The 72,089-nt window shown below is 36.0% G+C and overlaps 1 long non-coding RNA gene across 2 annotated transcripts; it reads left to right on the top strand.

Annotated features, from left to right (window-relative positions):
* The first annotated feature begins 17,795 nt into the window (after positions 1–17,795).
* On the top strand, positions 17,796–68,642 carry LOC131047973 (uncharacterized). Of its 2 annotated transcripts, XR_009106342.2 has the most exons (5): positions 17,796–18,239; positions 18,376–18,499; positions 67,892–68,030; positions 68,188–68,376; positions 68,524–68,642. It is a non-coding gene; the product is annotated as an uncharacterized LOC131047973 (long non-coding RNA). The 2 variants fall into 2 exon arrangements; XR_009106341.2 differs by having other exon boundaries at positions 67,892–68,376.
* Positions 68,643–72,089: the final 3,447 nt, after the last annotated feature.

The following is a 72,089-nucleotide window of genomic DNA, read 5'->3' as shown; positions in this document are numbered from 1 at the left end:
AATTATAATGAACCAAAAGATTAATTAATTAAATTATTTAATTAACATTGGAAGAAAAATCATGAATTAATTAAATAATTAAAAATTATTTAATTAATATAGAAAGAACTTGGGATAAAATCAAATAATTTAAAACTATTTTATTATTATAGATGAAAAAAGGGACTATTAGCTTAATTAAATAATTAATATGGATAGAAGAAATGATAAATTCTTACGAATGCTTTAGCCATTTGTAGATGTCTACAGATTGTATTAGGTGAATTTAAAAGGAATATAAGAGAGAAGAAAATGCAATGCTACAATTATGTACAAATTCCAAAACCCACAACATAATTGAACACAAAGTTTACTAAAAAATGATGATCGTAAATTCCCTACTTCTAGAAGAGAGAACTAAATTTGAGCTTGATGGACTCCTTTCCATAACCTTGTAGCATAAAAAGCAACAATAACTTAGAAACACTAAAAGCCAAATAAAGGTAACAAGATATGGACAACAAAATAACAAAAATGCATGGCACTCAAAAGATAACATGCCTTTTAGGAGGAAAGTTGTAAAGGTTCACAATGCAAGCCTTATAGAAGTCATTCCTACCTGTTTAAAGGAACAATAATATCTAATTATTTCTCAAGAATTCACCTTGGAGGATATGCCAATGTTAGAGCTTCCAAGTGTAGGTACCAAAATTCATTAGGTTTCGGATTTGATTTTTCATCTTGTACAACTTGCTTAATAAAACTTGTCTCCTACGAAAGATGCCAATCATGTCATTCTATTAGCCATTTTTCTAAAAACAAATGCATTATTTAAACATGGACGTGGATAATCTCCACATAAAACAACACTTCATACAATTCTAAAATCCGCAAAACACAAGGGATTTTCGTGAAATTTTTAGTTTTTAAATCTTCATGATCTGTGTCCCCATTTATGTAAAACCACAAAAAATCAAGCGAAAAAACACTGTATTTTACAAATCTGGGATTTTTATTATAGTTCCATTTTGTGTGGAGATTAGTCATTGGCTTTAAACTTCAAAGTTAAGGATCTAGAGTTCAAATATTGGTTATAACTCCTATAAATATTCTAAATAGATAATAAAAATTTACAAAGTCTCATCATTTTCTTAAAATGCTTGTACCCACATACATTCAAAGCAATGTTTCCTATTGTTCGATAACTCATGAAAAGTTAAGGGGAAAATCCAAAAGCAATGACAACTTGCAAGATGCTAACATGGGACGATATGATGCCAAGGCATAAGAAGAAGAAGATACAATCGTAACTTTGGGATATTGTAAGTTATGTGTTCCTATGTAGCAAAACTGCACAAGGTGAGAAAGTGAGGGGCCAATTATTCCTAAATATAGGATGACACCATAGGCCATTCTCAAAGCAACAAGTCACAATAAATAAAATAATAACTATATCAAAAAATACATCCAATATAAAGATAAAAAATAATTGTATTTAGAAAACTGAATGAAGAATTAATTGTATTTAGAAAACTGATATAAACTTTAGACTTAGAAAATATATAATGTTATGATGTGCTCTTATTTATTAAGATTAATCACACAACTCAAAAGCCAGAGCAATATCCTGCAACATAAAAAGATTATGATTGTTGTAAAAATGACCAAGCATACAATATGCTCGAAACTTCAAACAAGTAAATGGTAACCAACAAAATTCAAAAATTCAAAATCCATATAATAATCCTATAAAAGGATCATGTAAATAGTTGTCACAAAATTATGACCTAAGAACATAACCTGCCCTCACTTGTGAATCAAATACATCTAATGTGTATTATGTTAAAATTTCACATGGCAATCTATACACTGATGAACTTATAAGGCACTGAGAGTGGGGGTGAATCAATGATAGTAAAAACAATACAAATCTAAATCTCAATTTCACCAACTTAAAACTCAATAGGCATGTAAGAAATAACACCAAGTATCCAATCACCACATAAAGCATAAACCACATGACACAAGAGTTTATACGTGGAAGACCCAAATGGGAAAAACCACAGTGGGAGTTAGTACCCACAAGATACACTATCTACGATATAGAGATCTAACCAGTTAAGGTCAACAACACCCGGTTAGGGGCACACCCTGTTAGAAGTGTCTAAGCCCGATTAAGAGCTTTACAAAAAGGCTTGTGAGGACCAGCCCTGTTAGGAGCTACCTAAGTTACTGGGATTTACAAACACAAGTTAATGTGTCACTTGGTTAGAGGATTTAATGATCAGAATTGTTAGGATCTAATTGCACCCTATTAGGAGTGAGCTTGTAATAGGATTTTATTGATGCAACTATTAGGGAGTCAACAAGTATAAATGATATTAGTATAACACATTCAGTGTTTGATAAGATCTACTTTAGAACATTACAACATCACATAGACTTCATCTCTCAACTCCTCTGATCTTCACACTATCGGAAATACAAAATCCGCTCATCATTTTTCACACTATCAATCTCATATATATATATATATATATATATATATATATATATATATATATATATATATATATATATATATATATATATATATATATATATATATATATATATATATATATATATATATATATATATATATATATATATATATATCCTTTCATACCTCGTCACACAATTAAAAACATCATAAGGTCAGCTAGAACCTTATTACAATTTCCTAGGTTCAATGCATCTAGACAATCTTGCATTGTATGCTTTAGTTATGTCGGCTACCAACATAACAAATCCAATTCTATGTCGTTTTACTGATCTGAGTGATTTTCATCACTACTGGTTAAGTCTCCATCACCTAATTTGTTTTGTCAAACAAATATCATTCACTTGATCGGTTCAGCACATGCGGTCACGAACATATCTTCGTCTGATAGTCTTCAATGCTGCTGCAAAACCACATCATCTCAATCTTCATGATTTTTGCATACTAGTTATCGGAATGCAATACTATTTGTCATTTACCAATTGAAGTCCTAATTACCGATTCTGGTAAAATTGTCTCTGTTTTACTGGTTAAGTCTTACCGGTTGCACTGTAGGACTTAGATGACTTAAAGAAACATAGTTTCCATTAATGACAACATACAAAATACTCCTCATACATAAATCTAATCTCTATGCACAACAAACATATAGTGGTTGCATCAAGTAAACACGCATTACTGGTATTCAAATTATCAAATGCCAACAATCTCCCCCTTTGGCATTGATGGCAACACTTAGGAAATTTTTGTCAACCAAGTGTGCAAAAAAAAAATTGACTTCGTGACATACACTCCCCCTTAGCAATTGCATGCTATTACAAAAATGAAATCATTACTCCCTCTTGACACTACATACAAAATATACAAAATTTTGACTGGACTCTTAACTATTTCTACTCCCCCTTTGACAACAATGCCAAATAAAGAAGTAAAATGCATACATTATATCAAAATTTATCAACAAAACTGCATGTATATATAGAGATAAAAAGTTTGAAAGTCTTTATAATGCAATTATTAAGAAAACATCACTGTAATAAAACTTCAACTATTTAAGATCATTGTCCCATGTTTCTAACATTGTCTTAATAATCTTAACATGTGTCAAGATCTGTACTGCTAACTCCTCCATAGCATTAACTGTACTCATCTCAGGAGTAGCCAAAATTTCCTATGACTTCTTGAATGCTCTCTGAAGAATATCTACTTTCAGAAGTAGTTGAGCCTGGAGTTATTTCAATGATCTGACCCGTTTCACTTGCTCATGTTCATATAGTTCTAACTGGTGTTGTATATCAACAATCTTTTTACCAAAAGTGATCAGCGAGTCCTGTACTGGTATGAATGTTTCATTTAACTTTTGTATTTCATTCTCAATATTATCTCTCTTATTTCTCAAGTATGCACAAAATAGTGAAAATTGGGAAATATTAGCCAAAATCTTATAGTCAGTTTCCAATCCAGTCTTCAACAAAGTCTTTAATCACCGTTAGGGCTACTTTACCTTTATCTATCTCAACCATTAACTTTTCTCCCCTTTTCTTCTTGTAATCCTTTTCAACAGAAATGTATACAACTTTTTCAAGGGTTTTAAGTTGTTCATTGGCCCACTAATAACTAACTGTCCAAGTTTGGCAATAGGGGTAGCCAAATGTTCTGTATCAATCTCCGGTAGAAGACTTGACAAAATATCAACAACGGTCCCTTATAGTCTTTGCTTCTCTTTGTTGTTACTTCAATCTTTTCTTTTGTGCATGGGATTGCATTGCAGTAGCCATCTCCGTTAACTCTAAAGAACTCAAATTGTCCATATTAATAGGACCTTTAATGCTCATGGAGTAATCATCATCATCATCAACTATTTTCTTCAGTTTGGATTCAGGAGGTACCTTAGGCGTTGTCCTTATTTCTTTCGTTTTCCTCTCCTCTTCCACCTTCTTTGTTTTCTTCTCTTCCTCCTTATCTTTTTGTCTTCTCTTCATTAGTGGTGTCCTTGACTGGTTGCGGATTATGAACAGTCTGATCTTTCACTGGTGATTCCTCTTCCTTATCAACTATATCCTTCTGATTATCCTCAGTAGCAACACTTATATTTGCATCTGCATTTACATTGACTAGTGCAGTTTGAGTCTCTATTGACTGTGCATTCACTGGTTGCTCAGTTGAGCTTTTGTTTGCTTCTTTCTCTTCTCCTTTGTTCTCAACCTATTCCTGTTGATGTTCAAACATCTGTACATCAACTTCAAAAACATCTACATTGTCAGCAGTGTTAGCAACATTAGCAGCATCATCATTTATTATATCTACTGGTTCAGTATCAATAGGATCATCTTGCATATACTTGTTGTTCGGTTCTAAGTCTATGATTTTTACACCTTCAAGAAGTTCTTATGTTCGGCTTTTCAGCAGTATTATCCTCAATTACTTCATCTTTTTCTTCTTCTTCATCGAGGATGAGACCTAAAGCCTTTTTCACCAAAATATCAGTCTCCTTTTGAACTAATTCGGTCTCTCCAACAAGCATTCTTGTTAATCTCTTCTTTGATCTGAACAATGCTTTTGTATTAACTTTTATCTATTCAATTTCCTCTTCAGTTTCTTACGGTTGCAAGTGTTTAAGTGTATAATCAATAAATTACTTTATCTAGGCTAATTGTGTTAGACACAATGCATCACTGAGAGGGGGTGAATAAGTGGCTCTCAAACTTTTCCCTTTAACTATCCCTATGAAAGTATATTGATTAAGAGATATAGCTCAATGCAGATTTACCGGTTAGTGAGGAAACAAAAAACAAATGGATTCACACAAAGGGACATCACATAACACCAGTGTGTATGAGGAAAACCCAAGATGGGAAAAACCTCGGTGAATAATGCTGCTAGAGTCTACTGCTCCAATCTAGCCTCACAATGAAATTTGTTACAATGTTTAGGGATACAACCCAAGGAGCTACAACCCTTGATTTAGGGCACCAACCCAAGGATCATCAACCCCTGATTTAGGGCACCAACCCAAGGAGCACCAAACCCTAACTTGTTTATGGGATACAACCCAAAGGAGCTACAACCCCCGCACCGAGCTACAACTCAGTGATTTCAATGATGACTTCAAATACAAAATTAATCATACTGTTACAAGTGAATCTTGTAACCATTTCATATACCTCACTCTGTCGGTGAGACACCCTCTTTGCTACACTGGTTCACTCTTCTGTTGCTCTCATCTGCTGTTGCATTGCCAATAAACTCTACCGATTCACCTCTACTCTTCTTCTGCTCTGTTGGATCTCCTCCTCACTGCTCTACTCTTCAGTCCTCTCAACTATCTTCCTACCGAAACAAGCTCCTATTGGTTATTCCCTTAGATGCACTCTAGTTGTTATACCGACTACTCAAACCATATCGATTAATCCTCTGTTAAACCCTATCATTGGGGGTGAACTCACAATACTGGTTCCCACTTTTTGATCAACTTTGACACTTATATGAATATTTTGGAAAAACCTTCACTTTCCGACACCTATAACTTTTAAACCATTAAGAATTTGAAGATGATATAAACTAGTGATATTTAACATCTTGTTTGTAGATTCTAAATATATTTTTTTCAAATTTGTTTGAATAAATTTTTATTGATTTTTCCATCTCCCTCAAAAAGTAGTTTTTTATAGCAAACAACATTTTTTAAGAGTGATGTGTATCCCGAAACACATAAATTTTTTTTTCTATAAATGATAAAAATTTAATTCTTTTGAATTTTGGTTTGTAACATCAATACCTAGGGCATGCAGTTGGTTTGATAGTGACATGTTGAATATTTTTCATTTTATTAAGTTTTGAAGTTCAACTAATTAAAATTTAGATATAGGTGTACGTTTGAACACATAACTTGTTCTATGTATATCCAAATTCAATTTTCTTTTTTTTGTTAGAAAGAAAACATCAATACCTAGTGCATAGATATTTTTCAAAAAAAAATTGAATTAGTTTACTATTTTTCCTAATGCATTGAACAAAGAAGTTCATGTTCGGTGAAAAACCTACATTCATAAGAAATAAAATAAAAATATATTAATGAAATTAAATATATGAAAAGTTATACTATTTGGAAAGCTTATAATAAGGACTAAATAATTTTTAAAAAAAACTTTTAAATGAATTAATTTGACCCCCCAAAAGCTAATGTAAAATTGGTTTTTTATCAGCATTTGATAGATGCAAAGGAGACTCCATTGCAAGTATGATTTAGAAGTAGAGAGGTTCTATCCAAGAAATTTTGATCTAAGAGCCTTTGATTTAACTCTCTTCAAATAATTACTTAAAATGAGACCTCTTAAAGCTTAAATCATTATATTTTCTAAAAAATGTATGATTTCAGCAAAAATCAAGACATACCAAAAAGTGGGAACCAGCTTTGTGAGTTCACCCCCAGTTTAACCTTCACTCTCTCAATCCCTGTTATCTTGTGCTATTTTTCACTTGGGCTGATTCGCAACACTCAATCAATTTTCAGCAACTCTACCCTCTTCCATTCAACAACAACCTTCACTGATTTTGGCTTCCCTATTTATAACCTGGTTTTCCTGCCAAAAGCCAATTTAAAAAATATGGGTGATTAAGGTTTCCTCATCAACCTCGATGAAAACCAAATCCAATCAGATCCTATCCAATCTAATCACCCAGATAGTTGTTTGCTCATCACCGCCATTTTTGCGCCTTCCAATACACATTTTCCAAATATAGAAAGCATGGCCCTGTATCTTGACCTGCATTCGTCAAAATGTCATCAATACCTTTGTTGTTTCCTTCTTGACTTCTTCTCACAAACTGATTTTCTTGCTTCGGTCCAGGTGCCAACAACTCCCTGATTTTTCTTTATCGTTCATTCTTCCTCGAGCCACACTCCTCTGATCTGATCCAAAAATCATGGGATCCATATTAAATGCACACCTGTAAAGACACCTATCCCTACACGACACTTCACCGACCTCTGCGAGCTTGCCACTTCATCTCTTTGTGGCATCCACATCGACCTCTACCTCTGCTAGATCATCTGTGTCGGTATGAACAAGACCAGTGACCAACTACTCAACCGGTTCTTCTTTCCTGTCGGTTCACTAACCCTGTCGGTATCTCACATTCTACAGGTTAACTCCTCATGTCTGCTCTTTGTTGAATTATCGGTGGAACTTATTAATTGGTCACCAAACATGTCTATCCATAGCATACTCATTCTCATCAGGTAGAGTCATATCTCTTAGCCACTTTGCCTCCTTCTTCATCAGCCTGAATAACATCTTTGTCAGTTTGTCAAGGTGACAAACCCATCACTCTTCATCTGCACCGACATCCCAACATACCTTCTCTTTCGGTCTAGTGCATAACCCTAATTTGATGTACTCGAGGCATCCCTTTTGTTTCACCACTAGATCTAGTGTGAGCCTTTAAACACTTGCCTTTACCTCTTCTTCCTTATCTCACAGAACTATAATGCATATTATGCATGATAGGAGATAAGCTCCACATACCGATGGAGTGACACGTTGTCATCTGCATCCTGCAATGTACTCATGTGGCTTTCCTATTTGTGCAACATGTCTTCAACTAGGCACATGTGATCCGGTGTAGGCACATTCACTGTCAATCATCTCTTCACATGGTGACTGAATCTTCATCTGGTGGAGTCTTATTGTTCTACAAACTCACTGCGTAATAGTGACCTATACATCCTTCTCCTCCGGTGTTGATGTGATTTTAGGTAACATTCTGCCTCTTCATCGCAGACAACATCCAAGCATCCTGCTCAATGTCAACACTTCACTTAATAGTTGACATACTCTCCTTACTAGTGATACACTATACCGGTACTGGTAATCTTACCATTCCATCCACACAAGTCAGGCACTAACTTGTGTACCAGTGGCACTAGTGGTCATTTCTTTGAATGACATTCTCTTCCTTACCTTACTGGTGTTCTGCAACACAAGGTGATATCAAGGATATCTTATTATGTATTCCTTCATGACAGTGTTGTACAAACATCTCTTCTACCGGTAGTCATCCCATACCGGTTGACATCAATGACAACACAATGCCAACAAATTGCCCCTTGCCACCTAGCATCAATCAAATTATATAAGGAATTTGGAATTTGCCCTTGTAATTCAATGAGGGTTCTACTAAACTTGTTCATACTGAAGATGACTGAATCTTCAATCTCCCTTCGTTGACTTTCAGACAAATGAGTAAACAATATGTTTAAACCTTTGTATATCCCATACTCCTTAATAATTTTAACCATTCTAGTGAAAGAATCTTCAAGTGTCAATATTTTCGAAGCCGCTTTACCTTTTCGAGTAGTCTTGTTCTTCTTAGCACTTGCCCTTAGTGCTCTCTTATCTTCTTCTGATTTTGTTTCCTCTATATTTGTCACTGGTTTGTGAGCTTTCTCCTTCTTTCTTTTTCCAGTTTGGGAAAGCACAACAAGAGGTTCAACAAGTTTACCTTTCCTTCGAAATTGTATTTTTAGAGGGTTTACCTCTTTGTTATTCAGCAGGCTTCACCTTAGGTTCTTCTGCCTTCTTCTTTTCAGTTGCTTTGGCTGCTCTAGTCTTATCGGTGGAGGTACCAGTTGGTACACTAAAAGTTCCACCTTGTTGAGCCTCATATTTGGCTCTTGTTGTAACTATCTATTCTTTTATGAATCTGGTCTGTTCAACAAAGGCCTCTACCTCTTTCCTTACTTTCTTTGCTATCATTGGTTGCTGTAATTCAGAGTGCACTTTCCGTAGTTTCTCCTTGTAGGTTCCAAACCTCTCAGTAGTAGTGTCGACCCGTTGAGCTAACAAATGATCAGCATAAGCAACAAGTAGGTCTTTATCTACTTCATAACCCATGGGCATTACCCATGTGGTGATGAAAATAACAGCTTCCATCAAGCATGTATCTATGTCTACCATAAAATAGATAGAATCCTCATACCGATTGACTACCTCTGCCGATATGTGTTCCCTAGCATGCATTTCCTTCTAAAATTTCTTAAAATATCCCCATGAAATATCATCAAACTTATTTTTCAACATCCTAATGTTGTTCTTCATCTGCAATAGGGCATGTGTCCTAGTTATCTATTGTACATCACCAATACCGAGGAAAAAGTTTTGGAAATAAAAGAATAAGCCCATGATAAGCTATCCAAACTTGAATCTAATCTTCTTGTCCTTCTTGATTACTTCCAAATTTTCCACTAATTGACTCCTTAGAGCTTCAGTCAAGTCATAGTCCACATTTTCCTTAGTCATTCGGTATGCAATGTGAATTACTGCTAACAGTATACTGTTCATTCTGCTTGAATAGAAGATTCTATAATCAATCACCATAGATGCAAATTTAACAACAGGATCATTAATATCATTCACAATCATGGCTCTTCTATCTCATCTAGATCCAGTTAAATTCTCAGCATCATTTTTAGGTACTGACCTCAACAATGACACCTCACCGGTTGAGCAAAAACTGGTTACTGCATGGATTGCTTCCTTTGTTATCTTATGAGCTCTATCCAGACACATGAACTAATCATGAATGCAACTCAAAACAATATTATCAACTCGTCATCAAAATCATCAATTAAATTGATCGCATGATGAAAACCTTTATCAGCTACACTTCTAAACTGTTCATTCAATCTTCCATGTTCATTACACAAAGATCTGTATTGCTCATAAATAATTGCAACTCCCAAATCTTTAAGTTTGCAGTGATAAAAGGATCTTACATCTTCTACATGCAAAACACTATTTGGTACATCAGATAGGGCACCGATAGGGTTTGTTTCCTCAGACTTATATGGATGTCATTTGAATTCAGGTCTTGCCCTCTTGGTCACATCGACAAGATGAGGTGTATCCATTTCAAATATGAAAATCACCAAGCAAAGAGTATAATTTCTCAGATAAATACCTCTTCTTCTTTGGTACTAGGGTTTTCAATCGTAAAAAACTTTCAATACTCGATCACTGATTCAAACTTCACTTTGAGTGCCTTAGAATTTTGGTAAATAGTTTGAATGCTGCTAGCACAAACTTATCTCTTCTCTACTCACTTCCCCAAAAGTTCTCAAGATGCAAAGTGACAAATGAAATTCAAAAAGTTCTATTTATTTGCACTTTAACTACTGCAATAAATGCATTTACCGACAAAACCCTAAAACACCTTAAAATACTCTAAAGCATATTACCAGTAGGAAAAACTCAATGATGTTTACCGGTTATGATCCAAAAACACATCAAAATGCATCAGAATATGTAGGTTTAACTTACAGTACATCATCCAAGGGTTCAACTCAAGATTTGACAATAGGCTCACCCTAAGTTTTAGAAACAACTTAGTTTGTCGGAGATGGATTCTCCACATTACGTGAAGAATCTGATTCCTCAAATTGTTTGTCATCACTCTTCTTCTTCAAGGTCTTATTCATCTCAGCTTTGGTTTCTTCAATATCAACTTTCGGCTTTCCTTTTCGATTTGTAGGATGATTCACCGGTTGGTTCTTCTATGTTCTACAAACCTTGGCAATGCGTCTCGGTTTGTTGCAATGATAACATGCCATTCCAGATGCTCTCCAAGGTCATAATTTGCCTCTACCCGTTCTTCTTCAGCAGTTCATTTCCATATGTCCAAAATTGTTACAGATTGAACAAATCACATTAACTCTCTTTTCCATCTCATAAGGACTAGACCAATTAACATATGGGTCTTTGCCAATTTGTGTTCCTTCCGTCATTGAAATTCCTTCTCCAATCATCAATAGGTCTTGGGTTCATGTCAGGTGCTGGATTGTTTGCTCCATATCTGCATTCAACTGATCTATGCCCATACATGTTGCATGTATAACAATAATCTTCAAATCTCCTAGGCACATATCTAGTATTAGGTCTATAACTAGTATTAGCATCAGATCTGCTTCTACAAACATTAGCAGTATGTCCTGGTTTATGACAGTTAAAACAAACAGTTTTGTGAGCTTTCTTACCAGTAGGCTTATGAGCCTTAGGAGTAGTTTTACCTTAATGCATGTTTCTCTTGGTACCAGAAGGTCCACCTTTCTCAAATGTATTGTATCCTAACCCAGAGGTATCACCTTTCATCCTCTGAGATTGGATCTGTTCATCCAGCATAGAGGAGCTCTTGTTGAATTTATCAAGCTTCTCATTGGCCTTAGTAAGTTCCTTGGTAAGGTCTTAATTCCTTTTCATGAGGGTCTCTCTAAGAGAAATTGTCATTTCAAGATCTGACTGTAATGCTTCTTTTTCTTCTTTCTCCTCATGCCAATGTTCATACAAAGTTGCATTCTCCTGCTTGATCTTAAAGATTTCATGATCTTTATCTCGGATCTAATCCTCAGCCTGTCTTCTAGCTTCAAGTTCCTCACTCATCCGGATTGTTAATGCTTCAAGTTCTTTCCTCGGGTTGGTATTTTCACCATTCAGCTTCTCTACTTCTTCAACCAATGCATCAATGTTCACTTCATCTGAAGAGCTGCTGTCAGAGATCTCTAACAATTGTTCGATCAATTCCTTCCTTTTAGCTAGTGATGTCTTATACTTGCCTCTTAGGGTTTCTAGCTCATCCTTGGTTTCAACAAGTTCTCTAGCCATCTCTCTATAGCTCATTCCTTCACCCATATTTGCCTTAGGATTAGAGATCCCTTCCAAGCAGTTAAGCCTTAAGGAAGTTAAGCTCTGATACCAATTGATGAACTTATAAGGGACTGAGAGGGGGGGGGGGTGAATTAGTGATAGTAAAAACAATACAAATCTAAATATCAATTTCACCAACTTAAAACTCAATAGGCATGTAAGAAATAACACCAAGTATGCAATCACCACATAAAGCATAAACCACGTGGAAAACCCAAATGGGAAAAACCACGGCGGGAGTTAGTACCCACAAGATCCACCATCTACAGTATAGAGATCTGACTGGTTAAGGTCTACAACACCCGGTTGGGGGCACACCTTATTAGAAGTGTCTAAGCCCAGTTAAGAGCTTTACAAAAAGTCCTGTGAGGACCAAGCCTATTAGGAGCTACCCAGGTTACTGGGATTTACAAACACAAGTTAATGTGTCACTTGGTTAGAGGATTTAATGATCCGAACTATTAGGATCTGACTGCACCCTATTAGGAGTAACTTTGTAAGAGGATTTTCTTGCTGCAACTGTTAGGGAGTCAACAAGTACAGATGATCTCAGTATAACACCTTCAATGTCTGATAAGATCCACTTTAGAACATTACAACATCACATAGACTTCATCTCTCAACTCCTATGATCTTCGCACTATCAGAAATACAAAATTCGCTCATCATTTTTCACACTAGCTGCAAGGACCTGCTTGTCCTAACCCTAGTTAAACCAAACTTAAACTCACTGTTTTAATTAAAAATTAAATTAACCATTATTGCACATGCGAAAGCAATGATTATCAACATGCAAGTAATAGATAAGTAATTGAACAACCATGCAACTCATAAATAACATGTAGAAATTAAATGTGCATGTGAAAAATAACAAACTAAAATTATGCATGAGGACCGAATACAATGCAAACCATAATTAGTTAAGATGTCGAGTTATGTATGTGCATGTGTAGCGTAAATGGTATGCATGAAATTATTACAAATTAAATTAACATGCAAAAACTCATAATTAAATAATATACCAAATAATTAAATATGACCATGCATGCATGTGTAAATGAAAACTAATCTAAGAAAGTAAATCATGCATGTTAGTGGGTTAGTATGTTAATAGCCTTTTTTCTTCTTTTCTTTTGTTAGTTACATTGCATGGCGACTTCCTGTCACTTTAGATCAGGTTACCTTATAGGTCCTTTTTCATAACTTCTACATGTGACCATTCTAGTCTTTACAATGAAATAAAATATACATCTTTAATTATTACATAAAATTTTATCTAGAATCTCTGACTTTCTCTGTCTCCGGATGTGTCGCCTCAGTTTGACCTGGATAGCCTCCTCTCGCAAACCGGATGATAGACAAATGACCCAGGCATTTTATCCGCCCAACCAAATGAGCATAAGCTTCCCGGTGCTCTTGATAAGCTCCCGTCCCTCACGACGGAGTATCCTAGCAAGTCGGTACCAACTGGTAGTAAAGGAATCCTGTGCAATCATGTAGAACTAACAACCCATCCTGGTTGAACTAACTACATGTGTTATGGCAGGGAGATAAATAAATAAATAAATATGATGACCATCATTACCCTATTGGGGAGGTGAAGAAAATCACCCTTCCCTGGTTAGCCCATAACAAGCACTCTCATTCCATAATCATCCCTCATAGATAGAAAAATAATTAACCCTCCGCAGATTAATGTCAGAATAATATTATTATATGTTTTCTTTATAATTTTTTTTAATAAATTTTCCCTTTATAATATAATTTCCTCGAATCAAAATTAAATTTTAATATTTTCAATAATTCTAAATCAAGAATCTCTATTTAAGTTAATATAATATTTAAAAATCAATTCCTAATATATATTTATTAAATATTTTTATTGCTTTTATTCTTTTCTTAAAAATTCTTAAATCAATCTTGAAGTTAGAATTTACCACTATCAAGACTTTCCAAATACAGTTGTAATGTTTCAATCATTTCTTAAAAACCCAAATCCCAATTTCTCTGAAATTTTCACAGTAGTTAGAAATATTTGAAGCGCAAAAACCTAGTAAAGTTTCTTAAAACCTAGTTTCTACTTTTTAAGATACATCAAGAAGAAGGCGTTGATAACACAACTGACACATCAAACAAACTAGCATTAAATCCAGACAATATCCAATTACTCTCAACAACAAAACAATACCAGTCAATTGATTTCATAGATAGAAGTCTTGTGGTAAAGAAGAGAGAAAAAAACCTACCTTGAACAAATTTATTTCCCGTACTTAAATTTTTAATCAGAAATTATGACAAGAAGAACAAATTTTAAAGGAAAAGATCAAATTAAGACTCAAATAAAATATGTAAAATAAATGAACCTGGTTGTGAGAAAGAAGAATCACAGGTGTTTCCCCAATTTCAGATAATCTCTTCAATCTACCCTGTCAACTTCATAGCAATCACACGAATCAAGAAGCTCAAAAGGAATTGGAATGAATCAAATAAGAGATTCATCCCTATATTTATAAATATTAAATTATCTAAAAATAAAATTTAACTGATTGCATGATTAAGTTCTAAAAATAAAACCAAATTTTTAATTATAAAATGCATGATTAGAACTCACAAAATAATTCTTAAATTAAATCACAAATTTGTTAGCATGATTTTAAAGATTTAGTTTTAAAGAAAATAATCTACTAATTTAATTATTTAGTTTTCATCATGCCTTGCATGTCGTCTATATTTTTAGCACATTATTTTCCCTAAATTTAGTATCTTACTATTTACTCATGCATTGTATCTTGCATGTCGAAATTATAATTTATAATCTTGATTATACATATATATTTAAATTATTTTATTAATTAATATTTTAATAAATTCCTTGAATTAATCCCCTTTTAAAAAAAAATTAGTCCTCTAATTATTTACAAGATGTTATCTCTTTAAATAGCTTTTATTTATTTTATAATTTAATTATCAAATAACTTATATTTTTTTTAATTACTCACTTTTAAATAATTATATTATAATTAATTTCTCGCTTGATTGTAATATTAAATACTTGTATGTTTAATAATTTATCCTTATTCTTATTTTATTTTTATTTTAATAATTTTATTTTATCATTTTATATTAAACTCCCTAATTTAATTTACTAATTGCTTATCTAATTGGGTACTTTGCACAAGGTTCCAATACTTAGGTTGCTATTGGCAAGCTAGAAAAACCCCTCCTCGGTCATATGTCTGCCTTCGACGATTAACCTGCAACTTACTCCAACTCAACAAAAGGTCGTCAAATCATGATAATAAAATGCATTATTCATATTATCAGGTTTAAAATCTAATTAAAACATTAATATCATTAATGATCGTAAGTGAAAATAATAATTCATCATCATTGAATAACGATATTATAAATTAACTGACCATCATTAATGTCATTAAACCACAAAATACCATCTAACATCATGAAAAAGCTAATCAAATAATTATGTGTAAAATGTCAACAATATAAGTATTTGGCATAGTAAAGGAAATCTAACTAGGGTCTAAGTCGGGTCGTGACACTATCAAACTCATATATATATATATATATTCCTTTAATACCTCATCACACAATTAAAATCATCATATGGTTGGCTAGAACCTTGTTACAATTTCCTAGGTTCAACGCATCTAGACAATCTTGCATTGTACGCTTTAGTTATGTCGGCCATCGACATAACAAATCCAATTCTGTGCCATTTTACCGATCTGAGTGATTTTCATCACTACCGGTTAAGTCTTCATCAACTAATCTGTTCTGTCAAACAAATTTCGTTCACTTGATCGAGTCAGCACGTGCGGTCACAATAATATCTTCATCTGATAGTCTTCAATGCTACTGCAAAACCACATCATCTCAATCTTCATGATTTTCACGTACCGGTTGTCAGAATGTAACATTGTCTATCATTTACCAGTTGAAGTCCTAATTATCGATTCTGATAAAACTGTCTCTGACTGTAGGACTTAAATGACTTAAAGAAACATAGTTGCCATCAATGACAACATACAAAATAGTCACCATACATAAATCTAATCTCTATGCATAACAAACATATACCGATTGCATCATTGGTATTCAAATGATCAAATGCCAACATACACACCCTTATTGTGAGTAGTAGGTGTAACATCCCCTTATTTATACCAAAGAAAACACAAATTCACATAAAATCTCAATCACCCATTATCATATAATTAAGACTAACCAACAAAAACAACAATTCAAAATCTATATAATAACCATGTGAAAAGGTCATCCAAAGCACTCTCATGAACTATGACCTAAGAAAGAAAGCCTTCACTTATGAATCAAATATATCTAATGCACATATTTTGTCAAAACTTCGCATGACAATCTATAGAGGTACCCCATATTGTGACTAGTAGGTGTCACATCCCCTTAAATTACCAGAGAAATCATAGATTCACATAAAAGCTCATTTACCCATTGCTACATACACTCTCATGCATACATTGAGAAAGCTTTTGTAAACATGTCCTTGTAATATTAAGGATGAAATAGGATGACCACTTAAAGAACAATTTTAGGTTAAAGTGCTTATTATATAAAAACATGAGATCAAATCTCAGATGTAATACGAATCGTAACCATTATTAATTTTTCTAGTCAATTTTTTTTAATATATATATATAATCATAAATAAATTTTAATTAATTTTATAATAAGTAGAGTTAAATTATTTTTTTTTAAAATCATTAAAATAGAATATATATTTTATAAAAATATTAGTAATATTTTTTATATAGATTTTTTGAAGACATATATGTTAGTTGTTAATACATATCGTGTGTTTTGGAGACTTAAAAATGTGCAATAATCTGTTGAATGTGAAACAAATGGGAGCATATTTTCACAATAATTTGTCGAATGCAAAACAAACGGGAGCACATTCATATGGCAAACCAAAGAATGAGGATAAGGATAACTAGAACATGTATCCAATGAAGGGGTGGTGGAAACTGAATGACATTTTAGCTTGACTGTGTTGCTTACAAGAATATCTATAAGCAATATGAAGATAATTTGTAGGTGTGGATCTAAATGAGTTATTTGAGGAAACACGACTACACAAAACATCAAACTTCTTGATCAAGATCCCGTAAGCAATATGAAGATAATTTGTAGGTGTGGAATCTAAATGAGTTATTTGAGAAAACAAGATTACACAAGAAATCAGACTTCTTGATCAAGATCCACAACAAAAAGTCAGACAATGAAAAAAAATGCTCTTGATCCCATACACCAATGATCTTATACACCAATGATCTTGTAAACATTATTAAAACTCATTCACCCGTGAAAAAGTAATTTACCCCATCATTCTGAAAAAAGCACCTTGTATTAAATTGTGAAAAAGTAATTTACCCCATCATTCTGGAAAAAGCACCCTGTAGTGCCACAATTTGGACCTCGTAAGAAAGCTATTAATCAACGGCTACTGTTTTTTGTAAAAAAATATTATAGAAATTAAAAAACCGTGGATTCATTCTCGAACTCTTTTCGAAGGAAAGAGTCGCGATAACTAATGCACTTGGAGAACATGCTCTCAATTAGCGTCATGCCACGTCTCTCCATAAATATGCTACGTGCTCGTTCAGTTACTCTCACAAATAAATTTCCATAGTTACTTGTAAGGACCATTAATATTGATGAAAAGCGTGACATCTTCTACATGCAGCTTTAATGAATTCTGCCCTGGGGGTTTTGAAGAAGCGGCCTGTTCTGTGCCTCATGTTTACTTATTTACATAGTTTTTCCAAGCGACTTTCCTTTCTGATGAAATTGGTTATGAGAAGGAGCTCAAGAAAATGCACAAGTATGAAGGAGAATTCTATTTCATTTTTCAGCCTGCTTCACTGTGCATTGTTTTAATCCCAACCTTTGCATTGTAAAGCGATGGCTATTAACCCTACATTGCCTTTACCAGTGGCATTGGAGGAATTTTGCGTTTTCAGGTAATGTCGCTTTCCAGCCTATTTTCACAAATGTCTATTCATGAGTATTTTTCAATTCTAATTTTTCTCCTAAAAATTAAAACTAAATTTGTGTATAATTTTATATTTCAAATTTTCTTTTGAATTTTTCCTACAGAACTCAACACAGAAGGGGCCACAATTTCAGTCACTTTGGGGTGCCATAGGTGTTGTGTTGTGTTGGTGCTGCTAAATGTGGGAACAGTGGAAGGGCATTGCTGGCACAGCGCACCTGAGTACAGGTGAGGGTTTTAATGAACCCTTTCTTAGGCTATGAAGCTTGTCCGTGTCCAGACAAATTCATCCACTTTTCCATTCATTATTCATAATTCACATTCTCAATACTAAAGATGACTGTAATGAAAATGCCATTCTATTTATGCTCTTTATTTTAGAATATAAGTTGAGGTATATTAATGCCTGAATAAATTATTTTTCTTGTATCCACTAGACGTTAGCAACCAAACTTTTGTAAAATTTAAATTAAAATGCCTTAGTAAAGTTAAGCTCCCACAGTCTTCCATGTCATGCCTGTCTCCCCATTCAGGTTACCTACTCTTTAATCCACAATCCTTCCCTGAGCATGATATATTGCTATATAACCAGTATATATCTCAGCGGACTATTTTTCACTCTCAATTGATTAGCCTCATATAAAATGTTCAAAAATTAGTTTTATTTGCCCATAACCTATTTAAATAGTAATAAAGAATACATTTGACACTGAATTCAACTTTTTAACGTAAAACCTAGCTGCTCAACTTTTTTGTGTCCCGGCTACACGTATGTATGTATATGTATAAGTATACATGTATGTATACATTCTTATACATATATAGATAGATACATCATACATGTATATATATATCTACATATAGAGATACACACATACTAGTATATCTATATTTAAAAAATACAGGTAAATTATGCCGAGATATATCTTATAATAGAAGGGAATCTGACAATTGCAACAATATCAGTAGTATACAAGAGATTCAAAAATATGGATAATAATAGAGTTGCTTAAGTATGTACCAGCATTATCTAAGACGACAGCATGAACCTGGAATTTAGAATCGTCAGATACTCACAATGCCAAGCCCACTCCTCCACTAAACTCTCAACGCTACTTGATTTTATTGATTGTTACTTTTTAAATATTATGGCACTTTTCCACTATCTTTTGAATGTAACAGTTTCATATAGTTGGAGAGAAGTGGCTAGGGTTCAATATTTTTGGAATAATAAAATAACACCTCCACAAAAACCAAAAGATGGCATATTTGCCTCTCGGCATATGTAATGTTCCCTACTAGGCTTAGACATGTTTTAACCATAATCAATCTATTTCAATATACTTATGACTCAAGCCAAATATATTAGGTGACATTTCTACCTTAACATGAATCCAAACAGTGATATTCCACTACTCAATCAATTAACTATTCACAAATAAATTGTTCATCTATCATACATTCATAATTCTGAATGCAAGTGTCAAACCAATTGTAATGTCCCCTACATGAAAACATCTCCTTACCCAACTTCTTAAACACAGACAGTAGTGACATATAAACATATTCTCCTTACTGTTTATTATCTTATGAACTCTTTCTAATTTACAATCTAATACTGTTATTTGTCTGATTAAGACATTATGTATATATAGATGTATATAACCTTATTGATATTACACCATATATATATATATATATATATATCTGTATCTGATTTGCATATATACACATAAATAAATAAATAAATTAAATAATATAATTCATCATTGATATATTTGCTAATTACCTATAATATACATTATTGTTATTACCACTGCTTAAGACATTAGTTGTTAATATATTCAATGGCTGGTAAAAGGGCAGACAGATTCTGACGCATAACAGATCTGGTTTGCCACTGTTATGAAATTAATTATTACTAGTATACATATTACAATCAATGTTAATATTATTATTAAATGCTGCATATAAACATTATCGGGTTTCATGGGCTTCAATATTAAGCATACTTACTAAACACATCCCCCATGCATACCACCCAGAACAGGGATGTTACTGCCTGTAACTTAATAACAGTTCTGATCTGATCTGATCGATGCTGCCAGAAAATTTATGTTTTTTTTCCTCTTCCGTTATGAATGATCTTCCACTCTGTATTAATATCTCCATTAATATTATCGATGTCTCAACAAGACTAATCTTAGTCTTCTCCTTAAGTCGATAATGATGGCTGTGATTATCATGACTGACTTAACCAATTTATTATTAATACTCATGACTAATTATCATTGTCTTCAACTTAGGGAACAGCTTTGACACCTGCAGACCACTTAGTATTTATTTATTTTGCTGCTTGCAGGTTATTGATGAGGATGAAGGCAGTTTTTTATATTATTTTTGTTACATATATTTTCTGAATTTATTTATTATTATATTTGTTTATAATTTTTCTAAATGTTTATAATATAATATTAATTTACTTTATTAGGATATTTCAAAAATATTATTTATCAACAAATATTAATAATAATATTTAATAAATAAATATTAATAATTTCAAATAATCATTTGTTGATTATATTAATTTATAATAATAATTGCTTTATTTAGGTTATAAATAACGATCAAGGAGGGGACATGACAGCATAATCGGCATATATATATATATAATCTACATGATTTTTCAGTCTGTCCAAAATTCTCCCTACATATATATCGAGGTTAGATATTTTTGTGACAATTGTCTTATCACAGCATTCTAATTTGAGGCCATTTTAGAGGCTGTTTCAAAGTTTAGTGTCTTTTAAACTAATTAAAAGGGGCTGCGTCCACCAAGGGCCCAAATTTCTGTCGTAAAATACAATTAAAATATTAGGAAGACTCTATCACAAGATAGGAGAGATTTGGAACATACCGTTAAATTTATTTAGGATCATTCTGACATATGTATTTAGTTGGCATGAGTTTGTCGCAGTCCATATATATCTAGTTTATATATACTACTTTGTAATAAAATGTCTTAGTGTTTGGAGGGCAATTTCTACTGGATTACCACTATCAAAAATTTGCTGGACTCCAAGGTTGATCGTCACATTCAGGCCCTGTGGATATGCTAAGCCTCCTCTAATTGGTTATAAAAAATATATGCGTACCTTATAATGGAAAATGGAAAGACTCTTTTCAAATTGTAGCGCGGAGTGAAAAGAATAAAACACTTAATAGGAAAATTCAAGGTCTAATCAATTTTAGAACTAAAAAGCCTAAATAAGAAACACTTTCAAAAGTGCTTGAAATTTGATGGTCTTGTGGACAATTTTTAAATTTGAAGTCCTATTTTACAATTTAAAATTTATTGGACCATATATTTTGACATTATATAAGTGCATACATGACAATTTAATTATTTGTTGACCATACACAATTGTTGTGGGAAATATAATATATCAATTTAACTTTTAATATATGCTATTTTTGTAAAGAAAAATAATTTTTTGAGAAATATCCATTTATTTATAATGCTTCTCACAAATAAAACATAAAGAGTTTTTTGAATTGTTAGATGTCCCTTGACCATCCTGGGGGATGGCCAGACGTCCCCAATGGAAGGAATTATTTTATAAGGATTTAGAAAAACAAATTGTTTATAACATTAAAAAAAAGATTCTGTCTATAACAGAAGTGTAACATGACAGCATTGTAACAGCAGCAATTAATATATCATTACAGCAGTATAACAACAATAAATATATCACGATTCAGATTCAGAGTTAATGATATAAGCTATATAGTATATAACAGTTTGCACTAACAACACTAATTTGAATTTCTGATTTAATTGTTCAAATTTTAAACTCAAGAGTCTCACATTTGAAAATTTTGATACGGTATTAGAGTTGGTTATTATTGTCCATTGTCAAAGAGATTAAAGGTGCATTGGCCATAGTCCGGTACAATGTGGTATTGTGTGAGAAGTGGAGACAAATTTGTTTTTGGAAATTTGATTGGCATGCAGGCTTCTGCAGACATTTTCCAGCATCATTTTATCTGACATTTTATATTGCTGTTGTTATACTACCATTTTTAATTTGTAGAAATTTGAGTATCTATGCCCCCTGACATCGCCAAAAAATGACCCTTGGACTGCCATCCTCGAACGTGTCCCCTACCGTTCCACCACCCCTGCCCTCGTCCCCAAAATGCCATGGAACAATATTTCTTTTAAGAATGTTTTTAACTCTTAGAATATAAGAATATCTTGAATATTTTTCTAATTTTAAGGATATAAAGTTAGAAACTTACTTTTACTTGTAATGGTAAGTTTTAAATTTTTGTTTTGTATGTAAGTTTAAAACTAATCATTGTTAATTCATTGTTTTACAATTCTATTTTTTTCTAATATGTATAGATATAATAAAAAAGGGCTGGATTGTAACTCTAAGCTATGCAATCATTTTTATATTCATTGTTAAATTCTAACTTTTTTAATTGTATGCATGCTAAGAATTTTCATGGTGAATGAGGCATATAGTTTATTGATGCAGAAGAATAATGACAGATTTTATTTCATTTAATATTCAACTTGTGGACTTCAAGTGGTTTTTAAGTTTTAACCATAAAAACTAAGCTTGCTTGCTTGCACGGGTGGAATGTTGTTTTGAGTAGCAAAGTAGTCATAACCAGGTAGTAGCTATTAATAGCATAGGAAACTTTACGAAGAGAATATCCGGCTGATACATGGCATGACATTAAGAAAGCCTTCCTACCACGGTTAAGAGATACAATTGTGACCTACAAAATACATAATATGATTAAAAATTGAAACTCAGATCTAGTTTCTATTGTCTTGGTTAACCTACCTTGTTTTTTTTTGTTTTTTTATTACAGGTAATACAAATGCTAGTGGCAGAGTATAAATAAATGTGAAAAACGCATGGCTGCAATTTGTGCTCCCCATTTTTTTGGATGGGGATGTGAAGATGTATGTCGGGTAGATTTTTTTAAGGACATTTTTAGGGTCTAAAAAAAAGAAGGGAAAATTTTAAAAATAAGGAAATTCTAATATTCATATGATGAACATTGATTAGGCATTCCTTGACCATGGGTAATTAAAGAGGAGTCATGATGTTCTTTATATATATGTGTGTGTGTGTATAATGAAGCATGAGTTAATAAAGACATGCTTGACCGATGTGTATATTCAGGTGAGGGATTTATTATTGAACTTCTCTTAAAGCCTTCATGATTGCATCTTTTGTCCAGTTTGACCTCGGTTGGGATGCTAATAGATGGGATTGTACTATGAGTTGTCCGTGCAGGACATGATTGATACATTTTTGCATTATGAAAGTGGCATTTCCTACTGACTATGACTTTAAAGTTTGTATTCAGCAATATAATGATTTTTGTATGCCAACTTTGTTTGTGTTAGTCCTTGTATATTGAACAGGTTGACCAATGTATGAAATGAGATAAATTTGACTGTGACTTCAACTGTTAAGATGCAGAGACCTGCAATAGGGGATTTTATTTCCTAGACTATGATCTTGATTAGTCATTGGTTTATTATTTGGTTAGATTTATAGTTAAAATCGATGTGGACATATGTTAAGTAATGTGTAGCTTTGTATCAAGATTCAAATGAGTTTTGTGGTCATTTGGGGCCCCAAAGGAAGACCTTATAAACCACACAGACTTTCATGGCACAAAACATTTTTATAATTTGCCAACTATGGTCTAGATATATGACTTGAAAACTTTAGATAAATTTGATGGTTGCAAACTCTATTATCTACAAGGAGACTTTGAACTTTTCTAATGGTAGTTTAATTATAGTACTATTTAAGCCCTAGCCTTGATATCTTTTAGTGTGGGGGCATGGATGAGCTGTACTTAATCTTGATTGATAGAGGATTAATTATCACAAATTTTTTAATTTTTTCTAAATCTTAGATGGACATATCATAAACCAAACAGGAATTGAAAGGTTGTAAATTTGAAAATAAAAAAGTAAGCCAAATAGACAATAAAGCTTTGATTTTTTCTAATGGCAGTTCAGTTATAGTACTATTATAGCCCTAGCCATGATATCTATTAGTGTGGGGCATGATCTTTGCACTTAATCTTGATTGATAGAGGATTGATAACATAAATGGTTCTTGACTTTTTGTAAATATTAGATGGGGCATTTCATAAACCAAACTGACATTGAAAGGTTGTAAAGTTGGAAAAAACTATAAGCAAAATGTGCTTGGGTATGTGAGGGGATGGCTAGCTATTTGTGGGATAGTTGAGGGACGTCCCTTGGGAGCAGCCAACAAATCCAAGTGTCCCCTAAGAAAATTGTGTGCACCAAAGATGTTACCAACCGTTTTGCAAAATAGGGGAAGGGTGGGGATGTATCCTACCTGCCTCTTGTTGGTGTATGTTTTATCATATACTGAACATTAGAATAAAATATCCAAGGATACTCTATCCTCTTCTGAACAAAATCACTACTTGTGCCAAGATTGCGAGAAAGACCACAAGGCGACTCCAAGGGATGTGCGAACAAGCGACTTTATGTGGATAGCTTCTTGGGTAGTGTGTGCTGAAATACAAGGGGGATTTACGCTTGACAACTAGTATTATTCACAAGCTGGACTTAGGCGATTTTATCAATAAATGCTCTTTGTTATTGGATTTTCTGATTTGGAATTTCAAAAGAAATAAAAAGGATAAGGGTTTAAGAATTCTAACTACTTCTAAGCGATTCCTATGAACTCAAGTGATGGTAAAGACTGGGTGAAACCGGTAACGACACTTTGTTTTGCCACACTTGGACAACTACGCAAAGCAAGTGCAATCTTCTAGGGTTGTACGTAAGATTTTCACACTTATGAATAATACAACAATTGAACAATATTACTCAAAGTAGAAGTTAAGCATCCACATGAAAAGATTAGGCTAACTTTACACATTGAATGAAAATCATCCATCCAAAAAAAAGTATGAGCAAAATTTCACCAATCTAAACTATCAACCCTTCATTCATCTAACAGCTTCAAAGCAAATGGCTTAAATCAAATCTATTCTAAGTGTTGAAAAAAATATGCAACCATGCAACCACTTGATAACAATAAGACTTCAAAACAATACTGATAATGAACTTTTTATTATCCAAATAGCTCTACGCGACAATTTCATAAATCTCTCCACACTTAAATGAAATGAGAGAATGAGTTTATATAGAGTTTTTGAAAACAAATGAACGACTGAGATCAATCTAAGATCAACGGTCGAGACTAAGACAACCTAACCCTAATTAGGGTTTCCCAAAATAAAATTAATATCTAGTGCATGTAAGTCAAGTGGCACAAGGTGCTATTTTTTAGGATTGCACCACCTTCTCCTGTTGAGAGGCAGAAAGTTCAATGAGCTTGGTCACGATTTGATCAACCTTTTCCATTGTGACATGTGGTAGCATGCTAACTCTGAATTCTAATCGTTCTAAATCATCTGCACATACAACAAACGTGATTTCCCAATCTAGTTTCTGTTTGTGGAAAGCATCTTTGATGGACAGGAGGTTTGATGCCTTAGCCAAATTTTGCTTCAAGATTGGTCTAGTGGTCGACCTCTTGTGTCTTGTCCTTTAGGTTTTCTAACTTCATATCCTTCTCTCAGATGGTTTCCTTTTCAAGTACCTCTGCAGCTACAAGATAAGCCTTGTCTTGAATTTCTTTTATCTTCTCTTCAACTCTATCAGCATCTACCTTCACTTTCTCCAAGACTTCACTGCTTGCAACCAATGTCTAGTGCCAACTGTTGAAGTCATATGCAGCTCCTGCTTCGATTACATTTCCATCAATTAGTTCTTGCTTCGAAACTCCTTTTAATTCTCTAAGGCATGGGACAATTCTATCTTGAATATCCTGGAGATCAGCCCATGCTTCTGTCATGCTTGCAATCCTGGAGAGTAAAGAGGAGGTTTGTCCATATGTTAGTGCTAACCTTTCCAAAATGTGGCTGCCTCTTTACTTGTGCTTTCCATCCATGCCTTGGTCTCTCTAGCTGTTATTGCTTCTTCCTCAGAACTTTTGACTGTTTCTTGTGGATTCAAGAGTGGAGGAGTTTCTGGATTGGCTTGGTTAAGTGGCTTAGTCAAGTGCTGAATGTATTCCCTTAAGTGCTCAACTTCTTTCTTATATTCCTTCTTCTTTTCTACTTCTTTGTCCACTTTTGCCTTCATGGAAGCAACTGAATTGCCCAAGTCTTCAGCTTCCTGCTTCTTTGTAGTAGGTCCTAAACTGATTGCAGTGACTTCATATTCATGAGGACCAATATCTCCCTTTGCCTTGTCCACTTTTGGCACAGCAATTTGCACTGTCCTGCAACCGGCTTCATCTCTCTGGATGGTGGAAAACCTTTTGGCTGGCTTCTTTGTGGCAACCTGTTCTAATCTGGCCAAGAAATTGGCCATATCATCTTCTTCTTGAACTTCTATTTCTTGTGTCTTTATTTTCATTCTTTCTTTCAACCAATCAGCAACAGTGGGCTGCTAACTGCCTTCCACTTCCTGATTGCCTTCTTCACACGCTATTCCCTGAAGGGCGGAAATCATTCCTTCTTGGAATTCACCTTCCTCAACATCCATGTCATTGTTCGACTCCAATACTTTTGTGCCGGTAGGAGATGGAGGCTGCTCATTTTCTTGATGGATTGACTCTACGTTTTCTTCATGAACTAGGGAAGGAATTTCCATCTCTGCCAATGACTTATCAATGGCCAATATATCATTTATGTTTGCTGATGCAACATAACAAGATGGTTCTAGCCTTTGTTTCTTTTAAGTAGGTCCTTCATTCACAATTGCCTTCCCTTTCTTTTTAGCACTTTCAATTTGTCTGGCATTTGAAGAACATTCTTCTGCTTCACCCATCAGGTCATAAGTCAAGATTACATTTCTTCGTCTTAATCTATGACTTTGCCGATCAACCCACCACCTGGAATATTACACAACTAGCCGCATCAAGGTGGTCAAGTTTGCATGCTCTGGTTCTGACCATTTGATAGGAGAAAGAGGTGCATGCTCATCAAAGCTAGGCTGAGTATATTCTGCATTATCTTCTAGCTAATCCGGCACAAGGAAAGGTTCAGTCATTCTGATCAAGCTTACTGGCAGTCTGGAGCATAGTCTTTTCCTGATGTCAAATTCATCTGTAGCATTTGCCCAAAAATCCTCTATGTTCACTCTATGTTTGAACCTTTCTCTATTCACCGATCTAATATTGCTATAAGGATCGTAATTAGCTCTGTATTGGTAGAATGTAAAGGGATACCATAGCATTTCTAGGCTAACACTTTCAGCTGCTTGCGTTGTCGGACAAGACTCTTGCATATTTCCAATAGAGAATCGAAAGGTAATTGCTACCTTCTGTCTTACTCTTTTGAAACTATGATATGTTTCCAGTTGTCTGAGAACTTCAAGTAGGATCATCCTGTTGGTTGGATAGATCGGAAGTGGGTAAGGACGATCGTCAAAACCTTGAACTCTAATGTATGTATATTTTGTAAACTGGATAATCCAGGATCCATACTTGCCGATTAAACTTTTAGCTTCAAGATCCATACTTGCACATTCAAGGTGGCACGAGTTTAAATGTCTCTCACTTTGTCCTAAATGAAATCACTCCTCCTTAAGTTGCACATTTGATATAGCAAAGGAAGTCATTCAAACCTTAAGTCACACTTTCAGCATAGCAAAGGAAGTCGTCAATCCCTTAAGTCACACTTTCAGGGGATCAATGGAAATCACATAATTCTTAAGTCACTCTTTTAGGGGGTCAATGGAAATCGGTCAAACCTTAAGTCGCTCTTTTGGTATAGCAAAGGAAATGACCAAATCCCTTAAATCGCACATTTAGAGGATCAATGGAAATCACTTGATCTTAAGTTGCACATTTAGACCCTCAAAGGAAATGAAGTCTGAAATGCCTGATTCTTGATTGGAAGTAGAATTCCCTTAGTTCGCTGATCCAGACCGTCAAAGGAAGTGAGACATCTTAGATTGCTGATTGGAGGAGGCAAAGGAAATGATCAAAAATCCTTTAGTCGTTGATCCAGGCAATCAAAGGAAGTGATTGATCCTTCCACACTTGATATTGCTTGAACCTCCTAGCAACGTACTTGGTAAAAAACAATGATCTCGTTCAAAAAAATGTAATGCAAAACCTTAGTTTGCTGATTCAAGGGGTCAAAGGAAATGCTTCTCAAATGCTTAAGTGCACATTTGAGGGGTCAAAGGAAATCATCATAATGCAACTTTCGGTGTCTTGACCTGATTCGCTTCTAGCCTTTAATGATAATTTCAACTTCAGCTCCCCTTCCCTTAGAGTGTTAACCTCTAAAACCAACTTGCCTTAGCCAAATTTGCATTCCATTCTCATTCAAGCAAGCAAAAGATGTAAATCATTGACTCTCAAAATGCTGGGTGTGAGATATACTCAAACTTATTCATCTGAAAGGATCTCTCCTAGCAATCTAATCTAAAACCGAAAGCAAAAGAGGGGGTCCCCATTTGTGATGGGACAATGTGTGAAATGGTCACAACACTGCCCTTCTCGAGGGTATAGACAAAGGAACCAAAAAGTAATGCCATTTGAGTCGTAGTGTTGTGCTTTACATAACACGATCGACCATACACCTATAGATGAACCTTTAATTATGTATGACCATTTTAATTGGACTATGCACTATAGAACACTGTGAATCGAATTGATGCAAGCAGAGACTATTGCATCACTTTGGCCAAAGTTTCAAAATAATGACACTTATAAAGAAAGCGTAGTTATATGTTCACACACCTCAACTCAACTTGGAAAGCAACAGTCATCTTATGGTTACAACTTAGTTAACTCAAAGACTATTCATTTATCTAACTTTCATGTTGGTTTAGACTCAATTTGAAATACTAAGTCAGTAACTGGTTCTTGGCTACTGCCACATGTTCACATGTCTTTACAATGATACAAGAGAGTTTTAAACTATCTGATATGATAAGATATTTTAACTCTTAATTGGTTATAATATATGCAAATATTGTCACCCTCACGGACTCATGACTTGGTGATTCTCTTTGTGACTTGCAAAGGTAGAAGTCTTACTGTTTTAACAAAACAACTTCACCTAAGACTCTGGTTTTACCATGCCTTCTATCTGGTTCTATAACAAGATTTCAACTTATAAAATAAATAAAGAATCACTACTTTATCAGAATCTTTTAGATACAAAAGAAGGCTTATAAATATGGGTTCATTGTCATGAATTGAATCTCTGAATATGAACAGCTACTTGCTGCCTTTAACCAGTCATAACATCAGGTTTCTCAGGCTTCTTTGTTCACAATATGTCCATAATAGCCCTTATATTACTTCACATTCATATATGTATATAAGTACATGTCTATGTACCCATATACACATATGAACATATAATTAACTATCACGTTTTTATGTTTATACTTTATAGCTATATAAGAAAAATGTTTCTCTTTCAAACTAACCAAGTAAAAGAAATAATCAGTTTAATATAGTTGTTACTTATGAAAAACCTTTCTGTCTTTGTGTCAAAACTGTCGTAATGAAGAAGACTGAATTTGAGAAATAATTCCTTATATTCATGTATGTATTTAAACATGTACCTGTTAATACGTACAAAATATATGTAAATGCATACAAACACTCATACACGCACATAACTTCTGCTTACTATTGAAGTTGTTGTCACAATTTTATTATCAGAAATAAAAGAAAGAAAAGACAAATAGTGACATGTAGATATTATAATACTGCTAATACTTCTTGTAGAAAATAGAGAAGCAGGCATGCAGCATAGAGGTTGTTTATGGCCTTGCTAAAGTCCATATATGGGCAGAAAATAGAAGACGAGAAGTTTAGAAAAAGGAGATTTCTTGAACAGATTTCAGCCCTTGTAGAAACTGGTATAACCACTCAAAGCTTGCAGAGTCAAACAAATAATATAACTGCAATATAGCTTCACATGGCTGGTTCTGGTATTTGCAAAATTTTTCAACAACTGCAACTAGTTTCACCCTCTAAACCTTCTTTTTCCCGGCAGCGCTTTGGCAAGAATAATGAAATGAGAAAACCGTTCCCTTCAAGACAACTCACAAAATCATGTTCTCGCTATAGTGACCCAAGGACTGCATAGGCAAATTGAAAACCAAACTAAAACCCTCTCCCTCTATTATTGCAGCTCTAAACAGAAATTCTTATCCAAACTTTTGTTTCTTCCCTACCACACGAGGAATGGGGGGAATGACATGCAATAAGGAGAATTCCTCTCACAAACTTCTCCAAAACTAAAACATTCTTTCAAACTCACGCTAGTGTTTTTCACAACAGAGACAAAACATTAATGAGCATGCTCACAAATCTCTCCACCAATTGATAAACTTCTCTCATGCACCCCTGATTTTTAATTATTACTGTATATGCTAAAATGAAATGTCCCTTCTATTGCAACATAAAGAAAATGGTTTTCCAATGACCAAAAGAAATAAATAATCCTCCCAAACCTATCATACCACTCTCTCTTAACCTACCTGGCTTCATCATGGCATTCCAGGTCCATCATGGATTCTTAACCAGAACTGTTATCCTTCCACAATTGAAAGAGGTTAGGAGTTTGGACAATATGGTCCAGGAAAATAGCAACAGAAAAATACACAATTCCAAGAGAACTATGGTGCTCTATTAAGCAATTTAATTCTGAAATTGTTATTCCATAAAAAATGCTCAAATGATTTCGGTATAGTTTGAAATTTGCTTATTTTAAAACAATTATTTATTATAGTTTGGCATTAATGCCATAATGAAATATCATATTTTCATTTAACTTTTAAATACATATGCTTATATGTATATATAGTAATAATAAAAACATCAACTTAAAGTCTTAAATCGATGAGAACTTTACGAAAGCCAACCTAGACACAGGTTCAACTTTCAATTAAAGCTTAGCATGCCTTAGACAAGTTTAGTTTTATCAGACTCAAGACGACACCGCACGCAATGAGATATAAGGTACTCCAACAAGAAAGATTCGACCATATACCTCAATGCGGCATATGACATATGTGATGGTGTGTGTCGGACTTGCAATGACATTAAGTTGCTTGTTTGCGACATCTATAGTCCTCTCTTTGGTGATACTCTCCCTCTCCATTTGGGAGGGCAAGGTGGATCCTGCACCTAACATAGTAAGTCAACATAGTAAATCATGACGATAGCTAGCCCATTACATACATGATATTATAAACATTAACTGGAAATACATCATAATGCTCTGGACATTAATAAAGAACAATTAAATCACATAATGTTCATATCTAGCATCAGTCTTACGAAAGGTCATTCTTGCATGCAAGTCTACACACATAAATACATAGAAGTTAAAAATAATTGAAAGTTAAAAACAATTGAAAGTCAAAAAGTGGGGTGTAAGTTGTAACACAGGTTATATCCCATTTAGACAAATTCACCTTCCTATCAAGGACTCATGAATTGTAACTTTGGTGGGTTTTTGCTATTTGTGGAAACAAATAGCTAGGAGCTTCAACCTTTTTAAAAATGAATTTACAATATCTTTCTTATACATCTCTAGTTTTTCATATGTTTTATCACTCGTTTTTATACATATTTGGTTTATCATGTTTGCTTATACATATACAAATATAAATGTATATATCTCTGAACTATAAATTCTTGCAGCTGTACTATTACTAGAATAATGAAGGAAAACCAAATAGTTTGCATGCCTGGTAATGAAAAGCAGAGATGTTGAATTGCACTGGTTAACAAACAATCTCCTTCCTCCTTCACGTGCAAATGATAACACTCAGTACTAGTAAATGATAGCAGTTATTACCGTCCCTGAAGTCAGTCTCCATGCACTCACACACTGAAGTAAATGTAAAACTCACACACTGAAGTAAATGTAAAACGCACACACCGAATAAACATTTACTTACGTGTTATCCTCTCTTTTCAAAGCTAGAAACAACTTTTGAAAACTGTTCCTTTACCCAAGTGAGCATGCTCATAAATAATAAGAAAAAGCAAAGAGTAAACTCTTCCCTCTAACCCTCCGCAATAATTTCCTACTCACTCTCCACTTTGAACAGAACGTTATCAACCTCTCTTTGCCACACGAACTTAGTTTTTGCAACATAGAAAGTGTAAGAAACAAATTGCTGCTTTTCACATTGCAACCCCTTTGCTTTATAACAAAGAGAGTTTAAGAAACAAACTCCACTCGATCCTCCTCCTACGCCTGCTAGAATTTTCTTTCTTTTCTGATGGAAAAAAACTATCAACGGATACAATTTGAAACCATTTATCATTTATGTGTTAAGAGGAAAAATATTTTAAGGTTTATGAGCCCTATTGAATACGAATTGAAATCTCTAGTCGATCGGCTCACTCATTCCATTTGTGCCTTGGATTTTTTTCTTTTTAAATCCAAGCTTTAGTAAAGTAGTCTTGTTTAGATTGTTGCTCATGGAATTTCCCATCCTTTAAATACATGCTTATGAAACCATCAGTTCTGGAGTTTTTGCCTTTCCCATGCCTCAAACACTTGACCCTACAATTCACATTACTAACATCATTTTTCTTGAGAAGAAAGTGATGGCGATGGTCTTTGCAATAGTTTAGGTCTTTGGGGAGGTAGTAGGATCACCCTCCCATTGTTTCCAAGCATTGACAATAGGTAGCTTTCATATTTTCTTCTAGAGCTTATTTGATGTTTTTTCTTTGTCTTTGCTTTTTACATTTTAACATTCTTTCATATTTTTCTTATATGAAAGCCTTTTTCATGTTTCACATGCTTTCAATTTCTTTAGAATGCCTTTTTGCCACTAGCATCTTTAATGAAGCAATACAGTTCAATAACATATCCTCGAGATAATGGAAAGTAGCTTTATTTCGGCTTTGCAAAACTATTTAGCTTTGTGATGAACCCAAAGTGAAAGGGCTGGTCGGTCAGCCTTCCACGAGCGGTGTTAGCTAACACCCATTGGTTTGTTTGTTTGTTTGATTTGGCAATAAATTGAAATAATTAATAAATGGAATTACTGTTAATTTTAAGGCAATTGGCTACTTGGGCCTACCCAATAAATAAATTTATATTTCGTTTTGTCTTTTCTCCCTTGGCCAACTCAAGGCCAGCTATCTCCTTTTCGAGGCCGACATACTTGTGTAATGCCCCCTTCCTAATTTGCCCCAGAATCACAATTGCAACAAATTAGGGTCAGGGTTACATCTTACCAAATAAATATCTCCTTAATAATGCTATCCTAGGATTTTTAATCCTGCCATCACATCATGAACAACATTTGCACCTCTATACATATATGTATGTATGGGTTAGGTAATATTGCAAACATCATTCGTGAATAGATCTATGGTTCTAGTAAGAAAATTATATATTCATCATTGCACAACAAGTCTGATTTGTTTGCGAATCTCAGTTGTAGAATATACGGAGTAAGGAGGCATGGTAGGGTGCCCTAAGACAGCCGTTCTTTCTCCATGGAATCCTCCTCCACACATCCATTACTGGAGATCCTTATGTTCATTAACAGTCACTCAATGTAGGGATTAGAAGGGAAATGGCAATAGGGTGCCCTAATATCTGTTCTCTACCTATTGGTCACTGTAGCAGGGTGCCTCTGAGCTGTTCTCCCTAATTTCAGATTTCTTCCTTCCTTACCCTACATGATGAATCATTGTAATCATATAAGTAAATGGATAGATGTTTAGATCAGATAACTAAATATGCATACAATTGATACAATCATATGTCAAATATTCATATTTACATATATAGGTGTATGGATAAATATTGCATTTATTTCTGCCTACCACAATAATTTTATTATACTTGTCGGTCTGCTGTGACTTGGATGAATTCTGCTGATGCTGGAGAGTTGGATCTGCTTCTTTTTGTGTTTGAAGTTATGTTTTCTGTCTTAGTCGATGTTGAGATGTTTGATTGCTATCTTTTTGAAGTTGTAATTTTCAATTGATTGATGATCCATAGTTGCTGTACTTTATAAAATATCTATATTCTGATCTGATTCACCTTCCTGCTGTAGATATTTAACCTATGTTGATTCGAGGCCCTTTCCTATTTATTCCAACTCTTATTTCTTTCTTATTGTGTTACTTTTTTGTGTCCCCACCGCCTCTTTGAGTGTCAGTCTCTGATAAATATTCCCCAATCGATCTTGGATGGTTGTCTCTGCATGGTCACGTCCTTTCTAAGGGTGGCATCTTCTTGCAACTGACTTCCCCTTGACTTAGTAAATAGTTGCCTTCGTTTTCTCTTAATCACATACTTCTTTATCTTACGTGGCAGTTGGAAGACTGTTTGGTTTAAGGAATTGTTCAGACTTAGCAACACACCCTCTGGTTTCTTTATTTATATTCCTCTTACAGTTGGGTGAGATAGTAACCATGGCGGAGGTATGACAATTACAGATTGCTGATAATATATGTCTTGTGGGCTGGTGTTTTAGATCGCGAAGTCTTATTAATCAAGACAATTTTCTAAATTCATTTATTAATTTCTGATATGACAGTAAGTGTTATTATATTCATTATGTCCTGATCAGGGTCATGACACCTTGTTGAATGAGCAATTACCTAATTAGGAATGGGGGTGGTTTGGAGAAACTATGCTTGGTTGATCAATGAATTTGCCTTAGTGCACGCTGGACTCCTGGGACGGCAATTCCAGAGCCAACACAAGGTAGGAGGAAGCCCCTGACCTTGTGCGATGATCTTTTGAGTGCGTTATCACAATTACAGATTGCTGATAACGTCTGTCTTGTGGGCTGGTGTTTTAGATCGCGAAGTCTTATTAATTAAGACAATTTTCTAAATTCATTTATTAATTTCTGATATGACAGTAAGTGTTATTATGTTCATTATGTCCTGATCGGGGTCATGACACCTTGTTGAACGGACAATCACCTGTTTAAGAATGTGCGTGATTTGGAGAAACTATGCTTGGTTGATCAATGAATTTTCCTTAGTGCACGCTGGACTCCTGGGACAACAATTCCAGAACCAACACAAGGTAGGACGATGCCCCTGGCCTTGCGCGTTGATCTTTTGAGTGCTTCCATTCAACATTATTAACATATGATTTGCCTTTTCCACGCAGTGATCCAGACTGAGGAAGAAAGCAGAGATATCGCAGAGGCTAAGGAGAAATTGTGATTTGGACTCACATAGAAGAGTAAGGCTCAGCTTAAATACCTTACTCAGTGCCGCTTCCAGGTGCCTCTCTTTATCAGCGGGCACATCTGAAAGAGTTGAAGCAGGTGCGAATCAGTCACACAGGAAGTGTGAAGCTGTCTATTCTGGCAGCTGTGATAGAAGACGTTCAGATTAAGGAAGATTGATAAATTGCAGAGCCAACCTGTCAGTACAGTCCAAAGAACATTTTTATCTTTGCAGTGTGTCTTGAGTCTTGACACCTGCAAAGCAAGGGAGCATCGATAATCAAAGTTTTCCAAGAGCCTAGAGAAGGACAACATTCATTCTGAGATAAATTGGTGTTTGGGAAGATAATAGGTAATACCATAATTTGTAATGTGACTGTGATTATTGCATACTGTTAGCTATGTAAACTCTTATCCCGAATATTGTAAGTGGGCACTGATTAGTGATAGATGAGCTAATTATCATTAGGACTCTGTATGTGGAATTCTCGTAATTTGTAACAGACATCTACAAAATTTTGGAAACAGTTTATTTTTGGTAGGTGATAAGTCAGTCTTAAGTCTTTGGGTCTAAATAGGTTTATTTTCCCGAGTCAGTACATTTTAGTAGTATCAGATTAGTGAACCTGCCAACCTGAGGAGAAATTGATGAGTGACAGAGAGCAGCCTTACCAGCTGCGTGAAAAGGAGGGGAACCACCATGGTAGACAAAGAAGATGACAAATGCCGAAGCATTCTTTAAAAAGACTGAGGAATTCCATAATAGCATGTCTGAAACTATAAAGGAAATGGTCCAGTTATTGAGAGATTTAAACTAGCAACAGAGCGTAGATAAGCTTGCCCATAATAGGATTGAAGGAAGCACTTTTGATGGGGATAAGACTTTTGTTGAAGGAGAGAGAGCTTCAGTTAACACTAGACCATTTAGGGCCAAATTCTTGCAAAAGGAAGGTATAGAAGAAGAGCAACTTGATCAAGTAAATGAAATGGACAAGCTTCATGACGAATACAATTCTCTTAGCCTCCCCGTTTGTAACAATATGACCTTCATAAACTTCTTTGAGATTAAAACAAAAGGTGGGCATAGGAGGAGGTGTGTGAAGAAAGGAAATGGGAGTGGTAACATTAGTAGGATCATGGCTATAGAAATTGGATACATACTTTTCATGGAACCCTATGTTTGAAGAAGCTGCTACAAAATTTGCCACCTTGCATCTTGAGGGGATAGCTCACGAATGGTGGTACACCATGGTATGATAACTCAAGGGCATGACTCTATAACTACTAAGGAGAACTTCAGCCAAAGGTTGATTGAAAGATTTGATAGGAAGGATCTGGAAATTCATTTCAGGGATTTGAAATAGCTGAAACAAGAGGGTAAAGTGGAGAATTATGTAGCAGAGTTTCAAAAACTTGCAGTAATGGTTCCTAATGTAAAAAAGAGGAGACTCACAGTCCTATTTGTTGAGGGCTTAGCTGAACCTCTCAAGGGTTTAATAAGGGCATTCAACCCAAGTACACTACAAGAAGCTATCACAAGAGCTCTCAATTTTGAAGATTTAGTGACTAGGGACAACTTTTTTCAATGTTGTAATTTTTAGATGCTAGTTTATGCTTGTTACATATGTTATCAGAACAATCGGGTTTGACACTAAACCTAGGGCTTGCCACCACAAGAATTTTAGGATTGTAAAAACTGAAACAAAGCATTTTGGGTTTTGCCAAGATGTGGATTCGAACCACCAAACGTAAGAGAGCTCGAGATCCAGTTTACACTCATCTTTGGAGAGTAACAAGTCTGAAACATGACTACTCATGTTGCTCTCTGCCCTCCAACGTAGAAACTCTTGTTGATGCACTTAAGAGACTGAAAAGAGAGAGACAACCTTGGACGATCTTGAGAAGAGAAGCAGTTAGAGCAACTATTCTGGCCAAGAAAGCACCTAAAACTGAAATAAAACCGGCAAATTCAACTGTAAACAAAAACAAGTTTGTTGACTCAAAGGGAATCTCGTGTACCCACTCTGGGTTTTCGATTAGTCCCTTATTCTGAGTTTGAAGGACAGGAAGAGCCCATAATCGAAAGTGACAATAGCTCTTAGATAGAGCCTTGATTGTAACACAATGTAAAATGCAATTTTTGGAGTGAATAATATAATATCAATTTTGTTGTGTGTATCTCTTGTTCGATTACTTACAAATAGATATAAAAAAAATGTAAATAGAATATTGAGATTAATCAATAGGCACCTATAGTAATAGTAGGATGGCCAATATGCAAGAGAGCGAAGGAGAATCTCGACCACTAGAGACTCCCATGGCCAATTTAGAGAGACTCTACTGGCCAAGACACTTAGACCAAGCTTCAAAATATGGAGTAGAGGGAAGGGGTTCAAAATGAAAACCGAAATGAAGAACATGAGTCTTCGTACAAAGACAGTCTTTCTAAACAAGAACACACTCACTAGAGTGAGCATAGGGGAGGACAATCCCATACCCAACCTAGAAAGGAAAAACATGTAATGGGTACTGTTGTGAGGTATTCACACATCGCACCATTGAAAATGGGGACCCCCACTTTTTCGCTTTCTAGGTTGTGTTAGAGTCTTTGCTATTAATCTTTGCATTTGAAGGGATATAGTTTCTCAAGTAGCTAGAGGGTCATCATGTCAAGTTGGTCTCCTGAGTAGAGTGAAGTAAGTCATCAAGCATGTTGCAAGAATGATTTATGGGTGAAAGACTTGAGGATTGAACAAACTGAGCAAAGTTAGGTGAAAGGACTAAGTCAAGAGTCTTTTCTAAGAATGAGTACCTTGCCCCCTGACTGGAGTGAATCTTTTTTGAGACCTTGTACCCTGTACCTCTCTAAAGACTCCGGGGCGAATTTTTGCATTTAGCTCCCGTACTTTCCAAAGGTCCTAGAGCAAAATTTCTCACTTTGACTCTGTCCTTGCTAAGGACTTAGAGGGAAATTTCTCACTTTGACCTTGTCCTTGCTAAGGACATAGAGCGAAGTTTCTCACTTGGACCCTGTCCTTGTTAAGGACGTGGAGCAAAATTTCTCACTTTGACCCTGTCCTTGCCAAGGTCCTGAGCGAATTTTTGAAAGTGTGTACCTTGCCAAGATCCTGGAGCGAATTTTTTGAGTGTGTACCTTGGAGAGGGTCTAGACCGAATTTCAGAAATCATGTACCTTCCAAAGGACCAAGAGCGAAATTTTTATCAAGGCATGTACCTCACAAAGGTCATAGAGCGATTTTCAAGTCATGTCCTTAGAAAGGTCATAGAGAGAATTTCATTTTTGAGTCATGTCCTTCCAAAGGATCCATAGCGAAATTTTCATGTCCTTGCTAAGGGTCCACAACGAATTTGAAGATGTGTACCTTGGAGAAGTCTTAGAGCGAGTTTTGTCCAAAAACATGTGCATACCTTTCAAAGGACACAGAGCAAACTTTGTCTTATTGGTGTACCTTCCAAGGGTCATGGAGCGAAATTTTGATTAAGGTCATGTACCTTACGAAGGACAAAGATGGAATCATGTGTGTACCCTACCAAGGTCCTAGAGCGAATTTTTTTTTATCAAGATTATGTCCTTGCTAAGGTCCAAGAGCGATTTTCAAGTGATGTCCTTGGAGAGGTCCAAGAGCGATTTTCATTTTTGAGTCTTGTCCTTGCTAAGGACAGAGAGCGAATTTTTGATCAAGGTGACCTACCTTGCAAAGGTACAAGATCGAATTTTCTTATCATTGCATGTACCTTGCCAAGGTAACAAAGCAAAATTCTCAAAGGCAAGCATTTTGGCGCCAAAATTCCATTTAAAATTCAAAATTAAACAAGAGGTGAAGTCGGCCAGCATGAGAAAGGTGATTTGTTATTTTAAATCAAGTCAGCCTTATGGGAAGAGACACCTCTTTTACCCTAAAGCGCCTATAAAGGAAGGGTCAAAACATTCATTTTAGCCACCAATTAAAGCATATTCTTCTCTCCAAGTGTGAATTTGAGAGCAGACTTGGTGAATTTCTTCAACAAGGTAGTGAATTTTATCAATACATGAGCGAATTTCATCAAAACATAGCTCAGCTGCTGCAGCACAAGGGTGAAATAAGATGTTAAAGATACAGATCTGATGTTTTAGGAAGGCGAATTCATTATACAGCAAGAGGGAGTGAATGTACCCAGCTGGGAGACATATCAACTAGTGGACTTCATCATTAGACAGCCCAGATTTACCCTTAGACATTAAATCTTTCTTCCACATAGTGAATTCATTGATTATTATTAGCCTCCTCTTGATCAGATTTAGTGAAAAACCACATAAAATCAGAGTGAGATCAATTTAAAACAAGATGTGTGTGAAGATTATATGTTATGTATTTGATACTATACTTGTTTTGTTTTGCAGATATGTAAGAAAGATGATACTACTTTGAAGCAAGACGAGCAATCAAAAGATGAAGGAATGAATTAACCATGACAAGTACTTCCTATCATCACTATGCAGGATCAAGAGGAGACTTCATCAGCAAACACAAGAACATCAAGGAAGAGAAGATCTCAAAGTGTTTGAAGGCTCTCATCATATCATGGAAGCATGAGGATATCACAAACTGTAAAGAAATATCGTTCAACTACCTTCAGGCCGTGGTACATAAAGGAAAGATAACCTACATGATGGAAGAATGATTGACAATCTTGAATTCCTTCGGGAATTCAAGAATCAAATTCAGTACATTGAAGAGCTACATTCAACCAAGTGCATCATCCACTCAAAGTACATCAGGAGCAAGAGAAAGTCAACCAAAGTCATCACAAGACCTACATCGAGCATGATTGAAGAAGCAGATAGTTTCAGAAGAGTTAATCATAGTTTGCTTCTCATCATCATCATCACTTTAAACCAACTGGATAATGTTGAGTATCAAGATATATCTCTCAACATCCCTTAATGGTGATGAATCAAATCAAGTCTACAAAGTGCAAGATTTAGGTGGCATCCTAGTCACTACACCAATTTGAGAGGTCCACATCAGCACGTCTTGATTTAGTTAACCAAGCTCACCCATGGATGCACAAACTTTGATGTACCTACCCTCAATATCTATTGGTCCATACTCATTGAATGCAATTTTCCCATTGGCTAAGGAGAGTTTGTTATAACAAACCCTAATTAGGGTTTCATTGTAAAATCTTGGCCATTTATGAAGAGTCAATCTTGGCCGTTCATTGTAAATGAGCTCTCTATATAGAGCTCAAACTCTTCATTTGTAAAGGTTATTAGTTAATAGTGAATAGAATAGAATAATAGATAGCTTAGAAGAATAGCTAGATTAGAATAGAAGTTAGAGTAGGAGAAGGCGAAGATTGTTGCCAAACTTTGTTGTAAAGAACAATTGATTTCATTGAAGTTATGGTGAATTTGATTTGTCATTTCAACAACTCGCATGGTCTTTGCTTCTCAATTTATTTTCATGTTATTAGATTGAGTGGAGGAATCCATTGAATGTATTTGTGTGGAATCCGTTTTGTCCATACCACTAGCCTCTTGTTGCTTGTCAGTGCGCCTTGTGTGGTCAACTGGAATGATATGAGCTTAACTTCGAATCGTTCTACACTCATTGCTTATGCATTAACTTGAATGGTGATCAATGTGTGATGGTATTGATCCGAACATCTTTGAAACGTCCTTAGAAGATTGCACTGAGCTTGTGTCAAATTGTTCAAGTTGATGGTGAGGCCTCGCTCAATAGGATTCCATCTAATCATTCACTCATCTTATTACATTCTTAATAAACTCTCTTAACCCTTTACCTTTTGTCATTTTTTTCAAACTCAAGTTAGTTTAGGACAAAAAGCATCACCAGATTGTAACATCAAATTATCTAAGTTCCAGCAAATCAAGTATTCAGGCATTCAAATGTAAGTCCCCTTGTGATTCCAACATAATCAAATCAACCAATAGAGTTTATCCACACATAGTGACCCTACATTCATGAACCTTGGAGTCTTCTTGAATGATCCTTAAGCTAATCTTCAACATCCAAGAGATTTTGTTCAAGAGAGGATAAGATACTTATGGTATTTTATTATGTGTTCACATGTGCCTAAAAAACACATCAATAGAATTGGCGCTAGAAGGAGGGCATGATCGCAATGAATGCCTAAACAGCTAATATCCAGATTTTATCAATTCATGTTTGCGGGAATAATCTTAAGGACTTTTTCACCCTCCTCCCACACTCAATAGAATTGAAACAGAAGAAAGGCCTGATAGTGAATGCAAACTCTTGAATAGGTGAATCCAAGGAAGATCATTGGAGAGTCATCTTCATTCTCAACGGAATTGAAGCACAAGGAAGGCATACTTGTGGATATATGAATGAAGCAGTTGATGCTGGAGTTTATCAAGGAAGCACTTCACGCAGTTGGAACCAGTTGGGCTTTCAAGTTGAATTTGAGATTTGCGAGGAGTTTATCAAGGAATCACTTCACGTAGTTGGAACCAGTTGAGCTTTCAAGTTGAATTTGAGATTTGCAAGATCTCTCTTTATTCCAAAAACCCAAAAAAAGTAAAAAACCAAAGAATCCAAAAACAAGTAGAAAATAAAAAAAAATAAAAAAAAGAAAGATTTCTCGATGGAGCGACAACAGTTCCATGTTGAGCAGAAAGTTGATATTCCTCAACTTTAGTGGAGGCTAAATGCACAATTATACCCACGCAGATTGTCCGAATTTGCAAGACCAAGGCAGTGTAGGATCCATGAGACAAATGAACATGATGAGATTCATTGCTTGACATACCTATCAAGGATGGAATCGACAGTACAAGGAAAGATTTTCTTTTGGGATGTTCCTAGGCCAGGAGCAGAAGAAGGCAGTTTCAACATCCCAGAAAGCAAAGATCCTCTTTCAAGTTTCTTGTGGATGATTGAAAGTCAACTTGTCTTGAATGGTGAAATGCATTTAGAAAACATATTACTACCATTATGGTGTAGGATTCACAATGCACCCCACTCCAAATTGACTTGCTCATTGTGTGAGATGGCTATCAACCAAGTCAGATATCAGTTTGGATTACCAGCCTTATCCGAGGAAGAGTGTATTGCGAATAGATCTTGGAGTGCACACCTCGCAATTGAATTCCGAAGAACATATGAAAAAGGCATTGCTACATCACCAAACAGTGAAGAGATACATATGCACATTGATACCACAAGTTTACCTGATGATCAATGTAGTGCAGTGAATATCTCACCATACCTTTCACCTGAAGAAGAATGCCATGAAACGAAAGTTGAAGAAACAATTAAGAATGCTCAGGTAGTGACAAATGATGATCAAAGTGTTGAGAAAGCAATCAAACAAGAAGATGACTCATTCCTTGAAGAATTTTCATTCATGCTACAAAAGGAGATTATTGAGAATGAAATGCTAGAAGTTTCAAATAGTAGCCTTGAAGGAGACAATCATGTAGAAATGTTGAATGAAGAGCTACAGTCATCATAAGTGAGCCCAAATATGAAGAACAATTCGATGGGGTGCTTAGAGGCGTCATCACTATCATACTATTTGAGGGGGGGCTACAAGATCTCATGGAAGAAATACAAAGGGAATCACTGCCAAAAAAATTTCAAGGCAAACAAGTTAGTGTGAGTGATGTGATTCATCAACTCCGGCTTCCCGAGACAATGCTTGAGGATGAAATGCCACCAAAGATTGTATTTGATCAACTAGAGGAGATGTTTGAAGCTCAATCTATCAAGGCGTCTTTAATTTTCGAAGATATGCTTACAAAGTTTCATGAGGATGCATGGTTCATGCATAGAGATGAGCAAGATGTCATGACGAAAGCAAAGAAAGTTGAGCTATTCGAAGGGGCACTAAGCTTGTTTCAAGAAGAGTTTGCTAATCAGGATCAACATGTTGTCAATGCTCATGGAATGGTACATCACCAATGGTGACCTCCTGAAGCTGTTGATGATCTCGCTTCCGACGATGCACTTAACGACGAGCAAACACTTCCATTCGAGAATGAACGACACCATGTTGTCTCTTTCCATGCTCTCAATTTTGAATGCCATGAATTTGATTATGGGGTGTTAGGAAAAACAACTTGTATTTGGATAGATCACGGTACTAACAAATTGCCTCAATTGATTATCTTACATGAAACCTTGCCTAAATATGGGAGATGCATGGTGAGAGCTTGCTTTTCTGTATTCAAGGATGAATTTGTTTGACTACGAACTATTTCTTTTTCCACGCTCCTATTGCACAACCTGAGAAATCATGTAAAGTCATTTACATATGTCGTTTCTTTGAGTCATGTCAAGTCTAGGAGTCCTGTATATAGCTTAGAGTAGGTTTTCTTTTTGCTTGTTTTAGTTAGAGGTCTTATTGAGCCTTGTTCTTAATTTGCCTCGAGTCATTTGACTCACGATCTTAAGTGGCTCAAGTAGCTAATTGTTTGCTCTCTTTAGTTCGTTTGCTTTTGGTTTGCCTTAGTGTGGTTTGCTTGCATAATGGGAGAAGTTTGCTCGATTATTCAAATATGTGTCCTGATTTCAAACAAATGAAAAGTATAAGATTAGGAAATTTATCATGGGTCTCAACAGTCACATAGGTGGATCCGAAGATGTCCTGGCCCCTACAACAATGGACGAAGCCCATGAGAAGGCTGTTAGACAGGAGCAAAAGCTCGGAAAATATGAGTCTATCAGGGACATAAACAAGAAGAGTAATTGGTCTCAAACCTTCCAGACTTTTAAAAAGAGGGGAGATAGGTATGGGTCGAACAACAAAAATGGAAAAGGGTTAAAGGGAGGCCGATGGGATTCCAAAGGAGATCAGAAAGGGTTTGGTAGTTCCAGAAAGGACAGTGAGGTGAATAACAAAAGGACAAAGAAGAGAGGACCCCCTGGGGGATGTTACACATGTGGAGGAGAGCATTACGCCAATCGGTGTCCAATAAAAACATAGGGAGGACAGCCATAATGAAATCCTCTGACACCACAACAAGTGGAATTTCGGCAGAGGATACATGCAGTGGTGGACAATTGATAGGCTGAGATTCTCCTTCGGAGTCTTTGGTGGTCTAGATTCTCCTCCGCTCTCTTGCATATTGGCTATCCTACTATTACTTTAGGTGCATGTTGATTAAACATTTATTTAACCTCAATAATCTATTTACATTTTTTTTTTATATCTATTTGCAAGTAATTGAACAAGAGATGCACACAACAAAATTGATATCATATTATTCACTCCAAAATTTGCTTTTTACATTGTATTACAATCAAGGCTCTATCTAAGAGCTACTGTCACTTTCAGTTATGGGCACTTCTTGCCCTTCAAACTCAAGATGAGGGACTACTCGAAATCCCAAAGTGAGTACACGAAGTTCCTTTGAGTCAACAAACTCGTTTTTGTTTACAGTTGGGATTGTTGGTTTCATTTCAGTTTTAGGTGCTTTCTTGGCCAAAATAGTTTCTCTAACTGCTTATCTTCTTGAAGTTGTCCAAGTTTGTCTCTCTTTTTTCAATCTCTTAAGTGCATCAACAAGAGTTTCTATGTTGAAGGGCAGAGAGCAACATGAGTAGTCATGTTTCAGATTTGTTGCTCTCCAAAGCTGAGAGTAAACTGGATCTTGAGCTCTCTTACGTTTGATGGCTCAAATCCACATCCTAGCAAAAACTAAAATGCTTTGTTTCAGTTTTTACTATCCTAAAATTCTTGTGGTGCTGAGCCCTAGGTTTAGTGTGAAACATGGTTTTTCTGATACCATATGTAACAAGCATAAACTAGCATCTAAAAATTACAACATTGAAATTGAAAATTTAGAACTTGAGAAACTAGATAGCTTTTTTTTTTCCGAAATAAGAGAAATGAAATTTAGGGATAGTACGAAATGTAAATAAATGATTTAAGAGAGGTTTAGTGTTTATAGCTTCTTGGATTCATCCCGAACCTTTAGATAATCTTTACAATGCTGATAAGAGGGAAAGTATATCAGGGCGCTTTTTCGCCCAGCCACAGACTTACTAGTCCCCCCGTGCCACTTCCAACTAGAAAGGCCTGACCCTTTGTAAGGAAGTAATAGATGTTGGATCTAATGCCATCTGAGATCGGTGTTTGACCCTACACAACGTTAGTCGATCACACACCATAGGCAACTCCTGACTTGTATGACATCTAATTGGGTTGCACATCTAGACCAAATGAAGTAACTGACGCTTGCACCTTGTAGTCACCTTGGCCAAACGTTTTATAAGTTTGCAACACGTCAATATATGTAGTCATTGTCCGTCACCTTACTTGGCTAGATTAAACAAGTGAAGGTTTCCAAGCCATCATGTCCATCTCTTATGCTAACTGCATACTGACTCTTTTTTAGGCTTACTGGGCTTGCTCCTATGTTTAAACTTAAGCATATTGGACAAGATAAGCTCATAGTGTATATACATCCTTAATGGAATAACCAAAGTTGCATGGACACAGATACAGTATCGGATACGGATATGGCCATTTTTTAAGACCCCCAATATGGATACGGCTGGATACGTCATTCATAAAAAACACAACACATATTTTTAACACAATTTTCTAAGTTATTTGAGGAGATTTTCATTACTTCAAAAGCAATAGAGACACATAATTGCTCCATAAATAATGATAAGTTGATATAACATTTTACAATATACAAAAATAGTAGAGTTGCATTGGAAGATAACCCAAAAAATAGGTCACTTCAAATAGAAAAATATTTCATTTGTCTTTCTCATTTGGTGTAGGTTTTGTTAATACCGATTTAAAAAAAAAATGCTGAATGAAGTTTTTTAAAATTAAATTTAGGAAGATGTATGTCAAATTAAAAAAAATCAAATCGCGTATCTAGCATGGTTAGAAATCAAGGATTTTTGGGCATACGTGGGTACAATATTCGACGTGTATCTGGGCTGTATCGGATTTATGTGACCATTTCACACATCGCCCCATTAGAATGGGGACCCCCTCTTTTTGCTTTTGTTTTCCTGTTCTTCTCTCTGCTTTTAGGGTTTTGAGTGAGTGAGTTGTCTGTCTGGGCTAAGGCAAGACCTTAGGGGTTTCTTCTGATGTTATTCAAGCTGAGTCCAGTCAAATTTTGAAAGTTATTAAGCATCCTCCTGAGGATTGAGATTGTTGAACTAAGGTGAGCCTGTCAGGAAAGTTAAGTAGGCCTCAGGTTAGGTCTAGATTCAAGTTTTTTTGAAGTAAAATCCAAATTTTGTCTAAGTGTTAGCATTTTGAAAGGGGAATTGTGTTCTTGCCTAGGTAAATTTTGATCAAATTTTGGAGGCAAGATGATGACTGAAACAGAGAAATCGCTCCTATCCTTCACTGGAGGTCCAGGGCGAAATTCATTCTTAGTACAATTTCTTGTTTTGGGAAGGCTTGCTAATTGGTTCCTGGCCTTGAAGATGACCTAGCTCTGCTTTGTGAAGTGATTGGAAGCTTAAATTTTGGATAGATTAGCCAGAAAGGATAAAAGCGCTCCTGTCCCTCTCTCAGGGACCAGGGCGAAAATGTTATTTAATGCATATTTGTCACTGACTTTTCCATTTTGTTTTATACAGGGTCTGCAGGAGAGATAATTGGACGTATTTTGATGCTTTTGAAGATGTTGAAGGTATGAAAATGGTGAATTTTGGAATTAAAGGAAAAAGCGCTCCTATCCCTCACCAAGGGACCAGGGCGAAATTTTGAATTCCCTCATCTAGCAGTGAAAATAAGCCAAGTGTTGGATATGAATGGAAAACAAGCGATTTTCTCCACCCACCTGAAGGAGTTTTAACTCGAAATCATGAAGGATTTTGTTTGAATCATCAAAAGTGCTCCTGTCCCTCACCAAGGGACCAGGGCGAAAAGGCTTAGTAGAGTCACTCCTGACCTTGTTTGGTCAAATTAAAACATCAAAGGCATGGTGAAGGACGAAACGAACATAATAGAGTATCCAGAATTGATCAAAGACGATGAAATGATGGAGTTTTTGTCTAGAAAGGTAAAAATGCTCCTGTCCCTCACCAAGGGACCAGAGCGATTTTCTTTATATACACATTTTTAAACCTTTCTTGGGCTTGAACTTTTATTCATGGTGTATAACAAGATGATATCTTCCCTAGCAAAGGAATTTCGAGATGAAAAATGAAGCATTTTGGCCTAGAAGGCAAAAAGTGCTCCCGTCCCTCACTGAAGGACCATGGCGTCTTTTCAAAATTCTCCTCTTTGTTTGAGATTTTAAGGCAAAACTTGACTTGGATGGGAAGGACGAATGATGTTTTATGCCTTAGACGCGATTGAGGGTTTAAAGGACCAAGAAGTATGCCAAGAAGTAAAAAGGTGCTCCCGTCCCTCTCTGAAGAACCGGAGCTTGATTTTCAAATTTGCACTGTTCTTGCACGATCAAGACAATTTTATGATTTGAAGAGACCAAGGAAAACATGATTTATCCATTGAATATAATTTAAGTGGTCCACAAAGGAGGAAATCAACTCAAATGACAAAAAGTGCTCCTGTCCCTCTCTGAAGGACCAGAGCGATTTTCAAAAAGTGCTCTTGTCCCTCTCCAAAGGACCAGAGCGATTTTCTAAAAAGTGCAAAATTCTTGCAAAGTCAAGGCAAGTTTTGTGATTGAAATGAATGAAAGGAGGCATGATTGACCCATTGAAGATAATTTGGAAGGCTAGCGAAGGACAGACAAGCTTGATTTTACAAAAGTGCTCCTGTCCCTCTCTGAAGGACCAGGGCGATTTTTACAAAATTAACAATTTCCTCCGAGATTATACTAAGGCAAAGTTGAGCTAGATTGGGAAGGTCTTCTAAAGCATGGTGAACGAGGATTTGGTTTCAAAACTTGAGAATCCTATGCTAAAATGCAAAAAGTGCTCCTGTCCTTCAGTGAAGGACCAGGGCGAAAATCTTGGGAGAGCCTATTTCGCCTGGCAAAAACGAGTTAAGCATGCATGGATTGAATGAAGGAGATCATTGCTTACCCCACAACGAGAATTGGCAATTTAAGGATGAAGGATTAAGGACAAAAGTGCAAAAGCGCTCCTGTCCCTCTCCAAGGGACCAGGGCAAAAATATCCTAAGGCACGTTCCTTCTAGAGGTCAAGTGAATTAAACTCAAAACTCGATTAAAAAATGCCATTTTGGAAAGTTTAGATGAAGTTTTGAACGTGGAAAATAAGGAATGCAAGGCTTAAAATACAAGGCGCTCCTGTCCCTCTCCAAGGGACCAGAGCGAAGTTATTAGCATTCATATTTTTTGCCATATTTCAACGTTGATATCCTCCAAATCGCATTATATGCCAAAATTACCAACTTTGAAATATTTTAAAAATTAATTAAATTGGCATTTAATGAAAGGCGCATTGGTATTTAATAATTAATTTTAAGCCTTAGAAAATCGATTTTTTTATTATTATTGAGGCATTTAAAATTAATTGTTATTAAAATCAAAATTGAAAATGGAGCGCTTGAGGTTTATTTTTATTCATTTTATCAAGTCGGCCTCTTCTTTTTTCAATTTTATTTATTTTTTTAGTCTATTTTATCAAGTCGGCCTATGGGGAGGTGAAATGGCGAGCGCTCTATATATTTGGGGTATGTTTTTCATTATTCAAATCATTCACTCATTGTTTCAAGTGCGAATTTGGAGAAGCAAAGAAGAAGTGCGAAAACTGGTCTAGTTGGAGCGAATTTATCCTAGGCATTGAAGACTAGAGGTGGTGGAGTTGATGATTGTGAAGACTAAAGGAGGCGCATTTTGCTAAAGGGAGGTCTTGATCTACGTTTTGCCTAGCGAATTCACCTTATTTTTGCATCATTTCTTAGAGTTAATTCTCAAGTGGAGGGATGGCGTAATCACCTTGACGCCATTATTGAAGATTTGAATTTTGCGCTTTGTTTTGAAAATCCTAAAGTTTGATGTAGCTAATTAGGAAATGATAACTCAAGATTTATCATAAAGTTTCCTAATTAATATCTCTTATCTTCTTTTTTGAATCTTCCTTGCTACTCGCTTCAAAATATGTTACTCATTATGAAATGTTGTGTAGGTGTCAAGATGGTGACTCCAAAGGCAGGAGCATCCACTAGTCGTCCGGCCCTCATGAAGGAAGATCAGAGGAATGAAGAATTGGAGACCAAGATCGTGTCCAAATGGAGCAACATCGGAGATACCAACTTGGGAAACTTCAGTGTCAAGAAGTTTTGAGAGGTCCCTTACATTGGAAAGCCATCACCTGTCGCAAAGAGAATAATCGAAAGTGGCATCATCAAGGCGGCCGGTTTCCCTCCAGCAGTCCAGTGCCATGAGCTAATGATCGAGTGTGCACGCCATTATGACTCACAATCCAGATCGATCGTGTCCAAGGAAGGAAACACTTTGGCTTACCTATCAGAAGAGGCTATAAGTGAAGCTTTCCATCTTCCAGAGCATAAAGACATGATTTACAAAAGGCTAGAAGGAGCCAGATCAATGTATGAAGATGATCCAGACACTTGCTTGAGCATCATCAATAAGAATTGGTTACTCAAAAGTCGTCCTCGCCTAAGTAAGGTTCCCAACACACCACATAGGATCGACTTCCAGGAGGAGTACAGAGATTTGATAACTTTACTCAATCGAGTTACAGGTGCTCCTCAAGCCTTCTACTTTGAGAAGTGGATGTTCTACTTCATCCAAGTGATAGTTCAAGGGAAAGGAACAATTCATTGGGCTAGAATTATTAGCCATTGCTTGGACGTGCAGTTAAGAAGACTAAAGCCTACCAAGTCATTCCACATGAGCTCATACGTCATATATGCCTTGATCAGGTGTTTTGAATATGCAGGACTACCTCACAGAGGAGTGATAGGAAGAGGACCGGGAGAAGTGAGAGTTTGTGACTCTTATGTTCATTTGCATCATCCACCTGGAAGTGACTACAAGTTAGTCAATGATACCTTCACGATGAACATCACTAGGATCTTGCAAGGCGGGATTCACAATCGACTATCTCTGGATGCACAAGAGCTTGTAAAGAGGTATGGTGCTTGGTTCATCCAGTTTCCAAAGTTTACATATATCAGAGTTCATGGGTGTCCTTTACCTCCCTACATGTTGCCGAGGTATCCGACAGACAGGATAGTGCTACTCGAGGTGACTAGGCAATTGGCAGACTATGCGAAGGCATTCAGACACAGGCATAGAAATGGAATTCCCGTGCCCATCATATTGGGGAATTCAGTTGAGGTATGTCCTAATTCTCTAGCCTTGGATGATGCAGAGAAGGAATTGGCCTCATATTCATTCATGTTCTTTGCCTTAAGAGAGAATTTTGATCCTTATGGGTATATAGAAGAGACATATGGTGGGAAATACAAGCATGAATTTCAGGTAGAGGACTTTTGGATGAATCTCTCAAGTGATTTAGAAGTGAAGAAAAAGATGCATTCCAGATTACCTTTAGATTTCATCAGGAAATGCAAAGTCTACAGAGTGGCCGATCAAGCTCAGGACAGTGGCAGACATCTCCAGTCATCCTATGACAGAGAAGACAAAGCAGTGAAGATAGATTGGAACGAGCCTGAGATTTCAGACTTGAGAGCTTTGATGGCCCCAGTTTTGTCATGTACTCGTAGATGGGTGGATGTACAACATCAAAAGTTAAGAGAACAAAATGTACCAATGACTTTTACTTTGGAGGAAAGACCAGAAGAAGGAGGAGCAAAGAGGAAAGAAAGACCTGAGAAAAGGGAACCCTCTAAGAAGAAGCAAAAGGCCAAACGAGATCGCTCATCAGGTACATCATCCCGGCATGAAGAAAGGACAAGTCAAGTTGAAGGACAAGAGAAGACGGTGCCTGAGGTTGATGAATCTATGGAGTCAATGGTACAGAATGATAACCCTGAAAAGGGGAAGGCGCCTCAGCATTCATCAAGTCGATCTCCCCAAGTCAATGAGCTACATGAAGAAAAGAATGATGATGAAGTGACATCTCCTCTCCGAGAAGATGAACCATTGCTTAAGGAAATACAAGTTAAAGAGACAAGATCTGCCATTCCAGATTGGTTGAAGGAGAGACTGACCAGGGTGATTGTGATTGATGATGAGGATGATGTAATCGACTTAGAGAGCCTTATAGGAAATTCTCAGGAAGCAGCAGAGAAGAGGAAGGCCACCAAGATGTCCAAGATGATCAAAGATGAGACAGGGTCCAGGAAGTTGCAGATAGCTACACCAGTAGTGGACAAGTATGAAGGTGAAATCCTTGCAGAAGAGTATGACGTAGAAACATTTGAGCTTGGTCCACTCACTGCTGAGCAGGCACTAGATGAGGCAACCGATTCATTTGAAGTACTTAAAGACAAGCTTAAGGAAGAAATGGAAAAGAATAGAAAGCTTGAGAGAGAGGTCAGTGCTTGGAGAGGCTACTTTAGCCATCTCAATCAACCTTTGGGACGTCAGGATCCAGCAGTGTCTCTTGTGCAAGCACTTCCCCTTGAATCAGTTGGCGAGGCAGAGAGAGTCAAGAGCTTGGTTCAGCTTATGAGCTCTTGGATTGACAAATCCCACACAGCAGCCGTTGAATTTGCAACAAGAATGATGCAGACAATCCACCGAGCTATCCAGGTCCTTGAGATCGTCCACAACCTAATGATAACAGTAGCTGCTTTCGCTCACACTAGAGATGTTATCATTCCTGTTCTGCAAGTGATCAGGCAAACACCAAGGAAGATCCTAGCACAAGAAAAGATAATGGATGGAGGAGTTCATAATTTACTTCAGTGGTCAACTCTTCTCCAGATGAAAGAGGTTCTTTTCGAGGACATCAGCACCAAATGCAATCAAGTTGAGGGTGTCATCCATCCAATTCAGGACAAGGTGTTTGAGGTGCTGTGTACCATTCTTGGCAGGAGGATCGAAGTTGAGATAGATGTGGACCTTCAAGAGTTGGAAGAAAGAGTCAAGGTCATCTTTTGCAAAGATGAGAATGTCATCACAGATGAGCAGTGAGATCTAATGTTTACTACTATGCTCCTGATTGAGAAGATCAAAGAGCTCGAACTTGGATGGGATACGACTCTTCTCAAGGCCTTTGATCAGGTTATCCATTTGGAGGAACGAATGAGGAATCTTCCCGAGATTCCTATTGCTGAGATTGAAGGAATCGTGTCCAGATTCATTGCATATGCTAAGAAAGAGCATTGGAAGGGGAATAAGGTTCTAGAAGAAATGTTGTTATAAAATGATGTGGCATCTTAATTATCATTGGTCTATGTTCCCCCAATTTTTGTGCCAATTAAATATTTGGCTATGCATTTAATAATGTTCAACTAAAAAGGGAACTTTTTGTAACAAACCCTAATTAGGGTTTAGGTGTCAAAATCTCAGCCGTTGATCTTCTTTTGATCTGGGCCATTCATTGTAATTGAGGATGCTATATATACCCTCACTCATTTTCATTTTGTCATTAGATATTAGAAATTAGCAGTTAGAAGTTAGAAGATTAGAGCTTTTGGAGAGAAGAAAGTTATTTTGTAGCAAGATTGAGCATTGAAGAGAGAATTTCAAGCAATTGTTGTCTATTTTGGCTTCGAGATCAATAAAATATTGAAGTTATGGTGTTTTATTGCAATTCTTGTGGCTATCTTCATGGTTGTTTACTTTCTTGAATCATTCTCAGTCGAAGTAGTATTTAAGTTTGAAGGACTAAGTGTTGGGCTTGATCTTTGGTGAGATTCACGTTCCAAAACCACTAGCTTCTTACTGGTTGTAAGGATGCCTTGCGTGGTCAACTGGAGATATTTGGATTGCTTGAACCTTCAATCATTATTGAACTATTGATATGTACCTTTATTGTAGTATTTGTAATTCTTGATGATTTGAAAATCATTAAACACCTTAGAAGATCGCATCAATTTTAGTAGAGTTGTAATTGCTTGGCAATACTGAGATTGGTAGAATCTTACCAAGTCTAGCCTACATTGAGTAATTCTTAGGATTAGATTAAAATTCATCTCTTGCAAACCCTATCTTTTAATCTTTTTTGAGAACTTGTTAGATTTAGGAAATTCTGTTCCTGCAGTTCGGAAACGTAAGGCCCCTTGAAGAAATAGCATTTACAACGACCACTGGTGCTTATCCACACGTAGAGACCCTACAACGAAGAACATTGAAGTCACCCTGATTGATCCTTTCTCGCGATATCTTCAGCATTCAGAGACTTTATTCAAGAGAGGATAAGGTACCCTTGGGTATTTTATTCTATGTTTGATAATGTACAAAATACACGTCAACACGGATACGTATCCGTTTCGAAAACGGGAATAGATACGGGGATACGCGTGCTGAGAGAGGGACAAACATTTCATTTATTTAATTTCTTGGTTGATTTTATTGCTGATTACATACTTGTGCTCACGAGCTAGCATCCTGCTCCCTCTTGTTCACAGGTATGAAATCTCAACCTAGAAACTATATTGAATTGTCTATTCCTCTTAATTGTGTTTCAAATTTCCCTTCAGATTAAAGCAATTTTCAATTTGCAGCAGTTAAGGGTGTTTACAATTTGCAGTAGTCATACATCTCTATACTGATTACAAAGGTTTCATAGCCAATAATTGGCTGTTATGTTCAAGACCAATTTTGATGAATAATAATCTTGGTACCAATTGTGGATAAGTTCCTTTCCAAGTTTAACCTTGCATGTATTGCTTAGTTTCCTACATTGAATCGTAGTATTTGTTTGGCAGAGCAATTCTTAATTCCTATGTTTCCCTTTCTAAGTTATAAAGTTTTTGTTCCTTAAATGAACGTTACTCAATCTTAAGACACACATATATATATCAGGTTTAATAAATTGAATTCCTTAATTAGGACTGGAAACCTTATTAAACAGTCTATCAAACTTCACAACTACTATTCAGACCTTTATCTCAAGCTTCAACTTTTAACTTCGTATGAGCTTATAATGATTTTATCGGCTATGAAAAAGAAAGAACTTTCCTTGCTTTTGCGGTATTACATCATAAAGAACTGTTTCATTTAAAACAGAGCTTATAAAACATAACCTGATAGGAGATATATTTGATAAATGCAGCTGTGGAGAACTCCTCTATTGACTGAAGAGCTTTTGCCTTCTTTCCTCTGCCGACTACGGCTATATATGTTCTTAACGTTTTTGTACTGTTTTTTCTACAAAAATATTTTCCAGAGCTTCTTTTTTTTTATATCGCCTCAAATAAAAGATGGTGTTTAGCCTAAATTCCTTTCTCGCACTATGTATTACGGAGTTTAAAAATGTCCTCAATTTAATGAATGAAATCAGTTATATACGTATTTCGAGTTGCCAATTTAGCATTCATTAGCAACAAATTTCATTTCATTCTGCTATATGCTCGATCCCTTATTGTATAAGGGCGATGATAACATTTACGTTTGAATGAATGCTGATTTACCTTACCACATTGCTCACACGTAATCATGTATGTATTCATTTTATCATATGAATCATTAAGATTCTAATAAAGGATCTTAATCATTTGTTTGAGTGTTTTTTAATTTAAAATTTGCTTAAAAAGAATAACATTATCTAGACAAGCATGAAACAACCCTATCCATTAGATTGACCATCTAGGGCTTACCAGGATAGACACTGAACCAAAGACACCAAACCCTAACAAATCATAACAAGTCTTGAACTTACAAGATAGGGTTCCAGATAGCATTAGGTACTTCTTCTATTATCTCCTAGTTTCTCTCCCTTCTTGGAGGATGACAATTTCCTTGCATCCACTAGGTCAAAACCATGTAGTTAGTTTAAAATCTTATCATAACTCTAGCTTTTGCATTCATGACAAAAATTAGCTCATATAAACATAATGATTTAAAACAAAATCATTTGCATGTGCATTGCGAATCACTATTCAACTATATAAAGCATCATGTATAAGTGCAATTAAACATTATCAAAATCTTAGGGCACAAGTGGGATGTAACATATCTTTCCCCTTGTGAATCATCGTCCCCAATGATTTTAAGTGTCAAAGTAAAACATTAAGTCTAACATTTTTTTTCTAAACATAATGAAATAAGTTCAGTTGTAAATATTAAACAAATGAGGAAATGGTGGATTTCATTGTAGTCCTCCTAGGTGGCACTGTCATCAAGAGTATCGGTCCCATCGGACCTTGCACTGTGTGACTTTTCTATCACGTAAACGTACCTCGAGCACCTTGACTGGCTCCATCATGACCACATTGTTGTAACATTTTCACACATCGCCACATTGCAAATGGGGAACTCCTACTTTTTAGGTCCTCTTGGTCTTTTGGTTGTGTTTCTTTGTGTCTTTTCATAGCAATCCCTTCGATCTCCTTGGTTTGCAAGTGTTTTGGGTGAATTTGATCAAGTTTGCAAGTTTTTTGGAACTCATTTGGTCTATTTTAGGGTTTTGTCCTTTAGACTTAGATTTGGGGTCTTTTCCTTAGGGTTTTGGAAGAACTGAACATTGCATTGGAATTAGAGCCCTCCAAGGAACTCACTAGTGAAATTCGAACAAATTCTGAGCAACTTTCTATTTTTAGAAAGTTCCTATTTTTTAGGGATTTCACTTTCTCGAATTGTCCTTATTTCACCGAAAATCAAACTTACTATTTTTAGTAGTTACTATTTTTCGTAGGTGTCTGCACCATGTCTTGCTCTAATCCTAACATTTTGAAATACTTACTATTTTTAGTAGGTCCATTTTTGGCAGGTTCATCATAGGCAGGGGTCCCATCACTGAAGACTGAACATTCTTGAATACTTGTCCAAATTCGGAAATTTTGAAAAAAGCAGGCTTCTGAGTGAGAAATGGCTAAGTATGGATTCCCATTCCCAAAGTGGCAAGCGTTGAAAATCCTCCAATTCCGGCAGAGAAATCCACTTCAACTTTTAATATGACATCCTAATCTGGAAGTGGGCAAATTGCTAAGTCTGGGTAGATAACCAGGCAAAGTTTCTTCACCCATCAAAGTTCCATTCTAGGAAGTTGAGCGCCAAAAGAGTTTCATGGAGGATTATTCCGTCATGACTAAATTCCACGACATAGCCATTTTGGCGCCTAAGAGAGAGCATGGGTGCTAAAGAGGGGTGGTGGAGGAATTTTCCTCCATCCCCATTTTTCCTTCACACTGCCAAAATAGCACCCAAGGTAACTTGGAGCGCTAAAACTTGGTGATGGAGGAATTTTCCTCCACACAAATTCCTGCACCATGGCATTTTAGCGCCCAGTCAAAGGTTGAAGCACTAGATAAGGGGGTAGTGGAATTTCCTCCAAAGCATTGAATTCCTCCATAATGGTGTTTTAGCACCCAAGTGTAGTTGAAAGCACTGGAAGGAGGTCATGGAAAAGCTAAAAAATTGAAAATTCCTTCATTGTGCCAAATTAGCGCCCAAGTCAAGTGTGGGGTGCTAGAATGAGGGTGCCAAGGAAAGGTTGACTAGGGAAAGATTCCTCCTCAAACAAGAAATTCAAACGCCCAAGATTGAAGGTTGAATTTTGGAAATTTGAAGTCAAGGAAAATTCCTCCACAAGGTCATTCTAGCGCCCAAGATTGAAGGTTGATTTCCAAGGCATGAAAATTTGAAGTCTAGGTATTTTCCTTCCAAAGAAAATTCCTCCACAGGGTCATTCCAATGCCCAAGATTGAAGGTTGAATTCCAAGGCATGGAAATTTGAAGTCATGGATAAGAATGAGAAAGGAAAATCCCTTCAGGAAAATTTTCAAAGAATCCTCTTTCATGCATGAAAATTCGTCCAAATTTCGAGGCGATGACAAAATTGGCCAAGGGAGATAATTTTCTCTCTTTTGGACCCCAGAACTCAAATTTGAAAAAAATCCTTAAAAAATAGCAAATGTGGAAAATTGATCAAAAATATCCTTCAAGACAAGATGAATGCAAAAACACTTCCTTCAAGATAGAAAATTCTCTCCCCAGGACTTTCTTTCTCCAAAATTTCTAGGCATTCAGGAATTCTTTAGAACTGAAAAGATTGTTCCAAGGCAGGAAAATCTTCCAAAGTATCTTTTGTGAACCCGAAATTGAAAGATTCTTGTAAAGGATGAATTGGCGACAAACAAGGAGAATATTTCGCATTAATGAAGCACAACCCAGAAAATTTTGAAGTGCTTATGATGGCAGAATCCATTTGCATGGTGGGAATCTTTTGGCTACATGACGTAGTGGCACATTCATGGCGGGAATATTTGACCAAGTAGCACTTGGGTCAACACAAGCTGAAGTAATGGAGCATCTTTTGTATGTAGCCGCCATATTTAGGAGATGATGGAGCATTTATGACACATTGGGCAAATTTGAAAGAAGTGATGCATTTAATACACAATGGACACCATTTTTGGTAGGAATGTAATTAATTGATAATAGACATGATGGGTCATTAATGTTTATTCCCACCTTGTTGCATCATGTGTGGGAATCTTTTAGGGCAAACCCTAATTAGGGTTTTGCATGTAATCAAGGCTTGATGCCTATATAAAGGGGTGATCCCCTCATTTCTAAAACAAGGGAGATTTGTATGAAATTGTTCTTTGATGGTGTTCACTTAAGTTATATTTCATAACTTGCATGGTTTCACTGTTTCACCTTCCTCACTTAGAGTAGAATTAGAGTAGTGATTTGATTTCAATGGAGAATGTAATGGTGTTTGATCAATTTACATGGTTCATACTTTTTGCATCTTGTTGATTATAAGTTATAAAGTTAGCCCGAGCCACTAAATTTGTGCTAAGTTCGATTGTGGATAGTCATTGGATTGCGCTGTTTTGGGTATTCACATGCACTTTCTCGATTTGAAAATCCTTCAACATCCTTGGAAGATTGCATCGGTTCTTACAGAGTTGTAGTTAATCTTGGCGAAGCAAAATTTGGTTTATTTGGAAATCGTCCATTAGAACATTATCTATTGATATCACTACCCTTAGGAGTAGATGTAGATCCTTCTAACCCATTCTCTTTTAATTTCAGTTCATTCCAGTTTAGTTCGTTTGAAGCAGAAGCATCGCAAAATTGCTATATTCGATGATGAAGTTCCATAGCAAAGAAGTGAAAGAATGATTCAAATGTAAGTCCCCTTGGATTACTAGCATATCACATCAAGCCAATTGAGTCACGTCCATTGCATAATCAGAACCTTGGAGTCGATTGTTTGAGCTTATTGCAATATTAGCATACAATTGAACTTTGATCAAGAGAGAGTAAAGTGATCGTTGGGCAACATTCTATGTTAGGCACTGTCATAAGAAACACGTCAACACACCCTTGGGTCTTGTACCTACAAGGAGTTCCACTCAATCATATGTGCAAAATCAAATATGTACTTTTTAAGATATGAAACATGAAACACATCGTGCAATCGGGCGAGAGCTGGTGGTAGAAAAATTCTATATGTGATTGGGTTGATGATTTCCAGAACCTCAAATGGTCCTATGTATCAAGGTGCAAGTTTGCTTGATTTCCCGAATTTTATGGCACTTTTGTGGGGTTTGACTTGTAGAAGCACTTTCTCTTCCACTTCAAATTGTCTGGGAATTCGCTTTGCATCTGCATAGCTTTTTTGCCGATCATTAGCTTTTGCTAAATTTTTTCTAATTAGATTTACATGCTCCTCCATTTCTGAGAGCATTTTCGGACCAAGGCTTATCCTATCTTCCAGCTTATCCCAGCTGATAGGAGTTCTACACCTCCTTCTGTACAGTTCCTTAAATGGTGCCATTTTTATAGATGATTGATAGTTGTTATAAGCGAACTCAACTAAGGGAAGATAGTCCTCCCATTTGTACTACTAGTCCATGCAGTACATTCTCAAAAGATCTCCTAGCACTTGATTGACCCTTTCTGTTTGGCCATCTGTTTCTGGATGATAGGCGGAGCTGATATTCAATCGAGTACCTAGGGCTGCAAACAAGGTTTGCTAGAATCTAGATGTCATTCTAGCATCCCAATGCCAAGAAGGCAACACCTCCAATTCTACCCAACAAACCTTTCCAAAAGAATATTACATTTCCCAAGGCATCATCGTCCAAGCCAAATCAAGCTGAAATATCTAAGAATGAACTATGAAGAAAGAAGTTATGTTTAACATGCCATGAGCCTTGGTAGCTAGGGCACGTGTTTGGACAAAGGGCAAATACATTACATAGAGGTAGTTTCTAATAAAGATACAAAAAGTGATGAAGCTGGACCTCGAAAAGAGGTAGAAGATGTGGAACATAAACACCAATGAGAAGGGCATTCGGGAGGTACACTTGTAGTAGCACTTTCATCAAGAGCACCACGATATAATGCTTTTCGCCTTAAAGGAGTCTTGAAGGGTCAAAATGTAACAATCCTTATTGATAGTGGGGCTACTTATATAACTATGTTGATTAAGAAGTAGTGGATAGGTTGGGATTGAATATTGAGGAAATTGAGGGGTTTGATATAAAATTCGCTAGTGCAACAATTCTTCCGTATACTAAGAAGTTTCCCCAAATGGAATTGAGGATGGGGGAATACAAATGAGAGATGACTTTTATGTATCAACATGGATATGGAGCTCGTTTTGGGATTACAATGGCAATTGATAAATATGAAACAAGCTATCGAACCATGAAATTCTACTTTCAACACAATGGGAAGAAGATAGTTCTACATGGCATGTCTAATAAGGGACCATGGAAGTTTTAGCTATAAGAGGATGGAGCGAGTTTTTTGCAAGAATCAAGTAGCATGGGCAGCTGAATGCTTCATTATCAATACACATTTGACAAAGAATGGGCACGGGGGCTTCACTAGCTAGGCAATATTATATCACGTGCATTCATATTTGGGGGTTTAATATCCCCAAAATGAGGGTACAATATATTGCCTATCAGTGAAAATAGGGGTTTTTTTAAATTCCAGCTATGAAAAAATGCAATATTTCGCAAAAATAGGGGGTTTTTAAATTCGAGCTATGAAAAAATGCAATATTTGGCAAAAATAGGGGGGCTTTTAATTCAGCCTGTGTATTGGGAGGGGGTGACAAAAAAGGAGTTTAGGGCAATATTTTTTGAAAATAGGGGGATTCTTTAGTATGCCATGAACGCACGTGCTATAACCCAAGTTCACTAAGTGAAGCCCCCGTGAGAATGGGGGACCTGGCAATGTGGAGATCCAATTTATTTTGGGGAAGCATAGTAAGGTGTTCAAAGACACTCCTCTAGATTTTCAGCATATAATTGAGCTTGAGGAAGGAGCAAAACCAGTTATGATCACTCCATATCATCATCTAAAGTTGTATGAGGAGGAGATTGAAAAAGCAATCAAAGAACTCTTGGATATGGGGCATATAAGGCCTAGCTCTAGCCCTTTTGCATCATTCGTAGTGGTGGTCAGGAAGAAAGATGGAACCATGAGGATGTGTATCAACTACCCCATACCGAGGATTGATGAGTTAGTTGACGAGCTTAGTGGGGCAAGGTACTTTTCCAAGATTGATTTGCATTCGGGGTATCCCCAAATCAAGGTGAGAGATGAGGATGTGCACAAGACAGCATTTAGGTGTCATTATGGGCATTACGAGTTTTTTCTAATGCCATTTGATCCAACTAATGCACCAGCAAGTTTTCAATCATGTATGAACTAGGTATTTATTGTACAATTGAGGAAATTTGTTTTGGTCTTCTTTGATAATATTTTGGTTTATAGTAAGACTTGGGAAGATCTTTTAAAATAGTTAGATGAGGTATTGGGCATACTAGAGCAGCATTCTTTCTATGCCAAAGCTTCCAAGTGTAGTTTGGGTTGATTGGGATTTTGGATTTTGGATTCAAAATCGGTGCACAAGGGGCTCGTGTGGGTGAAGAAAAGATCAAAGCAATATAAGATTGGCCTAGACCAAGCAATTTGACTCAGCTAAGGAAATTTGTGGGGTTATGCAACTACTATAGAAGGTTTGTAAAAGGCTTCTCATAGCTCGCTGCTCCTTTAATAAATTTAACTAAGAAAGAGGCATTTTCATGGAATCCAACAGCCCAACAAGCTTTTGATAAGCTTAAAGAGGTAATGAGCTCATGCCCAATTTTGGCAATTTCTAATTTTCACTTCCTTTTGTCTTGGAATTTAATTCTTCAAGGGAAGGTATAGGGGTTGTTTTAATGCAGAATGAACATCTGATATAGCATATGAGAGTAGGAAACTCAAGGAGGCTGAGCAGAATATTTTAATGTATGACAAAGAAAAGCCGGCCATGATGCATGCTTTAACTAAGTTTAGGCACTACTTGGTTTGTGGAAAATTTGTAGTTAAAATGGATCATAATAGTCTGAAACACTTAACCAAAGAGATTTGAACGGTAGGCAACAAAAATGGGTAAGATTCAAGCCTATGATTTTGACATTGAATATGTATAGGGGAATAAAAATGTGGTGGCTGACGCACTCTCTAGGAAGCCACATTTTCATTCTATAACTGACATATCTGCTGATTGGAGGGCATTGATTACAGCTGATTATGTTTAGTATCCGTTTTCTCATGATATCAAGATAGTAAATGGGCTTATCCTCTACAAAGAAAATATATACTTGAGTCCAAGATGAAGGAAAAAATTTTGAAGGCTTGTCACGGTACACCACTTGCTATGTTGGTCATTCGCATTTCTACAAAACATAAAAACAACTAAGGGAACCTTTTTCATTGAAAGGACTTAAAAAGGATGTAATGCAACATGTCAGAGAATGTATGGAGTGTCAACAAAATAAGGTAGAGCATGTTTTCCCAGACGGATTGTTGCAGCCTTTACCCATTCTAAACTAGAAATTGGAATGTATATCAATGGATTTCATCATGGGGATGCCAAAGGTACAAGGACTGCTTATATGTGGTGGTTAATAGGCTTACAAAATATGCTCGTTTTATGCTATATCTTTAGAATTTAAGGCACTTCAATAGACTTGTTTCTTAGAGAGATTTTCACACTTAATGGCTTGCCAAAAATGAATGTAAGTGACAGGGATAACAGGTTTCTTAGTATGTTTTGTCAAGAGCTCTTTCGTTTGACAGGTATCGAGTTAACTCCCAACACTAGCTATCATTCACAAATTGATGGGAAAACAGAAATAGTGAATAAGTGGATAGCGGGGCTACTTGAGGAATTTCGTTATAGGGCAGAAATAGCATGGATCAAGTGGTGGAATTTGGGAGAGTATTGCTACAACACAACCCACCACATGTCCATTGGTATGACCCCTTTTAAAGCACTTCTGTTTATAAAGCTACTTCATTTATGGATTGGCTTCTTACCAATAGTAGAGTACCAAGTGCTAAGGTATGGTGTAGCAAAGTAGAGACATTCTAGAGTCTCTTAAGGAAAATTTACTACAAGCTCATAATCGACAAAAGCCATATGTTGATAAACATTGAACTAACAGTGTCTTTGAGGTTGGTGATATGCTATTTTTAAGGTTGCAGTCTTATAGGCAGTCCTCAATCAAAGGGAAGTGGAGCTGAGAATATGGAACCACATTTCTATGGGTCCAACAAGGTGGTAAGAAAGATTGGGCAGGTAGCTTATGAGCTGGAACTTCTAGCTAATAGAAAAATTCACAACACATTTCATGTTTTGTGCCTTAAGAAGGCCCTTGGACGGCAAGTTACTCCTTCACAAGAGTTATCCACTTGACTATGAAGGCAAACTAATTCTTGAGCTCGAGACAGTGCTGAATGCGAGGAGAAAAGGCCAAGGAACAAGGTGATTCCTGAATATTTGGCAAAATGGAAGGGACTTCCTTTGGACAATGCAACATGGGAGGGGATGGATATATTTGAACATCCTAACCTGAAATTGCTCGAGGACAAGCAATTATGGGACAGGAGTGTGATGAACCCGAAGTGAAGGGGTTGGTCGGCCAGCCTTAAAAATTATTCATAAATGGAAGTATTGTTAATTTCAAGGCAATCTGCTACCTGCGCTGACCCAATAATAAATTCTGGAAATGAAGTTTTTTGTTGACAGTTGATAAGTCAGTGTTAAATTGGTCTATTTTCCCGAGTCAATACATTTCAAGCTTGATTCATGTAGCCTAAAATAAGAAGTTCTAAATTTATCTCTGAGCCTCTGTGTTCCCCCATAGGATGTATTCAACTCTTGAATGCATACTATGTGAAATATATGGTTTAGACTGCATAATAAATGGGGATTGACCACTAATGAGATCTTTACTTCTAACATCAAATCCCAAGGACAGTAAGTCTATCACTTGTTCACAACAAAGATGGAAGAAACCCACGTTCCTTTGCCTCTCAGTGAGGATGTCCACTTTATAATTATTATATATGCTTTTGATGGTAAGTTTATAAGAATTTTTGTAATTTATCATTGCTTTATTGATAATAAAATCTATATTCCTTTTTTTACTGGAAAACACTTTAGGTTTTTAATTTTGACTATTTTTAGCCATCGGTTGTTTTGACTGCAATCATGCTATACACAATAAGAAAAACACAAATAGCGTTGAATGGAAGTGTTGTTTTCTTTCTGAATTATAGGTCAATACAGTAAGGGAAAAGTGAAATCAGCATTGTGATAAATGTGTATAGTAAAAGGAAACTTCAAAGGAAAATCCGTTAAATTAATTTATTTGACAAACTAGAAACGATTGTTTTCATAAATGTAGAAAAGCAAGGAGGATAAGAATGTGACTTTAGAATGCCTTGGGTGACTAGTCGAGTAATTTTCAAATATAGTTTCCTTTCCTCTTTTATATGACCACGTTTAGAGATTCAATATTGCAAAAGTTGAATTCATATCTGTTAGGTCCTTTAAAGTTGATATTGTAGGACATCACATCATTAGTTCTTTCCAATCCATAGCTTATAATTCCATGTACCTTGTAATCAACACGAAACAATATTAGTGACAATGGGGTCCTCTGCCAGCTATTTTCTTCCAATTAAGCGATTGGCTACTTAGTGATTCACAATATTCCTTGATTACCCAATCATATGATCAAAGCCATAAAGATAAATTTAATAAAGCTTGGGGTCTAAATTTTCGATGATCAAGTTGTTGCTAAATTTCTGGACAATTTGGGCATTTACTTTTACTTGACAATCTTTCACACACAGCATTTTCAATTTGATGGTACTTACTAATGCCTTGGCAGACAGCATGCATCAAACATACACATGGATTTTAGAATGATTGCAAAATCATTCACATGTGCTTGTCAATGCTTGATCCCGAAATGTGAAATGTGAACACAATTATTCATGAATGTCCTTGAACTGGCAGCTTGGGACAAAAGTATAAAAGGAGGCCAGCTGGCTGAAATGTTTGATTTTAATTTGTCATTTAGAAGGATGAAGATCATGGGTGCATGCCAAGCAACCAGGTTGTACCACTGTTCTACAGGTTTAGATAATGGATTAGGATAAGGTAACAATCAGAATCTGAGCCAGTTGGACTGTGATAGCATGCTCATATTTGGATAAGTGATTGGCAAAGGGTTAAGTGCAAGAAAGGGTAGAAATGTGGGTTCAACATTGGATAGAAGTGAGTCGTTTGTAGCTATATAAACATGCTAAGATATTGCCCCAAACTCTAGGAACATAAGCAACTGGGAAAATGCATCATGGATGCATTTTTTACTATTACAGATATGTATAAATGAATGTGTGTACATATATATGTGTGTTTAGATGGATACATACAGTTGTATGTGTGACTGTGTATATATGTATATATTTATGTAAGAAAAATAAAAGTTCCGATTAATTTAGGCTAATCTAATAAGAAGCATTCACATAAGTATAAATTAACCTGTATTAATAGATTACAGCTGTGGGCGTGTGTGTCTATATATATATAATGGTAAGGGAATAAAATCTATTCGACATAAATCAAGGTCAATTAAACAAATGCAAACAATAAGCATATTATTAACCTAGATTGAATCAGGAGAGGTGGTGTCAACATTGGGTCATGAGCCAATTTTCACAAGAGTGTGCCACTTGTTCATATGTAAATGTATTAAGAGATTCCATGAAAATGGGTCCAAGACTAAAAGGGAATGGCATGGGTATGTGAGTATGCAAATTTTTCCATTGCAAATGCGGAGGGCTATACATTTATGATGTGTGTGGGGAAGGTGGGCTGGAACTTTCCTTAGTCTTAATCTAAAGACTAATCCAATAATATGCATACACAAGCATAAATTAACCTAGATTAATAACTAACAGCTGTGGGTTTATATAATTTCATCTTTCAACTTCTGCTCTTCTGCTTTCTAATTTATCAGATTCACTGATGGCTGCTCTGCTGAGAGAATTGGTGGTGTTTAAGAAATACCTTTATAGGGCTGTTGGGCTACTAGGGTTAATGTTCTCCTAGGTCAACCTCCAAAATGACCATCTTTATGATCATGCGAAGGATTGGTAGACAGCAAGCAATCATGGAGATGTCATAGATGATGCTGCTGAAATAAATGATGTTCTTTTTAGTGCAGAAATCTAAATGTTAGTATAATATCTTCTCCTTGAATTCTCGAACTTTCTAGAATGAGAAAGGATATGAGAGGTTTTCTGGATGACGAAATGAGTGTAATTGAATGCCTTTAAAAACAGATACATAGCAATAAATGTGCAAATGTGTTTAGTTGGCTCATGATGGCTAGTGAAATCAGCAGAGTTTGGTCAAATTCGAATTTGAATTTGATTTTTGGAAATCCACGGGGATATCCTGCAGAAGAGGGATTGCTCCCCCACTTGTGGGAATGACTCTGGATAATGGAGCAACGAAGTCTGCGCAGGGATAATTGTCTGGATATAAGAGATGATGTGGGATGTGTAGAAGTGTGCACATATGGATAAGATGTCAACATTTGCGGGAATGACCCAGAATAACGATTCAATGATGTCTGGGCAGGCTATAATTGTCTAGATATAGGAGGTGCAATAAATGTGGGATGTGTAGGAAGTGTGTACATATGGATGAGATTTCCACATTTGCTGGAATGATCCAGAATAATAATTCAATGATGTCTGGGCAGGGTATAATTGTCTAGATATAGGAGGTGTAAAAAATGTGGATGTGTAGGAATGTGTGCAGATATGGATAAGACGTGTTCAGAATGTGGAAATGTGTTTAAATGGTGATAGATGAAGGCTAGGGAATATGTATGAAGACATTCTCTCAAACTGGGCACAAAACCAAATGGGAATTGGCATTCCTATGCAAATTTTCGCCATTGCACCTCTCTCTCTCTATGTGTGTATATATATATATATATAGAGAGAGAGAGAGAGAGAGAGAGAGAGAGAGAGAGAGAGAGAGAGATGTATGCCATTAATATGTGTACACACATTTAGAGGGCTGAAAATTCTCTTTCATTTGATATTAGCGTTAAAAATGTTATTTTTATTTAAAAGAACATACACAACCATATGACTATCAAATTGAAGTATATGCGTTAACTGCTGCAAAGTGTACATGTTCAAATGAGTTTACATGCATAATGATGTCATTGTGGGTCTGTGTGCATGTGTCTGCACTAGATGTGTCACACATGAATGCAAGCACATGCATAGATACAAATGTCAAGTATGTTGTATAGACTTTGTATTTATGCACCATTGCCTTCAAACAGTAAAACGCAATTAAAAAGTTGGCAACATTGTATTGCATGTATGCGGGAATTTTGTTCAGACAAGTTCCATTCTAGAGTATAATAGATAACCTTGAAAGGGATAAACGTGAAACTCTGAAATTTTACATCTCCATTTCATACCACTTTGCACACAGTTTCTAATGCATTGCCCTAGCACTTGATTTAACCTATTTCGTGTGAACTGAATCTACCTGGCATCCATCCGCCATTTGCCACTTCCGATTGTCACGACCTTGACAAAAACATTAGCACAAAGAATAATTTAAGCACAAATTCTCTCTAGAATGATTTCTAAATGTGATTAAATTTTTTTGTAGCCTATATTGTGTGGTTGAGATTTGAAGTTCCTTGGTGGGCATGGCTCTGTTAATTTACTGATATCTATTGAGATTCAGGTTCATTGTTCATTGATAAAAATTCTGTTAAAATATCCATATAAGAAATGGATTTATGTGGTTCCGTTTCCTCTTCTGGAGGGTTAGTTTTTTTGCAAGAACTGAATGCTTCATTTAAATTGCACATTGACCGGTTTTCTGGAAGGACGCTTTTGTCTGGACTTGTGGACACTGTCAAAGTGACCCTAACAAACACACTTATGTTTGTATCATATTTCACAGGTTACTACAAAAAACAAAGTTTAGGTATCTTACCTTGTGAAGATAATTGGTCCAGCTGCTGTATTGAATTGCTCACATTGTGGGATGAAGGAAGAAGTATTTTCTTGGTTCATTCACCGTCTGAAGAAAATTTTTCCAGGTACTTTTATTTAAAAGTAAATTGGCCCAGCTATTGCCTTGGATTGGATTGCATTCATCTTGATATTTGTTAAGTTAATTGCTGTATTATAGAATATGTGTGCTTACGTACACTTGACCATTGGATTGAATGGCCCTGTGTTTCATGATGCTTGCAGCTGCATTCTCTATCTTCAGTTCTGGCATTGTTGTTAGTAAAACTTGAATTCTGCTTTAATCTCGAAAGATTTGCAATAAAACAAATTTCAAAGAACGTCGCAGTTTTTAGAAGTATCTCATGGCACAACATTTTCTTTGTTTCTTGCTTTTGCAACATGGCATGGGAATTAATTCTGCATTTCCTACAGGTAATTCTAATTTGACAGCTTTTACAGTCTTCTAATCTCGAAACATTTGCAATAAAACAACTTTCAAAGAACATCATACCATGGTACAACATTCTATCTGTTTCTTGTTGCATCATGTCATGCGTATTGATTCTGCATTTCCTGTAGGTAATTTTAAAGCATGATCTTTATGAATGTCTTTGAAGAAGGCTCTAGTGAACACGTAATGATGCATGTAAGGTTAATGTTTCTTCTCTTCTATAACATTAAATCTTAAACTTTTTCAATTATAATCTTTCATTGTGGGAGTCATTCTTTGTAATCCTTTGAAATTCAAACCTAGGCATTTTTATTTTGTATTCGATTTCAACAACTTTTTGTTTTATGTCATCTGTCGGAGTTTAGAGAAGAAAACCTGGCATTTCTGCAGGTATTCTAAAGCATGATCTTTATGAATGACTTTGAAGAAGGTTCTAGAGGACACCTAATGAGGTGTGTTAGGTCAATGTTGCTCTTTTCTATAACATTAATTCCTAAACATTTTTCAATTATAAACTTTCTTTGTGGGAGTCATTTTTTTTGTAATCCTAACTTTGAACTGAGGTTCTTTTCTGTATTCAATTTCACCAATTTTTTATTTTATAATCTGCCAGAGTTGAGAAAAGAAAACCTGGCAAGAATGGTTTATGCAAAATGGTTCTTAGAAAATGTTTCTAAATCTATGAACTTTGTCTCTAATGAAGCAATTTTTCTTATGAGAGAAACTTGTCAAGACTGGTCTGTACAAGTGTTTTGGCATTTGCTGAAGTTCAGGTTTGACCAGAATTTTATTTATGCTATTCGAACTTTGTCCTTATTTAAACAATTTCGTTTTAATTTTTCACTTATTATTTATGTCATGAGGGTGTCAAAATTCAAATTTATTAGATTAATGAAATTTTAAAAAGAAGGAAAACAAAACATGATGGTGATGGGAATAAACCATAGTTCCACGGAGTTCCTTAATGGGGAGAGACAAGGACATGGAGATGGGTTTTGGAGACGGGAACTAAGGGCCTAAATTTGGGGATGGTGAGGGGATGACGGAGGATGGCGAGAAAGCAATAGTGGGGAATCAATTCTGATATACAAATTGAAATGAATTGAAATCTTTGAGGCAAAATCTGCAATATTATATCTTTGCAAGAGGATTCGAAGTTAACTTGTTCTATTGTATAGTGTGAGAGTGTCATCTCTATTTTTGATTTCTCAATCATATGACTGGCTATGAGCTATTTTTGTATTTTGATAATCTTTTCTTATTGTGTACAATATCCTTGCTTTCTTATTGTTTTTTGGTTTTTAAATAATTCTCCTTCCTTTACATATGTTCTCTTTCTCTTTTGCACAATATGAGTAAGCCGCACTAGAAGACTTGAAAGCATAAGTTGTCATGAATGACAAGGAGGAATAGATATTGAGGAGAAAGATGGTTTTTGAGGAGAATTATGAGTTGGTTAAGCGCGAGATAGAATTGGAATAGGTGATTCCCTTTGAGGAAATGGAGGAGGAGAATGATGAAAAAGGTGAATTTTGAGATGTTGTAATAAGAGAAGTTTGTCTAGCAATAGTTTTTCTTCTTATGAGTCGGAGATTATCTTCTTCATTCTGACTCTTACTTATCTACAAAACAATAGTTTTTTCTTTTATTTTTTTGTTTTCTACAACAAATTTAGTTTTAGTGTTCATTTCTTTTATTGTTGGACTTGAAGATTCTTTTTGTTTTAAATTCCTTTTATTCACTTTTAGTTGTTAATTATATGATAACATGTCTGCAAGCATTTCGTTGATTTTGTTACAACATTTATGACTGTGTTATCCATTCATGAATCTTTTGCAGAGTAGACCAATTCACCACGTCTATTTGTTGGTTTATATCCTATTTGTGTTGTATTTTGAATGCAAATGTTTTACATCATCTTTCATCTTTTGTGTCCTTGTGTATTTTAGTAAGATTGTTTGCTCTTATCATGTTTAGATTTATTTTACAAAAATCTTTGATTTTGACTTTATGTTCATCTAAATAATTAGTCCAATGATCTTTAATGGCAAATTCTTGTTTAAAATATGCCCCTATTACTGGACTGATTTTCTCGATAAGATAAAATCTTGTTCATATATATCCAGGTAGGTCCATGGTTAAAAGAGTCATTTCAACTTCAGTTGTCTTCATTGTTTGCATGTTTCGAAGAAACAGATTTACTTGATAAGATCAAGTCTTGTTCTTATATGTCTAAGTAGGTCCATGGGTAAAGGATTCATTTCAACTTCAATTGTCTTCATTGTTTGCATGTTTGTAAAAGATTACATGTTGGCTATATTGGAGTATGACTCTAATGCCAAGAACACAAACAACAAATTCACCTTCACAATGGAGAGGCAATATTACACCAAAAGGATAACTGATATTGATATTGAGATGGAAAACAATGTACAAGATTCTTGCTTATAAAGGCAAATGCAAGAGAAATGAGTCAAAGAGGTCAGCTCTCTATTTTGTTTTGAAAGGGGATCAAGGCTGACTTATCTACTGAATTGTAATTAACTAGGAGATGGGAGGCCCCTACCTATTTCCATTGTGGTGGAAACTTAGGAGGATAAAACTTGGGAAAGGTTGGGGCTTGATTCTTGGGGATACATTTCATCTATCTCACTGGCTTTACCTAGTTGGAATTGGAAAGTATGAGATATTACCAGCTTGCAGAATCAATTAAGTATGCATTTATAGGGCCCCTACTATTCACCAAGGGTTGTGGTGGGTGGGTGGGCGGCTAACAACTATATCCTCCCAAGTAGATAATGCTAGGGTCTATTAATCTCCTCCACAATAGAATACTAGGGGCCCACCCCAATCCCAAGGATCGGATTACATGCATAAAAGAAAGCCATCAATCCCTTCTAGCCTTTTCTTGATCCACTATAAGTGAATGGATACCAAGCAATGAGCACTTGATCCCCTTGATAGTTCTGAGTGGATGGTAGGGGATGATGCCATGTGCCTCAATGAGATGCAAGGTTAGGTGAGACTAAGTAAATTCAGTCATCCAACAATTAAATAGTACACACATATATGCACCTAAAAATATTAATTTGCCCAAGTTTCTGATTAAAAAGTAGCATTGACTAGGGAACCGACCCTTTAACATAGTCAGAGACTATCAACAACACATTTACAACAACAAAAACCTTACAAACCATCAACAACCTAGACCCAACTCAAGGAGGGGTAGGGACACCCGAGCCTTGGCAAGGAGGGGTCTGGAGGGGTGAGGAAAACTTCCCTTTTCGCCCACGACAAACGACAGTCAGGTTGGAACCCTCAAGAGAGTGATCAAGCGGTAGGGTCCCTACTTGGGAACCATTAGTAGATTCAAGAGAGGTGCAGTTGTAAGGCAACAAGCAACAACAGAGGAATAGCTTTAGGAGCAAAAGCAGTAGGTGTAGAGCGAAGTTGCAATTGAGGCGATAGGAGTTGAGTCCAAATCAAGAGCCACGAGAGTTAAATCCTCATGGACAACAACAGTAGCATAAACAACAACATCATTGGTCGAAGTGATCGAGGGTGGCATCCATCCACCAAGTAGCCACCCCCTTGTGACACTTGAGGGAGCAGTCCGACGCTTAATGACCCGTGGCAAAACATTTTTTGCAGCGAAAAGGGGAGGCCCTCAAAATCCAATGGTTGAGTCCAAGTC

Source organism: Cryptomeria japonica, chromosome 3 (assembly GCF_030272615.1).
Source record: "Cryptomeria japonica chromosome 3, Sugi_1.0, whole genome shotgun sequence".
NCBI lineage: Eukaryota > Viridiplantae > Streptophyta > Pinopsida > Cupressales > Cupressaceae > Cryptomeria > Cryptomeria japonica.
The sequence above is the reverse complement of the archived record's forward strand: the minus strand, read 5'-3'. Positions and strand labels throughout refer to the sequence as shown.